Below are 54,486 nucleotides of genomic sequence, written 5' to 3'. Positions count from 1 at the left end.
TATTGAACCTTTCTATGGTTCTTTATAGCAGAAAAAAAAAGTTCTTTAGATTAAGAAAATGGTTCTTTTAAGGAGAGTTTACTTAAAGGTTCTCTGGGGAACCAAACATGGTTCTTTTATGGCATTGTTGCGAAAACTGCCTTTTGGAAGCTATATTTTTATGAGTGCGTTCAGTTTACTATTTTATAAATTCTAAGCAGTATGCTAGTGCTCTGCGATCTCTCCTTTTCATTTCCCACTTCACAAGCGTAACAGCGACAGGAAACTGCCCTGAAATCATCTTCTCATTAGTGTCAGCGATACAGCAATGATTGAAAACAATTCTGGCCAGATGAAACCCTGGTGTCGCACCAGGACTCCAAATAAAACAGCTGTTTTAAAATGGACGCACTCGAACTCTCACTTCCTTCTGTTTCTCGCTGTCTTCACACACACACACACACACTGGCAGTGCGCTGCACTTACTAAACTAACAATAAATGGGCCATTCCTTTGTATAATTAAGTATTTTGCCGTTTAACGTATTTCTTTTAAGAGAATCTCTCTGATTTAAAGCGTTCTATCAGAAAAAAAACGTGTATTATTTACGTCAACTGTTGTTAAACATGCATTGTGAAACTTAACGCTAAATGTAAACAATTTAATAAATAAATACAGCTATGCCCTTAAATAGAATTAATAGAAGTAGTAGGTTTATGGTAACATGGTTGAAAGTAACAGGGTGAACAGTTTTAGTTCATTTAGCCATACGTTGTGCTCAAGGTCATGACACATGGGTTTTATTAGAAATAACACGCTGCTAATTCTACAATATCCACTTTTCAGTAATCAGCTGCTGGCAAAATCATGGTAACAGGGTTGAAAGTCAAAGATCATTCCTTACTGACACATTTACAACATAAGAAGTGATACTTGTCTTTAAGGAGTTTGCATCTTAATGTCATTACAGATTTGTTTTCTTAATTATTATTAACAGAACTAACGTCAGTTATGATGGTAACAGGGTTGACTTCTTTTTTATTTCTATTAAAATGCACATATTTGCTAATATAACAAGGAGAAGTTGGAAATACATAGACAGACATAAAAAAGTTAAAAAGTAAAATATAGTTACTGGATTTTTGTTAAGACAACATGTCTAACATAACACTTTAAAGTTGGTGTCAGTTATTCATTGTTAAGTCATTGTTACACATTTTCAGGAGGGATACAAATGGCACCCGTGGAATGACAAACATAAGCACACAGTATGACAATAAATATACATATCAAATATAAATATTTGTATTTAAAAAAAATAAAATATTAAAAAAATATGAAGACTATAATGGAATTTGGATAATGTGTGATACAGTTTCCTGTGACTGTAGACACAGTCTGTAGGCTGTCTGAGAAGCTATCAGTATTCAAATAGTTTAATATTGTTTGGGACTTTCATTCAAACTTTTTTTTCCCAATTAAAAAAAAAATAATTCAATTCAATTAAATGATGTAAATTATTGGTTTAAAGGACAATCAGATTTTTTTTCAAAGAAATTAAAATGTAAAAAAGAAAAAAGTTTAACACAGTGGTGAAGTTCATTGCCAACACTGGACAACACTGCCAACATGTGGACAATATAGGAAACTACAATTACAAAACCTGAGATTTATTTACTGAAACACTGCAACTCATAATTGATACAATTCATGTCGACATCATTGTGATGATCATCGTTACTCAAACATCAAATGTTCTTGCATACAAGTAGACTTTCTTCCTGAGAGTGTGTCTCAGATTTAAAAAGTAAGATGATTGTGGAGATTTGTGATTGTGCTCATATACTGCACGATTCACCGCCATGTGCAAGTCTACCAAATGAGTCCTCCTGAAAAGAATAAAAATGCAATTGGTAAAAATTACATAAAGCTTAATAGAGATAAATAAAGTTTCAATCAATCCCTGGGTCCAAAATAGCCAATAGAGATTCAGAAATATGTGATATAATTTATGCTGCATACTATATGCTACCAGAAATTTTTTTTTTGAATAATTACGTTTTTTTTATGAACTCTAATGAATTATCATTATGTAATATCATTCATTTAATATTGTGAAATATTATTAAAATTTAAAATAACTGTTTTCTATTTGATTCATTGTTAAGTCATTGTTACACATTTTCAGGAGGGATACAAATGGCACCCGTGGAATGACAAACATAAGCACACAGTATGACAATAAATATACATATCAAATATAAATATTTGTATTTAAAAAAAATAAAATATTAAAAAAATATGAAGACTATAATGGAATTTGGATAATGTGTGATACAGTTTCCTGTGACTGTAGACACAGTCTGTAGGCTGTCTGAGAAGCTATCAGTATTCAAATAGTTTAATATTGTTTGGGACTTTCATTCAAACTTTTTTTTCCCAATTAAAAAAAAAATAATTCAATTCAATTAAATGATGTAAATTATTGGTTTAAAGGACAATCAGATTTTTTTTCAAAGAAATTAAAATGTAAAAAAGAAAAAAGTTTAACACAGTGGTGAAGTTCATTGCCAACACTGGACAACACTGCCAACATGTGGACAATATAGGAAACTACAATTACAAAACCTGAGATTTATTTACTGAAACACTGCAACTCATAATTGATACAATTCATGTCGACATCATTGTGATGATCATCGTTACTCAAACATCAAATGTTCTTGCATACAAGTAGACTTTCTTCCTGAGAGTGTGTCTCAGATTTAAAAAGTAAGATGATTGTGGAGATTTGTGATTGTGCTCATATACTGCACGATTCACCGCCATGTGCAAGTCTACCAAATGAGTCCTCCTGAAAAGAATAAAAATGCAATTGGTAAAAATTACATAAAGCTTAATAGAGATAAATAAAGTTTCAATCAATCCCTGGGTCCAAAATAGCCAATAGAGATTCAGAAATATGTGATATAATTTATGCTGCATACTATATGCTACCAGAAATTTTTTTTTTGAATAATTACGTTTTTTTTATGAACTCTAATGAATTATCATTATGTAATATCATTCATTTAATATTGTGAAATATTATTAAAATTTAAAATAACTGTTTTCTATTTGAATATATTTCAAAACGTAATTTATTCCTGAATTTTCAGCATCATTACTCCAGTCTTCAGTGTCACATGATCCACATGAAATCATTCTAATATGCTGATTTGCTGCTCAAGAAACATTTCTTATTATCAATGTTTTAAACGGTTGTGCTGCCTAATATTTTTGTGGACACATTTTTTTAGGATTTCTTGATGAAATAAAAGTTCAAAAGAATAGCACTTATTTAAATCAAAAATTGTTTGTAACATTTTCAAAAGTCACTTTTGATCACGTAAAAGCATCCTTGTTCTCTTACTTACCCCAAACTAGTGTATGACAGCAAAACTGTTTTTAGCATTGATAAGAAATGTTTCTTGAGCAGCAAATCAGCATATTAGAATGATTTCTGAAGGATCATGTGACACTGAAGACTGGAGTAATGATGCTGAAAATTCAACTTTACATAACAGGAATAAACTGTTTTAAAATAAGTACTTTTGATCAAATAAATGGAGTTTTGGTGAGCATGAGAATTAAGTATTCCAATCTTTTGACTGGGTAGTGTAATTCTAAACAATTCAAAGTGTTAGTCTTACCTTTTCTGTCCCTCCGTTAAGGAGGATCTCAAGGCTTTCAGATACACAGACTGATGGTTTGGCACCTCCAGCTGTTGTCCTTTAGTCCAGCAGTGACTCCAGAAGATGTCCGCGTCCACTGGGACCGTCCTCGCGCGGCATAAGAGCACAGGCCCGTCTGTCTCCAGCTCTCCACCCTCCTCATCTTCACACCCCATACACCCAGCACACCTCTGAGGCTCGGACACATCATAGCTCTGGATAAAGAAGAGTTTAGGCTTGCCTGCCAGGCCCGGGCAGGAGTCTGAGGTGAAGAGGCGCCTGACAGTGTCCAGGCTCAGTCCTGGACCGTGAGAGTCAGTGGCCAGCAGATCTGATGAGCGGCTTCGGCTGATAATGCAGCAGACAAAAGCAGACACTCTATAGTGACCCTGCTGATGAGCCACTTCCCTCAGAGTGGACTGCACGTCTCTCACACTCAGCAGCTTATGCGTGATCACATGAAAGTGTAAGGCCTTAAATATTTGCTCGAGCTCATCTGTAAGGAAAAGAGAAGCCATTACCAGAAGGTAATGTGATTTCTTTCACAACTAAGTGGTACTAATAGTACTAATCACCAAACAGATATTTACATTCGAATGACTTCCAATTTTCAACTCAATTAAAAATAAATGAATAAATAAATTCTGGTTAGATAATAGTCTGCTATTAAATTTACTGGTCATTACAATTGCTACAGTAAATGGAAATGGCTCATGGCTCATCCTGTTGTGTTTTGGGGATTAAACTAAAATTTGTCATTACAAAAAAAAATAAAAAGTTTGTGCTAGGAAAAGAAACAACAATAGAATAGTACCTTTTGGATAAAGTTTTGTGCTTTTGTACTGAAAATTTAATTCACACTGAAAAATAGCACCAGATTAAAAACTCAGTGAAAGAATCATTAAAGGGGTCATATGATGCGATTTCAAGTTTTCCTTTCTCTTTGGAGTGTTACAAGCTGCTTGTGCATAGATAAGATCCCTGAAGTTGCAAAGACTAAAGACTCAAAACCAACATATTCTGTTACACCAAATACACAAAATAATGATCTTTAAAAAAGCATCATATGACCCCTTTAATATTGGTTATTTACAGTACAATTCAGTGGTTTGGGGTCAGTAAGATTTTTTTTAAAGAAATTAATGCTTTTATTCAGCAAGGATGCATTAAAATGATCAAAAGTGAAATCAAATACTTTAACATTGTTACATAAGATTATTATTTCATGTTCTTTGGAACTTCATGTTCATCAAAGAATCCAGAAAAAACGTATCATGGTTTCTACATAAATATTAAGCAACACAACTGTTTTTAACACTGATAATAATAAAAATGTTTCTTGATCAGCAAATGATTAGAGTGATCTCTGAAGGATCATGTGACACTGAAGACTGGAGTAATGATGCTGAAAATTCAGCTTTGATCACAGGAATAAATTACATTTCAAAATATATTCAAATAGAAAACAGTTGTTTTAAATTGTAATAATATTTCACAATATTACTGTTTTTCCTGTATTTTTGATCCAATAAATGCAGCCTTGATTTGCATAAGAATCTTCTTTCAAAGACATTTAAATCTTTCCGACCCTAAACTTTTGAACAGTAGAGTAAACTGCATAAGATCAGTGATTTCTCACCTCCTTCAGTGCCGACACAGTCTATGATTAAACACACTCCTCTGGGATCACTCAGCATGCTGTACACTTCCTCCTGCTGCTGGAGATCAAATCAGCACATGTCAGTTTTGGCCCACTGATCTGTTATAGATTATTGCTTTGACCACGTTCAACACTTGATAATAATCCATCACAGTGGCATTTTCACCCACAATAACAGTTTCACTTATATTTGGAGTCTGCACTCACAGTGTGTAACTAGGAAATAATGTTATTGCTTGCCTTGGATAACAGGAGAACAAAAATATTATCCTAAATGCAAAACTGTAATTTTAGCCATATGGTCGAGGAAAGAAAAGAAAAGAAACCTTTTGTTTTAATAAAAATTCTACTGTTTCATAATGAACCAGCTGAGCATCAGTGCTCCTTGTATTGAATGGATATATAGTATATCTTTAAAGCATATCATACATATTGAACATATTTTTAATTCATAAGAAAATGAATTATATGTTTCATTTAATATATGTGTGTGTGTGTGTGTGTGTGTGTGTGTGTGTGTGTAATAAAATAAAATTAAAAATTACCTGACAATAGGAGCTAGAGCCAAGTAGTTCCTTCTTCAGTGCTGTCGGTTTATCTAAAAAAATAAATAAAAATTATAAACAAATAAATAAACTTATTATGGTTCATAATATGGATTAGTATAAGTATAAAGAATTATGGCAGCTCAAAAGACAACAAATGCACTGAAGTTAAACAATATTTATATAATTACACAGAACATTCTGCACTCTACCAGTCAAATGTTAGGCACACCTGACTAAATATATATTTAGGAAATGTTTTCAGTTTGAGTCACAAATAATAAGAAACTCAAGTTACCTGTAAGTACATAAAAATCCATGTTAGAACAATAGAAATTCCCTACGTTTTTTTTTTTTTACAACTAGTCAAACACAATTGTCTGAACAAAGGATTTCAGAAAAATGCTTGTGGTTTGTTTCATCCCAGAACCTGCAGTTTATCTTCACAAATGTATTGGCCAAATTAGTGCATTTTACATTTAGTGGATGAAAATCCAAACTGACAAAACATAGTAGTGTTGCATCATGTTGGCTTGCATTTGTCAACAATCTTTTTTTTTCTTTTCTACAGTGTAGTGACGATAAACTGTGTGAATCTGTGACAAGTGTGCTGACTTTTAAGATTTCTGGTCACTTCATAATTCCCATACCTACATTTGTGCTATTTCTAGTTTTGATGACTTTAGTAATACTGGAAATTGTGAGGGGAGACAATGAATATAAATATAGAGAGACAATGAGAGGTTTGCCCAAACTTTTGCCTGGTAGAGTATTTCCTCGTACTGTCCGTTTTTGAATGAACTCACCACAGAATTTGGAAATCAGCCTCACATTACAAGAAGCTGTTGAGACACCAAATGAGCTATTTGGCTGCGAATGACACAAACAGTGAGAGTGAAGAAAAGATTATTAAAAAATTAAACATTTTAAGTTCAAGCTAAGACAAAGCAACCAAATTAAATCTCACCAATGGCATTCTGCAGAACTGACGTCTGTCTGGAGGCGAAGATCCTTGTTTGGTCATTAGCACTGCAAAAGCGGTTTTCAGTTATTCAAAAAGGAAACCTATAAAACTTAACTGGCTGATTCAGTTTCCCATAAAAATACCACAAAGTGCATTTCTTATGATGACGCAACAGAAAAAAACTACCAATAAGAAGATGTAGGAAAGAGGAACTGAATCAGAACTGAATCAATACTGTTCAGATGTCACATGTCATATTGCATCATCATAAAATGGAAAAAAAAAAAGATACAAAAACTCACTGGGGCAGTACCTTTTCAAAAGGTACTAATATGTAGCATTTAGGTACTAATAGGTACACTTTACGTACAGATATGTGCCTTTAAGGTACTAAAATGCACCCTTTAGGGATAAATATGGTACAAAGACAGCATTTGTAACTTTTTTTTTCTTCTTAGATTGTATCATGTTAGTGATATACTGTAGCCTAAACTCCTCTGAATGAGACAACAGGCCTAATACTTAGTGTATTGTATGGTTGCATCTACAAAAACATCAATAACAGCATAAAGCTGGCAATTCTTACCTGTCTGCTGGTAGTGACTGATCTTTTTAGCTAGATCAGCCCTATGGATGGACCTCAGGCACTGTTCAATCAAATCCATCTTCTCACTTGAGAGCTGGTCGAGTTTCTCCAACTCTACTGCAATGTCTAAAAAACTCTGCAAATATATGTTTAAAAAAAATCACTTCAGTTCCACACATGAAACATTTCAGTTCCACACATGAAGACAACAGCTTTCAGAATCAGGACGTCATACCTGGGCATTTTCCAGTTTATGTTTTGGTAAAGTTCCTCTCAGTAAGAATTTCAATGACTTCAGGTCTTCTGTGTCCATGTCCTCACTAACGTCAGCCATCAGTACTCTGAAAACACAAAGTCCAGGTTAAAACATTCTCTTGAGCCCCATATGGTGCATAAATGGAGATTCCCAGAGGGAATCAGAGAGCATTACCTGTATTCTGACACAGAATGGCCATTTTTTAGCAGTCCCTCAACCGTGCTCTTGTTGGTGCTCAGCACTTGTCGCAGCAGATCATATCGTTTTATTTTCAGAATGAGCTCCATGAGAAACATGTAATCCATCCTCGTTTGGCACAGTACAGATTGTAACATGCCTCTGGGATCTGTAGAGAACTTGTCCATATCAAGAGCGCCGCACAGGTAAGAGATCCGCTTGCATTCATCTGCGCTGAGCTCATCAGTGATCTGACTGATAGTGTGGTACAGGCCAGACATTCTGCTCCAAAAACTATGAAAGGAAGAATCTTTTTATATCACACTTAATTGGGAGTATTTAGATCATTTACAAATATTTAGGGTTTTAGAGCATCATTCCTTGTATTAAAATGGTGAGCCAAGTCATTTATTCTGTAGACCTATACTTTCACAATTAGATTGCACGGATGTGACTCAGTATGGGATAAATGTTGGGCTATTTCATTTATCTTGAAATGACACCCATCATGACTCGTGAAATGACTCATATCGAGGGTGTTTTAAAACATATTGTTTTTATTGTGTATTATGTTTTAAAAATGTTAAAAATTACACAATGTGCCGATTACTTAAATCAAATTCATCTCAAATAATTACCGTAGATTAATTAGTACAGCATATGCCGATTAATCAAAATCATTATTATAGATAATTTAAAACTCATTATTGTGTTAAATTAAAAAGCACTGAATAGACACTGCAAAAAAAAAACGTAGTTTAAGAAAGAAATATTTTGATTCAACATACAAAAACACAAATTGTATATTATAATATACTACTCTATATAAAACTAAAAGAGTCAGTAGGTGGCGGCAAATCGCTGTTTTAATGAGTGAGCCATTCAGTCATTCATTCAACCGATTCGTTCAAACGGCTGATTAATTCAGAAGCAAAGCTGACTTGTGTTTAAAAATGGCTCACTGAATCATTAGCTCAATCGATTCGTTGGCGAACTTGCACAGAAACAGACAATATTGAGAATATTGTCTAAAATGTAACACAGCCGAGCCATATATTTTTTCTTCCCCCGATATTATTTGCACCTTTACCTTATCTTCATTTGTAAGTAAAAAATTTTTTTTAAGTAACCTATTTTTCTTTCGACCAGCCAATGGTGATTCTGAAAGAAAATAAGCGGTGTTTGTTTTTAGTAATGCATGCAACTAAACGCGCATCTGACGGACAGATCAACCGCGCGCTCTTATTTCAGTGTTGCTGTTAATATTGTGGCTATTTTAACAAATAGTTCATTCAGTACAACAGCATAAAGTTAAAGAGGTTGAACTTCTACTCGACTGAATCTGCACATGAGTTTAAGAAAGTGTTCTTGCTTCGTCCAAGCAATAAATGCACGTCCTTAAATGAGCGAGATGATCCATTTCAGGGACTGCCAGAATTACAGTCTAAAATCAGTCAGAGCTACAGAAATGCATCTTTTAAAAGCAAATCTCCATATTATGCATAGGCTACTTTCTATCAGACCTAGTTTTGACGTCCTTCAGGGGGGTCAAGCTTTCTTTAGGGGGGTCAGACCCCTCCAAACCCCCCGTAATTCGCACCCTGCTCATATCATACTTCGATATTCGTCTACCCTATAAGACCAGTAATAATCATAATAATAATAATAATAATAATAACAACAACATAGCAAGCGCTTCTGTCAAAATAGCACTATCCTATATCGTAGGCTATTAAATAGGCTATATCCTATTAAATAAATATCGCATCTAGTAAAGATTATTTAAGGCTTTCTATCTTTTATATTATTTTTGATGACAGTCGGTTCTACTAGGCTAAATTAACAATACCTTTAGTCGCATTTACAGCGTAAAACTTATAGTTACAAATAATATTACTATATGTGGATGTCATTCTAAAACTACGATTTAAAAAAAACTGTATGTGGCTACGTGTTTTATGTGGAGATTAAGTCAAGAACTTCGAATATTCTCGCATTAAAAGACAAAACTGTAAACCTTACCTCAAGAGAGCCGTTCTTCGGACTGAATGGAGCATCTGCTCGCGAATGAATAGCGGTAATGACACTTTTACAGCTTCGAAATGTAAGTGTGAAACAAAACGTTCCTCTACTACGTAATTCAAATGCGTGCTTATTTGGGCATTTGGCCAAATTCGCGTTTTTTTGTTGTTGTTGTTGGATTATATAAATTGGGGAGAAAGTGAACAAACCACATATTCTCTTCATATTCTTATATTTAACTAGCACATCGTAGCGTACTCCCTCTTATGCTAGATTACTGTAAATATCTGACATTGCATTGCTTATACTGATGTGCCTGCATTTGGTTCCAATATACTTAAAGGTTATGTTTGATGACATTTAAAGATGTACCGACTTCTCTTGGTCAAACTGTTATATAAAAGGATTCTATGAACATTTTCACTGTAGAACAAATACTATAACCAGCCTTTTACAAGCTAAACTTCATATCACATAAAACTGCAACTAAAAACTTACTGGATATGAAAAAGTGTAAAACAATGTCTAGCAAGATAGTGTTAATAAGTAAGCTCCATCTAACTTCTGGTAACCTGTTCCTCTCCTGGTAGCTATTTCAGTTTAGCTGGAAGAGAAGTCCACAGATTAAAAGTTGACCTTAATGATATTTTACACACACAGTTCCCCATTAAATTAAATATTAACCTTCCGATCTAATTGGCAGCATCTGTGCAATGCCAGAGACAATCATTTTGATTCGTACCTCAGTATGCACAACAAAGCAAAAAGACACATACACTTTAAGCACACAACAGTACATTAGAGAGAAAGTTAAGGATGTCATAGTCAGAATATTATCTTAGATTTGCATTCATGTTAATCTCTTCATATTCAGGAAATGCACCCCATTCAGGAAATGTAACATGCAAATCACTGGTATTTATACTTATTTAAAGAATAGCATTTTACAATAGTAATTTCAAGTTAAATTAAGTTCTAAAGGTTGGACTATAATAGCCAATAAACATACCCAGCCCAATTCGATTAATTTATATTTATTTTACAGAATGGTGAAAGGAAACATAACCATGAATGAGCACAGGTATTAGGAAGCCTTTCATGGGCTAACGTCTTCATGGATAGACAACAACAGGCTTAAAACCTGCAGCAAACACAGAGTCCGGCAGCGACTGGCTCTACTGAGCTTTAGCCACGCTATTAGTGCTCTGACTTCTTTGGAGGGAAGAACGCATACTCCACTGCCAGTGCCACTGCAAATGCTGCGAATCCTGTCTTAAATCCACGGAGGAGAACGTCTCGGAAGGTAACTGGGACGCCAAAGCTGCCCGTATATCTCCACGCCTCATTCCTGCGAAAACAAACGTTGTCATCCTTTAGTCCTTCATTTTCTTACTTTCATAATGTCCTGTTCTATAAAAATTAAATAATAAAGCACTGCTAACATTAAATGTACAGAAGAGTTTTAAATATTAAACATTTTAATCATCATTTTATAACATATTTGACGGTTTGAGGATAATATAAGACTGAATGCACTGAAACAATGGCCTATAAGTCACTTTAAGAGAATTCCTGTTCAATTTAAAGGGATAGTTCACCCCAAAAACAAAATTAAAATTTGCTGAAAATGTACCCACCCTCAGGTCATCCAAGATGTAGTAAGTAGACTGTTGTAGAGTTTGTTTCTTCATCAGAACAGATTTAGAGAAATGTGGCATTACATCACTTGCTCACCAATGGATCCTCTGCAGTGAATGGGTGCCGTCAGAATGAGAGTCCAAACAGCTGATAAAAACATCTAGCAATCCACACCACTCCAGTCCATCAACTAACATCTTGTGAAGTGAAACGGTGCATGTTTGAAAGAAAAAATACTTGAGATGTTTTTGTTTTGTTTTTTACTTTAAAACTGTTGCTAGTGATGAGAGAAACGAAGCTTTTCGAAGCATTGAATCAACTGAACCAATTGCTTCAAAAAAATGATTCGATGTTTCGAAGCACTTGAAACCGCACATGCTGGCGACACCTGCTGGTAAAAACGTTGTAAAATCATCAAGAACAAACTTACAAAACAAACGGAAATGTTTTTTTAGAAATACAATATTTTTTAAATACATAAACACTTAAATACTATTAAATATTAGTGCTTGTGTTATGTGTTTTATTGAAGTATAATCAAACCCTTAACACACAATGAACTCAATTATTTAATGAATTAATTGATTTATGTAATTTAATAAATTAAAGGGGTCATATGATGCGATTTCAAGTTTTCCTTTCTCTTTGGAGTGTTACAAGCTGATTGTACATAGATAAGATTTGAAAAATAATGTGTTTTTTGAACATTAAAGCATGTCAACATATTCTGTTACACCAAATACACAAAATAACGATCTTTAAAAAAGCATCATATGACCCCTTTAAGTGTTTTCATTAGAGCTCTCTGTAAAACCAGCAAGCAAAAGTAGTGTTATCAGTCAGAAGAAGGAGGTGGATTTAATTCTATGGTAAGCTCATTTTTTTTATTTTTAAGATATGATGTGATTTGTAGGTTGAAAGTACTGAATGTTTTTACACATTTTTTAAACTATATAGCCATCTTTGTTAAAGGGAGGTTATCTTTTGTTTAACCCACAACATCTGGCCCCCGAATTCATTATTTTAATAGTAAAATTTTGTGGGATTTCATATCACATGATTAACTAGGCAACCAGAAGTGGTTCATGGGTTCACTTTGAGATAAACACCCCCTAGTGGTGAACCATCGGAGTTTCAAAACGTTTCGAAACCGTGCGACGTAACGAAGCTTCGTTTGCTAAAATCACGTGACCTGGCCGGTTTGATATGCGCTCCGAAACACTGATTCGAAACAAAAGATTGGCAAATGTTTCGAAGCTTCGTGAAGCAGTGTTTCGAACGCGCCCATCACTAACTGTTGCTTCTGGCTAAGATACGAGTCCTCTATTCATAATACTGCTTTCTCCAGTGAAAAAGGGTCTTGTCTGAATGAGGAGAGAAATATGCACAGATCAAGCACCGTTTACAAGAGAAAACAGTCTAAAATAGTTCTAATCAAATATGTGGGTGGATTTTGATGTGAGAGGAGAACAGGAGATGGACATTTTCACTGGAGGAAGTGATATTATGGACTCGTATTTCACCCAGAGATGATCCATTTCAGGGACTGCCAGAATTACAGTTTAAAATCAGTCAGAGCTACAGAAATGCATCTTTTAAAAGCAAATCTCCATATTATGCATAGGCTACTTTCTATCAGACCTAGTTTTGACGTCCTTCAGGGGGGTCAAGCTTTCTTTAGGGGGGTCAGACCCCTCCAAACCCCCCGTAATTCGCACCCTGCTCATATCATACTTCGATATTCGTCTACCCTATAAGACCAGTAATAATAATAATAATAATAATAATAATAATAATAACAACAACATAGCAAGCGCTTCTGTCAAAATAGCACAGAAGTGATGCTTTTACATTTAAAACGTCTTGATGGATTTGTTTCTTATAAACACACCTTTTCACATCAGAAGACGTTAATTGATGGACTGGAGTGGTGTGGATTACTTGTGATGTTTTTATCAGCAGTTTGGACTCTCATTCTGACGGTACCCATTCACTGCATTGGTGAGCAAGTGTGATATAATGCTAAATTTCTCCAAATCTGTTCTGATGAAGAAACAAACTCACTTACATCATGGAAGCCCTGAGGCATGAGTAAATTTAAAGCAAATTTTCATTTTTGGGTGAACTATTCCTTTAACTCACTTTTATAATTCTAATCGCAATACACAGGAGTGAGCCAGAATTTAAATGCACACTATATATTCAGATACTAATGTCATGGTGCATGCTATAGAGGACTCCAGGCAAACAATTCAGGAGCAAGTATCTGAAACTCGATGATCTTACCGAGCCCAGGGATCCCAGAGTCCTCTTCGAGCAAGCCTCTGCTGGGTCATTTCCAGTGGCGTTCCTTCCCATTTCCACACTTTGTAGTCTGGCATGGACAATTTGCCATGTCCGTGATCCCCACCCATGACTGCTGTTGAAGACACCTCACCATTATTAATGCAACAGTTGTAGAATTATGAAGCTACGCAGTGTCTCTTTCAGTGTGCCAAGTTCGAGTCATTAGAGTCGACTCACCTGAATCACTCCACTGATGAGCTTATGAACGAAGCGATTCAAATGAGAGTCACCCAAAACGTACGGTTAAAATGTAGGCTAAAGCTTGTGTGTACAGGGGCGGTTAAATGCATATTTTGAGACTGCAACGGATCAGTTAGTTGTACCTAAATGGTTTCGTTTAACTAATTGGCTGTCCAGTGGTGTTAATATACAAACAGAAACAACACAAGCGAACCAGCTTATGACACCTAAGCCGCAGAGACTGACTCTGGTGCTGTTTTCAGTAGAAAAATAAATCCTGCCTCTAGTTTAAACTAAAGTAAACTTACACGAAAAGCGGTGTAAATGTTTTGTAAGTGTGTTAAATAGCAGAATAATTACCTTTTTATTTTACAGCAAAGTGACCTCCAATATGAACGCGCAACCAATCCCGGAAGTTCAGTTTCTACTTCCGGTGACTAGTTAACGTCACTGCGCTTTCGAAATAAATACGAAGTTAAATGAAACAGGTATACATATTGTACACATGTATATAAAAATGTTGAGTTGCTATCATTCAGAAAAGATTTGAACTATTCGACATTTTTGATAACACAATGACAGAACTTTTATTTTGACACTTTTTTTTCAACTTCCTGTTCACACGACTGAACGATTGGCGCATGCGCACTTTCAGTTTCCAAATCAATGGCCAGGGTGAAGTCGGGCCCAGGGTAATTTTGTCGAAATGGTGTTGTTATATGTTCACAGAAGTTTCCTTAATACGTATAGACGTTTTTTTTTTTGTCCGTAGGCAGCAACGTAAATACGTTTATACATTCCTAGTGACCTTGTGAAAGGTGACAAGCGCACAAAAAAAACAAAAAAAAAACAGCAGGTTGTGTGGATTTTAGGTTCTATTTATTGTATTTAATTTTACTTTCACTATGGGTGTAGTTCTGCGGAATCTGCAGAATGTGGTTCCCGTGAGACGCGCCAAACTGCGCAAAGATGTGGAGGTCCTGAGGCACATCTTTGGGGTCCAGAAGTTTGACATGGGCATCATATGCGTGGACAACCGCAGGATTCAACGCTTCAACCACATCTACAGGAAAAAGAACCAGCCCACAGATGTGCTGTCCTTCCCTTACTATGAGGTACAGCTGCTGTCACGCTTGATTTATTATTTGGCTATATACACACTATTTGTACATGGCCTGAAATGTGTTATATATAAACACTGGCCGTTGACAGGTGGCTAGAGCATGTCTGCTTTTGGTGGCAGTTGAAGTAACCCATGTCTTACCAGTTAAAGGAAAAATAATGGCTGAAGTTTGTCATTTTCCAAGGATCTGAGGCCAGGCAAAATCCCATGTGCCCTCCAAAGAGACGAGTATAACTTAGGCGACATCTTCTTAGGTGTAGAGTATGTAATGCAACAGTGTAAAGAGACATCCCAGGATCTTCATGAAGCACTTACAGTAAGAGAGATGTGTAGTTTCATCACATTTATATCTGTAGCCTGGCAGGAATTTCATAAAGGTTTGTTCAAATGGCTTTTTTTGTGGCGTTGCGCAGGTGGTCACAGCTCATGGGATCTGCCACTTACTGGGATACAGACACGAAACTGAAGAGGAGTGGAACGAGGTAGGACACATTTACATTTCATTAGAGGATTGGCTCTAGTCTGTCACACTAATGGCTGAAAAATATATAAATTGCTTGTAGGAACAAAATGAGAACAGAACTAAAGCAGTGATTTTCAACTCTTTCGATATTCAGTAAGATCCACAATATAAAAAAAAAAATGTACATGCTATCAAATGGCATTAAATACTATGGAAATTGGCATTTATGAAAAATAGCCTTCTACCTAAATTATATTTGACAATTGTCCTGTTTTTTCTATTGTGTGCACCTGTTACCCAAGGGCTATTAAAAATATTGCAACTTGCAAAAATATAGTAAGTTAAGGTTTTAAATGAGAATCACTGCTAGAGTGAGAAAAAAAAGCATTGTGTAGTTGGACTATTGAACTGAACCTTTTGTAACAAATAGCCCATCTTCTTATAAGTAGTTTTCTCTCTCAGACTATCAATTGTTTGCCTATTTTCATTTTTTTTTTTTTGACAGATGCAGCAGAAAGAAAGTTACATTCTCAGCGAGTTCAACAGGCTAACAGGCAGCCACCTCGAGCCACTCACAAAGAGAAGCGCGTAGGACACGCGACGATACACACCAGACCGATTCTTGAAAGAAAACTTGGGCCGTAAATGGGTCGGGGAACACATTTGCTGCTAACACGCACTACTGAGAAGTCTGAATTAAAGCCAAATGAAACAAACTCCTTTTTTTTCTAAATAAATTTTATTTAAAATGTTTAAGGAAGTCCGAATACTAAGCAATTAAGTAGAGCTTATACCACTGTTTCAGAGAACACCATACACACAATGTCCAAACAAGTCCCACTCTTCCATGAACCTACTCGGGTGATCAGAACAGAAAACATGAATGCAGTGGTTACCGAAGACATGAAAATGAGCAGGACAGTACAGTACAAATCAGACAAAGAACAAGATCCTAAAATAAATAATATTAGCGGACTTCATGTGAAGCACTCTCATCCGATGCTCCCTATATTCAGTAAAGATGTGTGAGCGTTTTTCATTTGAGGTCTTTCTGAAGACAGATATTCTACACAATGGCTGTGCAACTTCACACTGTAAAGCTCTATAGAGTAGAAAAAACTAAATTATTTCACTAGGTCTGTAGGTGTTGAAGAGGCATAAAGATTCTTAAAGTGAGATCTTTAAAAAAAAGACAAGCTACATCCATACCACGGAGCTTGTTAGATTAACGTTTATAAAATAAGAATAAAACGACAAACAGTCATCAGTAAAGCCTTGAATATAAATCAGTACTATTCCAAGTCTCTCTTCATCACTATAGGTCATATAAAAGCCAACTGGCAAAGCAAATATTGCACCACATTTTCAGCTGCATATCAAACAAGACAGACACCCCATATTCCACCCAAACATATACAAGAATAAATTTTTATATGCAATAGATCAGAAATTTAAAATTTGCAGAGGGGAAAGGGAAAAAAAAAAAAAAATGATAGAGAACAAGCTCTCAATATTTCTTAATGCAAAAGTTTACCAGAGGGTCTTTTCAACAAAATATTTAAACAAAAGAACGAACAAACAAACAAAAGAGCAACTTCCTTGAGGTTGAAGTTACACCTTCTGAGAAACTCAAAATGCTTTCTATATTTATACATTTATTTATTTTCTTTGCTTTTCCCCATAAACATTTAGTATCTATGAGTTTCTAGAACATTTACCCATCGAACTGCAAGTCTGCATTTAATATGGCAACAGTATTTCACAGGGAGCAATGGGAAACGTGAAAGAGAAATAGAAAAGGAAAAGTGCCCAAAGTAGGTGCATGTGTGTGTGGATTGGTCTTCAGTAGTACTGATGAAGGGAGTCGCGTTTACCCCTGGCTCAGTTCAGCTGTTCGTCAGCAGAAGGATCCACCGGATGGGATGTTAGAAGCGTGCCAGAGTGTTTATAGCGGCTGCAGCACTGTGCGACCGGCTTCACTGTTCCCTCCTGCCTTCTCCAGCTCAGACAGCTCCTCAAACACATCTCTGAACACAAACACATCTCATCAGATCACAACACCACCATCCTCACAAACACTGGGTCTCGTTCACTAATATGCACAAGCTTGCGATTTGATTACATTCAGATTCAATTTAGATTATTTTGGATATATATCAGGTAACAGTGCATGAAAAATTTCCTCAAGGAAGAAAAATAAAATCTCAACTAATGCTGTAAAATATACATGAGAGTTAGTTGGTACTACATTCCTGCAATATTAAAGGTTCAAATTAACTGATTTGTATACAAACACTAAAATGTTTTTAAAATATTAAAATGATAATACTAACTTTACAATTACATATATTTCTACATATAAATAGTAATAATTAGATTTATACTCCAATGTTTTTTTTTTAAATATAAATTTATAAAAACTTAGTCATAAACAGTCGAATTAAATATTGAAGAACAGTAAAAATTATAATGAATGTGTTATATGGTGCATATATTTAGCAAAATGCTCCTTTGTAGAGTTGTTATAAGCTGTTATATTGACGTCTTCCCACAATTTAAGTGATTTAAGAATCGATACCGTTTCATAAAAATGAGTATCGATCAATCGATTGAGAAATCAATATTTTTTTTACTCAGCCCTAATATGCATGGATTACGTGTATTTATCCACACAAGAGAACTTCACAAAATAAATAAAACGATAATAGACTCATTCCTGGATTACCATGACACAGCAACACGGCTCAACATGCATCACGAAAGAAAAGACTTACTTGTGCATGTAAAAAAAGATGTATCCACTCCTGTCACGATCTCTCTGAACAGTGCACTCCTGTGTGCGGGAGACGTCCAGATCATTGTATGTGAGCCAGGACTGTTTCTTCATGTCATACACATCACTAATGTAATGCCCTATAGGAGGAAAAAGACGAAGAGCACCTGATGAAACTGTACTTGGCCTGCAGTGCAAAAACAACATGAGCTAAAAGACACCAGTACCTGATGATGAGCTGCTGCCGATGTGACTGACCACACTGATGAGTCTGAAAGAGTTCGGAAGCTCTCCAGTCTAAACAACAAATCATTACACGATCATTAAAACTATGCCCAGAAAACGGTCACTTCTCAAACCGCACCGAGGGTCTCAGACCCACCTCAGCATTCTTCTTGAGCTCTTCAGCTTCAGCCTCACTGTACTCCATATCCAGACCATCTTCATTTCCAGAGTCGTCATCAGAGCACAGCAGCTCCGGCAAAGAGTTATTAAACTCTACAACGCAAACATTCACATTAACCAAGATAATGTGACACAGAACACAATGTTCTGGGTGTGTCATACTGACCTTGCAGACTGAGCTCAGTGGCTCTCTTCAGATCATCATCTTCCCTCATCTCTCTCGCCTCCTGTGCAATTAACACAGATAATATTCATTGTACAACAATCATTATCATCATCAGTTAAGTTGTGCTGACGTCAAGGATGAACAACACTGGAAAAGTACAGCTGCTAAGAAGATTGTGCTAAAAGACCAAGATGGTGATTATAATAATATGGCAATAATATGAAAAAAATACAAAACATCTTGAACAGAATGAAGAATGAAATTTTTTTTTTGGCACAGTAAAACAGATACTCTCCTATAAGTCTCATAACCATAACACATCCAAGAAAGTTTTTTGTTTTTTTTCTTTTTTCCCCCTTCTCGAACAAATAGATTCATCAAGATTTTAAAACTGTCCTTAAAATGTTTCATATTCAAAACACACCACAATTATGTTCTTTTGATTTTGCAGTGATATATGACCTGGACATGTTTTTGACCGGTTCAATGAGATTCACTCAAAAATAAAAACTCAAACAGGATGACCTCTAAGTTTGGCTGTGCTTCATCAGCAAATAAACACAAAGACACAAATGCAATTTGAGGGAGAATTTAGACTGACAAAATTACACGAGGTAAAAAATTCACAAGATCAAGAATTGTAAAATCGAAGTCCACAACACAAGTATTATGATGATTACAATTTTTTTAAATTCATAAAACAGAGAAATAATGGATAGATTTATTTAAAGCGAATGTAGCAGTAGTGTGGATAAGATGTGTATCATGGTCCTTACATGTTCCTGTAGGCTCTGTGCGAGGGCCTGCTGCAGCTCCTGTTCCTCTCGCTCCTGGTCTAAACTGTACTGCTGCACCCAGTCCAGCTCTCCCTGCACACCTTCAGGCGTCTGGTTCTCCTTATTCTCATCCATGGTCAGATCTAGAGACTCCAGAGCATCTAGACACAAACCAAACAATAAACACACACACAACTCTAGACATTGTAGGCTGGGAATATAAGCATGAAACCTAGTTAAAACTAGTGGTCGACCGATAATTTTTCAAATATCGGCATCGGCCGATAAGTTTTTCTGTTTGGCCGATGTGTTCGAGGCAGGACTTTTATTTTGACGGCACCAAGAACAGCTGCAGCAGTGCCTGAGCACACAGTGCTCACATTCTCCCTCTTGTTCGCTGTTGTCATTCAGTTCTGTCTAATACGGATAGAAGTCTATCTAATAATCAGATAGAACTGTTAAACAAAGGAATTAAAATGTATACAAAAAAAGTATTATAACGATTGCTTTAATATTATTAAAGGCAAACATTATAATACTTTCTTGTTTGCAATCAGCATTCCGCAAATACGCATTTATATAATTTAAACAAATCTTTGAATGACTAATGAACATTTAATTTCACAAACCTTGCAGACTTAGTCGAATCTAGTTGAGATCTTGTGAAGTGTGCATGTGACCTGCATGATCGCGTGTTCTGTGACGGTCGGTCCTATGGTCCGTGCGAATTGAATACGGACAGGAGGGAGAGTTCAGCTTCACTGGAGACGAACGATCGACAAACTTTAAACTCGTGACTGATTTCAAATTATGCTGCCCTTTATGCATTTGCCCACTGTCATATTCATGTCATTTTCACTGTGTGCTGTATGTAAAATGAGTGTTACCTTGGCTTTATTTGAAAAAATATGATTCCCAATGCACACAAACTTCCCAGAATACTGAGTGCCCTGTTGGTTACAGTGTTTACTTCCTTTTTAATTATATTTTTATTAAATATTCATTTATTTGTGAAAAATATATAGAGTATAAGTATGTTTATTTTACACGTTTATTTTTTAATCCATTTTCAAATGATTTAAAATTTCTTAAATATGAATTAAAATAAATAAAATTATATCGGCCACCCTGCTTTCCAAGATATCGGCATCGGTTGTAAAAAAAAAAAAAACATATCGGTTAAATCACTAGTTAAAACTCTAGTTTACCTGCAGGCTGTTTCTCTCCATCCAGAAGGTCCAAATGATGAGTCAGGTCCTGCCCGTCAGCATCTCCAAACCCTGTGTCTGGGCTGCTGGTTGGCTCGTCATCAGGGCTAGTGTCGTGGCGACTCATCTCCAGCACAGCTGCTAGCATCTCATCATCATTGATGGTGTTAAACTCGGAGTGCTCGACCTGTGCATTGTGCTGCACCTGAACACAAAAAGCAAGTTAGTCACATGCACGGTCAAATATTTAAATACATACACTCCCCGCTCAAAACTTTGAAGTCAGTAAGTTTTTTGTGTGTGTGTGTGTAAGGAATTAATACTTTTTTTTTAGAAAATATACATTAAAAGCTACAGTAAAGACAATTACAATTTTACAAAAGATTTATATTTTAAGCAATCAATGCTGAAGAAAATTTACCACAAAATATTAAGCTGCACAACAAGCTTCTTGACCACTAAATCAGTATATTAAAAAGACTTCTGAAGGGTCATGTGACACTGAATACTGGTATAATGGCTGCTGATAATTAAGTTTAGGCATCAATGGTTTTATCAAATAAATGCAGCCTTGGTGAGCATAAGAGACTTTTTTCCGAAAGTATTTAGTTTCCAAAAGTAATCTAACCGACCACAGACTTTTGAACAGTATTGCAAATATTTGTTACAATTCTGCCATTTAACACCATTGTTAAGATCTATAATTTGTCAAATGCATAAGTTTTAAGTTCTAGCATGTCTGTTCAACACCTCACACAATCTTCAGTGCTTGTGCCAGTGTTATTTTAGTATTATTTGTAAGCTATTAGTTTTTATTAAGCTTTGGAATTATTTTATTTATTTGAATTTTACATTTTTAGTCAGTTATTTGCTTTTTTGTCCATTTTAAATAACTTTTTATTTCACTTCCAGTGCTTCTATTTTTAGTGCTTCAACTTAAATTAGAAATGTTGCCTAACTGAAATATTTTCATTTAAGATTTACATTTTATTTCAGCTTTATTTCAATTAACAAAAATGTTTTAGTTTGAGTTTACAACAGTAACCCTGCTTGTGACATTACACCTTTGTAGATTATAGCTTGCTGCATCAAGTAACCAAATGTAGTGTTTGATTTGATTCACAAATGCCATGTGGACAGCTTTAAGCAATTAATTAAAAACAAACAGATGTGAAGACAGCTATTCTTCTCACTTCTTCCGTCCTGTCATCTTCTGAATGATGTTTGCGACCAACTTTTCTGACGAGCTCCTCCTCACTATCAGAATCACACAGCATACTGCCTGAGCTCTCTGGCTTTTGAGAACCTTTCCTGTAAACCACCGATTTAAAACACCTGAGTATGAATCAAGAGTAAATACTCTTAGCATGCACATCAGGGGGCTGCTCTCACCGTAGTGTTGAAGAGTTGACTGACTGTGACATCTTCAGCGTCCTGGAGCTGAAATGAAATCAGCCATTAGTGAGTATGAAGGGTGTAACACTTAACGAGAGCGAGTAAAAGAGTGAGTCTTACATGGCCGTCTGTGCGTTCCAGCCGAGGCTGAGAGGGGGGCGTGTGGCGTCAGTGCAGTGTGAGAGCAGCGTGAGATATTTGGGGATCAGGACTTGTTGGCCCAGCTTGCTGTTTAAAGACAGCTGACTATTGTAGCTGTAGCGTTTGAGGTGAAGAATCAGCACCCTGCAGAGAAAGAGAGTCATTCAAATGTTTTCAATTGACCACAAATTAATCTACACAACCTAAAGTATGTGTGTCTGTTCATTCCAACCTGGGAAGCCTGCTAAATTTGTGAGAGACAGTCGCTGCTTTTCCACTGCATTTTTCACAGGAATACTCAATCTCCTCCATCTACAAACACAAAGTCAACAGGTTATGAACACTTGAGTAACATACTGTGAAATTAAACTCATCAAATGAATCGATCTCCTCAATCATTGTAAATGCCGGTCTGAACAGACGCGTTAACAGCTGTTTATCAAATTAAAACGTTTATCATTAAACATTCATCTTGGTGTGAACTAGGGTTGTGACGGTGAGGAAATTTTCCCACCGGTTAATCGACGTGTGACAACACCGATAATACCGGTATCACCGCGGGGGCGTTCCCTCTTTTTCTAGCTTTCCTTCACTTTTAAATAGCTTCTAAAAGTGCGTGCGCATTTTACTTTCACTTTGAAACAGCGGCAATTCGGCATAAAGCATTTGTTCGTTTTTAGTTCGTTTGAATTTTCCCTCTTTTCCGTCGCTTTTAAATAGCTTAAAAGCGCCATGAGCATTTTACTTTCACTTTTGAATTAGCGGAAGTTAGGCGTCAATTGCTTGAATGCAACAACAAAATACAATGAACTAAATTCTTTTTATTTCTATAAAAAATCTAAACGACGGTGGGGGTCGGTGACACGGTGGGCAAGTGACGTAACCGGTGTTGCGGCTTAACACCGGTATCACCGTCAGCACCGTCTATCGCGGCAAGCCTAGTGTGAACAGTACTTTAGTGTTTTGATCATTCACATTTTACAGCTGGTATGATGCAGCGTCTTACCCTGAAAAAGAGGTCTAAAGAATCCTGTATGGATCTCAGAGGGAGAGTTTTTTTCCTGCGCGGCAGGTCGATGGACAGGTCATTGAACTGCTCACGCTTCGTCACCACCTCTCCACAGCTGTTCACCAGAGGAAGAGAGGACTGGGTCAGCATGTCAAGCACATAGTTATTACACATGGCCTCTTTTTTAAACTCTGCCAACTCACCTTTTACATGTTATGGTGTGCTGCACTTCAAACTCCATGTTGACTGTAACCGGGCAGGTGTAAATGCGTGAGGTGTCCACCTCCTCTGTTAACCGTGCGCTCTGAGGCTCCTCCCAGGCCGAGGGCTCGTTCTTCCAGCTTTTGTTGATCTTCTCCACATCCTCCTTCAGCTGGTCTAGACACTGACTCAGGAACTCATGGGCATCCTGGGCACAAACAGCTGATTGGCACTTGCATCATATGAACATAATGTGACAGTAAAGCCTCATTCACACCAAGAACAACTACTGTAAAGACGATGAGAACTAGATTAGCATCTATACCAACGGGCAATAAAATTGTTTATTATGTAGTTCTGTCATCCGTCACTCAAGCTCTTTGAAATCAGATTCTGATTGGCTGTTAATGTTTTTGTCGCTCAGCAGCTGAAACAAACTGTTCTGAATGTGATTCCGACAAAATCACTCCTCTGTGTCGTTCATGTTATAGTAAAGAATAATGATTATTAAAACAGGAGAGTTATCATTGGTGTGAACGGGCCTCAAGTCAGATGCATCTACATTAGCAATAAAGATGTCACATGTCTTACATTCTGCATGTAACCAGAGAAACGCTCAGCTGTTGAGGAAATAGCGTTCTTTACTCGCCGCAAAAGATCTTTCTTCATTTCTGGAGGGGAGATGTCTTTCTTAGCCAGCAGATGAGCAAAACGCCTTCACATGGAAACAAAAACACAACATCAACAGGCTTGTGAGTAGATCATTACATTTCAAATTTTGAATGAATGTTTAAAATAGTCCAAAAAGTATCTAGTTTAGATGGAAAAAAACAGCATGACCATACCTCAGAAGGGCATTGACGGGGACCCTCTTCCATGGTATGCCCTGCTTTAACAGGTCATTTGAAAATGAGGGCAGGCTGAAAAGTGACTGGAGTATGGCGTTCATGTAACAGGTGTTCCCAAGATTAGAGAATCTAATGGACAATTAAGTAACGGGCATGTGATGAGCTAAAGAAAAAATAGCGCAAAACAGTTTTCCCCATTCACTATGGCAAAATAATAGTAATAACTGTAATTGTGCTACAATATATTACACACACATATACATGTATGTATGTAGGTATACATTACATTATATATTCTATCTAATTACATGGTGTGGCAATTAATCTAATTTATATATACTTTATTTTTATTTTTTTAATAATTTCTGTGATGCAAAGCTGAATTTTCAGCATCATTACCCCAGCCTTCTGTCACACGATCCTTCAGAAATCATTCTAATATGCGGATTTGAAAACTTTTATTATTAATGTTGAAAACAATACTGCTTAATATTTTTTGGGAAATATTTAAACAATTTCAGGAGTCTTTTATGAATACAAAGTCCCAAAGAAAAGCATTTATTTAAACAATTTTTTTTTTTTTTACAAATGGATTTACTGTATCTGTTAAATAATTAATGCATCCTTTCTAAACAGAACTTAATTTCTTTCAAAACGGGAAAAAATTCTTAAATGATCCCAAACTTCTGAACATTAGAGTATCAAAATAAATCTGCACTTAGATGAAGTCTCGTTTACCTAGAAGAGTCATTCTCTTTGGGGTAGTCCTCGGTCATATCACCATCAGAGTTCATCAGCCTCTTCCTCTTCTCACTCCTACTGGACAAAATAATTTTTAGTTGTGGTCAGGGCAATCATTATTAAATGAACATCATTAAATTAAGATAACATGTGAGCAAACAACTGATAACAACTGAGCAAAAAGTGCACACACTTTCCAGAGACACTGCACCCAAATCTAAAGTCATTGCCAGGGCAAATTTGCACACCTGTTCTCAGACAGCCCATTGCGGCCAGGTGTGGACGTTATCCGGCTAAACTTCCAAAATCACCTTAGATAAACGGCAAAAGTCAACAGGCTTTTCAAAATCCAAAATACTGCCAAACAGGTGCTTTTGCATTTAGTTTCAAAACTAAATCATCCGCCATCGTCTTGTCTGTCTCACCTCACTCTTCTTGTCAGTCAGCTCGACTCACTCTCCTCACTGGAGAAATGAAATCTGATCTGTGATGCGACTGTCGTTCGGCACGCTGCATTGAGCAGCCGCGTTGAGTTTTTAATTGTAGTGTCTGTTCTTTTACTGAACTAAATTCTTTTTATTTCTATAAAAAATCTAAACGACGGTGGGGGTTGGTGCCGCGGTGGGCAAGTGACGTAACCGGTGTTGCTGCTTAACACCGGTATCACCGTCAGCACTGCGGCAAGCCTAATGCTCATGTCTTAAAATGACACCGCATGTCTCTAAGGAGAACCTTACAGATATTTCTGTATTACATACACATTTCTAAGGATCAAAACTACCAACACGATCAAACTTGCCTATACATAATCTACTACATGTCTTCTGTTTTCTGAATGATAGTTAATACTTCAGCAAGTAAAAAGCCTTTTAGTGTAATTGTAAAACCATCCACCTTCAGCTTGTGTTTCATGTGTCTTTTAGCTGTGAAAACTTTACTAATTTTTATTAACGTTAGAATGTTTTCCATTGTAATATTTCAAGATGAACATTTACTCAGGTTTACTTGATTATCCATGGAATTGTTTTAAAGATAAATTGTATTAAAATGCGAGTATCTAATATGGATTTTGAAGAATGTTAGTTGTTCATCTTTCAATCTTCATTGTATCGTATTGCATTATGTTTCAAACAATTAAAACTACAAAGTTTTGATCGTAAACTTTTTAAAATCAACTTACAGACAATATTGTGTGATATAGAGTGACAAATGATATTCATAAGCATTTTATGCAAGTAATCTGCTATACGGTTATAAAGACCACATTGATTTACATTACAAACTACCAGAATTTCATCTTTTAGGCCATATAAATATCAGCAACTGCACCAACACTGCATACGAAGCTCAACAAACAGCAGCACGTTTTTTTCTGACAATTATATCATATGTCAGGCTTTCGGGTGTAAATTAAAAAATAGTTCTGTACCTGAAACATTCTCGGAGTTCCGCCACTGTTGAACTTAACTAGCAGGTTTATTTTGTTGTCTCTCTCATGGATTTCAAAGACCCCCTCTTTCCATTTGGTGGTCCCCAGCTCCCCACATCTGATGCGGATGCGGACAGCACCACCGCTGGTCAGCTTGGTCACTGCGACGGCCATGAGTGCGAGAGGCGCTCAAAACTCCGGCTCGGGGCACAACTGAAGGCGAACAGATGCGGCCAGTAATCTGCAACAAAAGCCCAGACAAAAGACGAGAGACAGTGTCAGACGAGAGACAGTGTCCGACGTGAAACAGCGTGAGACGCAGAAACATAAACATTACAGCCGTGCGCCCGCAAACATCAGCGATGACATTTATACAGCAAGCGGGAGCGTAACAAGTGCTTCTTTGAACAAAAGCACTCGATTTTGCTCCTTTGTGTTTCATTTTACACATCTGATGTAACCGAGCCAACGCACATCAATGCAGTGTTGGGGAAAGTTACTTTTAAAAGTAATGCACTACAATATTGCATTACTCCATACAAAAGTAACTAATTACGTTACTTAGTTACTTTTTATGGAAAGTAATGTGTTACGTTACTTTTTAAATCTGGACAGGGCTTGCTTGTTTGTTTTTAAAATAAAAAAGTTCTATTTTTGGCAAATATAAAAGCCTTTTCACACCAAAAGTGAAATGAATACGCCTCAGGCTGAAGGGAAAGTAAATTTACATCCGTACAGTATAAATGCAGAAGAACAAATTTCAACACACTTAAGACAATAAACAAAGACCCACAAATGTGTGTTTAGAGTAATTTGTGCTTATTAGTACAGTTGAACTGGATCATCGAAGGTCAGAAGCAAAGACATTGGTTAATAGAATGGGATTAAATACATAAAGGATATTTATGTTGTTTAACATTTAATTATTGCAGGTTTGCGTCATATTCTGAGTTGCATTATTTTTATTCATTTTGAGGAATACTGAATCTGTGGGGTTTTTTTGTGAGTGAGATGAATTAATGCATATTCATATTTATTTACTACAGTAACCTTCTGATTTCTCTCAACATGGGGACAGGACAGCTGTCAATCAATAACTTGGAAAAAAAGTAACTTGCGTTACTTATTTGAAAAAGTATCTCCGGTGAGTGAGATGAATTAATGCATATTCATATTTATTTACTACAGTAACCTTCTGATTTCTCTCAACATGGGGACAGGACAGCTGTCAATCAATAACTTGGAAAAAAAGTAACTTGCGTTACTTATTTGAAAAAGTAACTCCGATATTCTCTTGTAAATTAAAAAGTAATGCGTTACTTTACTAGTTACTTGAAAAAAGTAATCTGATTACGTAACTCGCGTTACTTGTAATGCGTTACCCCCAACACTGCATCAATGTAAATAGACGTTTTAAAAGAAAACTGAAAACTATGAACTGTTAACCAACAGCTTAACGAGAAAGCTCACAACCCACGTGCCGGAAATGAATCGGACTCACAAACAACAAACCACCGTGAATCAATACAATCAGTCTAGTAACGCGTAAATGACATTTAACACCATTTCTGTAATTGAATGATGTCCCGGTCACTTAAAACCATCAACGACAACTATCCATACAGCACAAAAATAGGCGCCAGTGTAAAATCCGCATTAAACTGTTACGTTACATTTCTTACATCCACTTCTTTGCAAATATTCCACATGATATAAAGCTAAATCATTAAGTCAAATCACAAAACTGTTGCTCTAAAAGCCTTAAGCGTAAGTATGACAAACTTCTACCGTTTTAAAGTGAACTGATTAAGTCACGCATCAAAACGATGCCCAAAGCTCTCCTTTATCAGATTTGCTCACAAAGAGTTCCGCGTGTTTAGAGCTGTTCCGGTGAGTGAGGAGAAAAGTAAACAAACACATCAGGTCAAGACATTACGCGCGCTTTAACTGAACCAGCTTGACTAGCTTCCCTAGACACCCAGCACACTTCAAGCACTCACGTCCCCGCCTTATAACAAAGCAACACTCGAGTGATTCGCTGAAGCGGCTCTGTATCGTGCCGTATTCTCACACTCCGCTGTGAAATAATCACACACGCATCGTCCCCACGAAGCTAATTAACTAGCATTAGCAGCCCAGGCCGTGTGACAGGCTTGGCTCCGCTAACTGACCATTCCGAGAAAAAACGAGCGCAAAATCAGCTCACAAACCGCATCTCGTTTACCTGCGGGAGGGTAATTCCTCGAAGAAAGCGCTGGAGGCTGAAAGTATCCGCTCAGGATGACGCACTGCCAGTGTGTGAGTTTTGCCGGCTATGATGTTATCTGCGCTCGCGTACCACGAGCAGCCGATGATGGCGGGAATGTGAAAATTTAGAGCGGAAATGGGAGGCGAGAAGAGGCACGCAAACTCGCGCGAGATTTGGGCGGGATTTCTTCTGTGTAAACTGAAATGTTTATTCTGACAGTGTATGATATTGAATTAAATGTATGTGCAAATGAAATCATAATTTGATCCCAAATCTAAAAAACGTTATGAAGCTTCACTAAATATTTTCTGTATTACGTCACCAGCGCCCGCTCTGATTGGCTGCAGAGGCAGCGCGCGATCAGCGGGGCGGAAGTCCAGCATTATCCGCGGGGAAAACAGGAAGAAAGGTCTTCCTTCGATTAGGACTTTAACATCTCAATTCAGAGGAAGACAGACAGTTCTTTAACGCGTTAGCACGGTGAGTGAGTTGTGACATTGTATTAGTCATCTATTACAATGAAGTTAATAAGTTAAGGCGTTTTGCATATGAACTCTGCTTAAGGTAACGTTATTCCCCCTCCCTGGGTCACAAACTACGAGTCTAGCTGTATTACGGTGTTTCGGAGAATTCATCAGCTTCGACATACTTTGTGTTCACTGTGTCCTTTATTAATGAATCGCAGTCGTTATTCAGGTAAACGCGTTTGAGGTCTGTTTACATTGTAAACGTGGTGAGTGCTGAAAGGCCTCCTGCTGCTGTGGCCTTTGGTCAGCCTCCTTTAACAGCTAGAGATATTTAACTAGTCCTGCCAAGTTACCAGGGATTTTTATGCTGTGTCTAATAAGTGTTTGTGTGTCAGAGGTTTTTTTTAATCTAAAGTGATTTACAATATAGATATTATAGATAATACAAGCCTCGCATTATAATTAAGGGTACCGTTCAACAAAAAAGTAAGAAAACAATATGCTTCCTCAGTAAAATTACTATTGGTTTCAGTTTATACAGTCATGGGCAAAAGTTTTGGCAGTGACATAAATTTTGTGTTTTGCAAAGTTTGCTGCTTCAGTATTTGTAGATTATTGTTCCGCGTGTTTCTATGGTATACTGAAAAACAATGATAAGCATATCATAAGTTTTAAAGGCTTTTATTGGCAAAAAAATATAATGAGTCAATATTTACAGTGTTGACCCTTGTTCTTCATAACCTCTGCAATTCGCTCTGGCATGCTGGATATTAGCTTCTGGGCCAAATCCTGACTGATGGCGATCCATTCTTGCCTTATTAGTTCTCGGAGTTGATCACAATTTGTGGGCTTCTGCTTGTCTGTCCACTCGCCTTTTGAGGACTGACTTTTCTCCATTCTGTCACCGATGGAGGTTTGGTTCCTTGTTGCTGTCGCCTCTGGCTTGCTTAGTTGGGGACACTTAAAATCCAGCGGTATCGTCGACTTGATTGCACAGACACTATTTAAACTGAACTGAGCTGGATGATGACAGCACTGAATTCAATGATGAACTGCCTTTAACTGAAAATTGAGTGTTTACTATTGTCTTTTTGCGTTATTGACACACTATTTTAATATTTTGATACTGTAAAGCTGCTTTGACACAATCTGTATAGTTAAAGCGATATATAAATAAAGGTGACTTGACTGACCACAGGTTCTCTATGGGATTGAGATCTGGGGAGTTTCCTGGCCAAGGATCTAAAATTTCAGTGTAATGATCTTCGAGCCTCTTCTTTATCACTCTTGCTTTGTGACATGGTGCTACATCATGCTGGAAAATGCTCACTCTCATTTATAATCGCGGCATCGTCTGATAAAATCAACATGCATCTACACTAAAGAACGGCTATGCGGTTGTTTTGGCTAAATTACTTTTTTGTCTCATGTAGCGCACTACCTGCGTCTGAGTAACAAACTAAAAAAAACAACAAACAAAAAAGTGCAAATTTCAGTCTGTCCTTGATGTTTTTCTTGGAGAGAAGTGGCTTCTTTGCTGCCCTTCTTGACACCAGGCCGTTGTCCAAAAGTCTTGGCCTCACTGTGCGTGCAGATGCTCTCACACCAACCTGCTGCCATTCCTGAGCAAGCTCTGCACTGGTGGTGACACGATTCTGTAGCCGACTCCTCAGGAGGAGACTTCACACTTTCACATGTGCTGCTGATATGATTCTGTAGCCGACTCCTCAGGAGTCAATTAATGTTAGCTGGTCAATTTGTGTCAGGATCAAAACTTTTTTTGGCCAATTAAGCTTTTAGCAATTATTTAAAATGCCTCTGATCACTCTAACAATAATCTAGAAACAATGTGAATGAACACCACAACAGCTTAAGCAGCAAACTTTGCAAAACACAAAATTTATGTCACTGCCAAAACTTTTGGCCACAACTGTATATTCTGTCAGTGTAACATAACTGCTATTAGTCAAGCTTAATCGTTAAACCCCATTTTGGTAATACAAGGGAATGGATGTTTCCCTAGTCAGTTTGTCAGCTATGTTACGGACAGACTCTATGCCACTACACACTCTGATTAAGTGCTACACTTGTGGCTTTAAGGAACACGTGTATCTATCTAACGCTTCTTTTATCTGTTCTGCCATATGTACACTGATCTTTAAGAATCATATTTATGCAGAGACCCATGTGATATTTTCAATTTTTAGAGATGTTATGCAAAATGGCAAATCTCCAACCTGTGTGAATATAAATTATAGCCTGAAGCTATAATTAAAAAATATATATATACAATATTTATTTTATATAAAATACAAAGTTTTTTAATACAGTACATTTTCTTTACAGTAAACAAACTTCTAGAACTTTTTTTACACTTTCTTTTTTTGAAATGCGTTCACTTCAGCAATAATCTGGTGATTGTCATCTTTTAAAGGAGACCAGCTTTTGTGTGGTAACTATTGCAGACATTGTTAGCTCATGGACACACTCCTCTAACACATAGAAGGTTAAATTATGAGATATATATATATATATATATATATATAAACTACGGCAGACAATTCATTGTCATCAGTGGAGGCAGTCATGATGACTTTGTAATTCAAGAAATGGCTCTAAAGAATAAGAACAAGTTAAATTTATGTAAAATCATAACAATGTTCCCAACATAGTTGATGGCCAATTAATATACTTTGACAATATTGTAGTTATTGTAGATAAAATATTGAAGAAAAAAATGAGGACACTTATGTATTATACAATATGTGTTCAAAATGTCCACTACATAAATATGCTGGTCAAATAGTCTTGTGATAAACCTTTTTTATTTGCAGGGGGTTGTTTGGTCAGTAACATAGTTGACAGAACTTAAGCAAAATAAAATATTTTCTTAAATTAAATTTTAATTTAATAAAAAAAAAAAAAACTAATTTATTTAGAAATAGTTAAGAGTTAGAAATAAATGTAATAATTTTGACTTATTTTTTATTTTATTCATCATTTTGAACTCAAGACCCACTCACTTCAAAAACAGACAAAGAGTGTAATTTAAGAGGCATCAAGGCAGTTTCTAGCAAACGGAAACATAAGGTGCACGCAGTATTTGTATGAAATTGTAATATGCTTTCCCATAATAGATAAAATGAGGAAAAATGAAAAAAGCCATGAAATGTAATCTCAATTATAGAATGAGTAATATGTCAAATGCACAAAACCCCATTCTATTCACAGGTACGCAAATACTGTTTGGTCAATATAATTGTTATTCTGAAATCAGGTATGTCTGGGTTTTGGGATTATATGAGCATCATCATTATTATTACCTTCTCTTTTCCAGGCATGTGATGTCAGCTGACAGCAGCAGATGTAGCTGACATCCTTCTGTCACAGCGGCCAATGGCGGAGGTTTCGGCACTGAGCAGTGGTGCTCTGATGCGCCGCGGGCCCTACATCAGCATGATCACCAATCGGACCATGAACGTGCTGATCCGTGCTGCCGTGCTCTTTATGGTGGGCGTGTTTCTAGCGCTCGTGCTGAACCTGCTACAGGTGCAGCGTAACGTCACTCTCTTCCCTCCTGACGTCATCAGCAGCATTTTCTCATCCGCCTGGTGGGTTCCTCCCTGCTGTGGAACAGCCGCAGGTACACAAACACACACACGACATGTTATTAGTAAGGAAACACAATTATAAGCAGTGTTTGGATGAACTGCTTCCGTCATGCAAAATGATAACAGAGGATTCTCACACAAATGAATGCTGCTGTCATTCCCAATCTATGATGACATTGCATGAGACATTTAATTGAATGTCACTCTTCTTTTTTTCAGCGTTGATAGGTTTGCTGTACCCCTGTATGGATCGTCGTCTGGGGGAGCCGCATAAGCTCAAGAGAGAGTGGTCTAATGTGATGCGCTGTGTGGCCGTCTTTGTGGGTATAAATCATGCCAGTGCTGTATCCTTCTTGTTCTTGACCTTCTCTAAAAAAGTCATTCCGTCAAGCTGCAATAAATTACCGCTATTTATGACTTATTGTTTATATCTTAAAGTCGCCATAAAACATAGGTGAAAAATCACAATTGGGAATTACTGATGTATTTTATGTGCATCTAAAATAGCTTTTGTAAACAACCGACCTTATTACAGGCTTTTAAACAAAAACTCATTCAAAAACCCAATGACATCAGGACAATGGAACCAGAAATGCTACCTTGTTTCTGGGTTTTGGCCTACAAAAATGCATCATCCCTGCTGCACTCGATTGTACAAAAACGAATTGCTCTTGTACGACTTGTTATCTTTAACACTGTTGCCAACAGAAGGTGGACTTTGCCAATAATGTGCAACTGTCATTGACGCTGGCTGCCCTGTCTGTCGGCCTGTGGTGGACGTTCGATCGTTCACGCAGTGGTTTTGGGCTGGGAGTTGTCATTGCAATACTTGCCACACTGGCCACCCAGCTACTGGTTTACAACGGAGTCTTTCAGTGAGTTTCATACCCACCCTGTTATAAGTCTGCACAATGTAGTTACAAGTATCACCAAATGACAGAAGTAGTGTGTTAAAGCCTGTTCACGCCAAGAGCAGTAACTATAAGATGCACTGCTTACACTTGCATCAATGCAAGCTTGTTTTGCTTGGATATTTTGTTTGGTACTTCACTGTCCATGTGTGAATGTGTGCAGATATACCTCCCCTGACTTCCTGTACATTCGGTCCTGGCTGCCATGTATCTTCTTCGCAGGGGTAATAACTGTGGGGAATATTGGACGACAGCTAGCTCTGGTAAGCTCTTGCATACTTTCTCACACATGATCACACTTATAAACTCTGTTCCAAACCCTAGTGAACTTTGAACTGATTTAACACTACTGGGGTCAGTGAGTTCTTTTAGTTGTTTTTGTTTTTTTCAAGGATTCATTAAAAGTGACAGTAAAAACATTTATTTACGTTACAAGATTTATATTTAAAATAAATGCTGTTCTTTTAAGGTTTCTATTCAACAGCGAATCCGGTTGTAAAATATATGACAGTTTCCACAAAAATATTAAGCAGCACAACTGTTTTCAAAATTGATAATAATTGATTAAAACATTTCTGACGGATCATGTGACACTGAAGTCTGGTATAATAATGATGAAAATTCAGCTTTGCAACACATGAATACATTTTAAAATATATTCAAATAGAAAACAGTCATTTTAAATTGTAATAATATTTCACAATACTAATGTTTTTACTACTTTTTTTTTAATCAAATACAACCTAACAGTCTTCTTTCAAAAACACACAAAATAAATAAATCAATCAATCTTGCCAACCCAAAACTTTTTAACAGTAGTGTAGGTTAATTTGCTGGGTTGTGTAAGGTTTATTTATTTTTTTATTTTTTTATTTATAAACTCATTTATTTACAAAGCTATATATAAATAGCACGTTTATTTGCATAACATTAAATGTTTTTTTTTTTTTTTTTCAATTTTGGAAAGTTCTCAAAATTGTGAAACGGAGTTATGTTGCCTTTGAAACACTATGCATTGCATTGATTTGTGTTTCTTTATTTGCTGCAGTACGAGTACAAAGTCAGTCAGGAAAAGACCCACCAGGATTAATGAAGAATCCTCTGCACACACGGGAAAATCCAGGATAAAGGAGTGAGGAGTCAAGCAGGAGCACCATGACTGACAGAGCCAGCCATCATTGAGGAGGAGCTGCTCTCTGTGTCTGAGGATGGACAGTGTTATGATCTGTTTTCTGCCTCCTCAGGCGCTCAGGTTCTCTAAGTGTGTAACAGTAAGATATCATGTCGTCTACACACTCTCATACTGTCTTCGGCAGCACTGAAATACTACCAGCTGCTATAAAGTGCCAAACTGACTGACTGATCAAACCGCATGACTGGAGGCAAAGCCTGGTGTGTACAAGATGGACAAAATATTGACTGAATATTTAGATGCATTACATGCAGACACAAAACTGAATCACAAGGAATTTTCTATATGATCTTCCTACTGTCGTGGCCTCCATCCTCTGTGACGGGTGGAGGAGAGTCATCTGGACAAAGCACCATCATTGGATCTCATTCGTCATACAGAAAAATCACTTCTCATTAGAAGTAAGGAGAGTAATATAGAGTATTATGACAGGGCATCAAATCTGTTGCATGTCACTTTGTTAAAGGGCTGCTCACTTCTGCGTTGTCTCAGATCCACCACTAGTGGGCATTAGAGCATAACTGACCCGTCACCCTGTATTTGTAGATGCAGTGCTAAACACACAAAAGACATCATATTTTATAACAGACTAACCAGTGTGCTGTGTTCATTAGGTGGGAGGGGAAGGTGGGGGGAGGTTCAACAAGGTGTTGATTATTGCTTTGATTACAACTTGAATATTTTATTGTGATGCATTCCTCGTTATAACCAGATCATTCCCTGCTAGACCCGAAGAACTCAGTTTTGACTGAAAGAAGCATCCCTTCGCTCCAGAAATCTCTTCAAGGTCTGATATAAATAGTTGGCTTCAGAATAAAATGAAAGTGATTCTTAATGACATTCCATTGATTATTACCAAAGCCTTAAAATAACAGATATATTGGAGCTCAAAGTAAAGAGGATAGAACAGGCAAACCACCATCTGTGCACTGATTTTGGATAAATTAAGGGAGGTTTTTTTTTTATTATTGGGGGGATATTTTATGAAATGCTGAGTAGAATGCAAAGTAAGTGGGATCAATATGGTTTAAGTGTTACAATGAGATTTGACAACTTAATTGCAGACTTGCAAGAGTAATTGTACAGTTTATATGTGACATCTGAAAGCGAGCATTTTGGGATGTTTTGTCATTCATGGGCGATTACTTGATCCACGGTTTGTATTTAACCACATTTACTGTTTTTTGAAGTTAAAGTTACATGTTTGTTATTACATCTATTAAAAGAGACTTTCTTTGAGTTTATTTTCTTTAGTTTTTATTATAATGTGTTTGCATTGTTTTTCTTTTGCTTTTTGAGGCTTTTGTACAATCACAGAAAGTCATTTCAAATTCATTCAGTTAGTAAACAAACCGATAAAAAATTATACTTCAATGCAATTAATGCATATAAAATGTATAATCAGTGCTTGGTAGATTACTGATTTCAAATTCCATGACAAAAATTGGAGTTATTAACATAATCCATTACATTACACATTTTAGTGTAATCAGACTGGTTTTAGATTACTTTTGACCAAACTCATTTATCACATTGAATTAAACAGTATAATCTTGAACCATATTGGTATAAATGTACAAAGAGAAAGAAAATGTATTCCATTCGTTGTTATTAGAGCCCGGTCTCATGAAAATGCATATAAATAGTACGCCAAATAAAAACGAAAACTCGTGGTATTGATACGCAAAAATGGACTTTGACGTGCATATGATACACGTGTTTGGCGTGCATATAATACCAGTTTTCGCGTGCATATGATACGAAATTTGTTGGCGTGCATATGATACGCAGTTTTCGCGTACATATCATACGCATCTACCCCACAACCCTAAACCTACCCATCGCGTAGCATATACACGCCAAAGTCCATTTTTGCATATCAATACCACGAGTTTTCGTTTTTTTCTTTGGCGTACTATTTATACGCACTTTCATGAGATCGGGTTGGTTATTAACAAGATGAAGAGCATTAAACGGTACATTGTGTCAAGGTTTTCCAAACGTGTTTGTAAAAGAACTGCTGGGGGTTTGCACGTTTAAGGGAAAGCTTAAAAGTAATTAAATCATAAAAATGTAAAACTAAAAAAAAAAGCATTTTAAAATAACAATCAAAATAAAACACTAACATAGATTAAATATTTTATTTGTTTTCCTGCATGTCACGTGACCATTAACCGACGTCAGAGAAACGTGAACATGCAAACGTGTTACTTGGTTATTAATTTATTACCTTACAATCTCTGGAGTACTTCAAGTAAATATATTAGGTAAAAGAGTTACAGCTGTCAAAAAAGTTTGGGAATCCCTGCATTGCATGCAAATAATAAATAACATGAATTTGTGCATTTAACGTGTACTGAAGACATAGTAATGCACGGTTAAATAACCCACTGAGTGATAATTCAAATAAAAATTAATGTGTTCCGCAGTAGTTGATGCAATGTTGAAATGTTGAGAAAAATACTTCTTAAAATGTAAATGATTTTTGTAAATCCAATGGTCAAATGCTGTGTGTCCTCATAGCCAACCTGACTAGTAACTGTCCACAAAACTGGAAGACTTTCTGAATGAATATAAGCAGAAGGCTATTTTAGAAAAAAAAGAATTAGGGAGATTGAATAAATTATGAATAATTAATTGCTATTGTGTCAATAATATGTAATCATGTAACCAATAAAAAAGTAACTGTTAATCTAATTACAGTACTTCATTTTTGGAATCTGATTACATAATTCAGATTGCATGTAATCAGTTACTACCCAGCACTGAATCTATTCGATGAATTTTAGATGTTAGACATGCTAGGCTTTTGTTGTCATAGACCTTAGTCAGGGTAGCGTCATATATAATTTTGAAACCCCGGATTGCACAGATCGCTATTGGGAATGACTGAATTTTACAGAGCAACAGTAAATGTGACCGCACCTAAAGACAGGGAAAACCCTAAAATAACGCCTTAAACCACTGAGTTCATATAACCTGTTCGGCTGTTTAAATACTGTAAGTTATGTGATTTTTAATTAACTTTGGCTGCGCCAAGCCCATGACCTAACAGCACATGACTTGCCAAATACTATTATTATATTAAGAGCACAAAAGAGGCATTTGCACAGCAAAAATAGTTATATTGCCCTCAGAGAGCAGGTTTTTGTGACATAAATGTACAAACTAATAACAGTTTTAATGAACTGTAATTAAAGGAATGGTAATTGTTGGATTTTTTTGTCGGTTCTGCTCAATGCCTGCTGTGACAGACATGTTTGACACTGAAGATAAGTTGTTTTTTTTGTAATATTATTAGGTCCAAATGATTTATGGGAATTCTGAGAAGGTTGTTTAATATGATACACTGTGTTAAATAAAGCTCGGTGTACTACACTTTTATCGATGATTAATGATTCTCTTCCCACATAAGTGAAAGCTGAAATTACCAATATTGTGGTGATCTAAGGAAAATGGCTTAAAAACATTCTACAAATATGCGTTTTAGAAATGTTTACAAAGGGGATAGAAAATATCATTGACTGAAAGCAATGGAAAGTCCTCAACGTGACATAAAAATAAGTGTGTGTGTGTGTGTGTGTGTGTGTACCTGGTATTTATCACGTTATGGGGACCAAATGTCCCCACAAGGATAGTAATACTAGTAAATTTTGACCTTGTGGGGACATTTTTGAGGTCCCCATGAGGAAACAAGCTCATAAATCATACAGAATTAGTTTTTTTGAGAAAGTAAAAATGCACAAAGTTTCCTGTAAGGGGTAGGTTTAGGTGTAGGGTTGGTGTAGGGCAATAGCACATACAGTTTGTACAGTATAAAAACCATTATGCCTATGGAATGTCCCCATAAAACATGGAAACACAACATGTGTGTGTGTGTGTGTGTGTGCGTGCGTGCGTGCGTGTGTGTGTGTGTGTGTGCGTGCGTGCTTGTGGTAGCAGATTTAGAGGGTGATGTTCATGGCTGGCTCCTCCATATCTCAGTCACACACTGACTGCTGTAATCCCACTTACGGGCTGTGTGCGTTTAATCGATTTGACTGTGTCAGTAGGCTATGTGTGTGGTCTCATGTAACTGCTCAAAGCCTGAACAACAGGCTGTTAGTGTCATCACTAACTCTCCAAGGACAGTTCTCTGGCAAAACTATGACTTGTGTCTCACACACACACTCTGCCTTGTTCTGTAAAGGTTAATGCAGAAGATCTGCTTTAATCCATTCTGCTCAGTTCCAGGGAGTGTGAAGGAAGTGTGAACCAGTGCTTTCACCCACTGATCTCACACACCTGTTTGCCATTTATCTCTCCTCTTGACTTCTGAATTCTGACTCCTTCAGCTGAGATTTTCATTTTCTGTTTTTCACCAATTTGAAGAATGTATCAAATTGAATGATGAATGGAAGGACTGTTTTGTGCTACAAGAAGGAACTCACCAGTGTGTTTGGATATCTGTACGTGAATTTTCTATAAAGGCTCTGAGAATATTTAACTACAAGACACCTAAGATAAGACATTTTAGCTAACATGATGAAAGGGGAGACTTATCTCTCTGTGGGATGATTTGTAAATATCAATTTCTGTATAAACACAAACCTTAAAGGGATAGTTCACCCCAAAATTAAAATTCTGTCATCATTCACTCACCCTCATGTCATTCCAAAACCATAAGACTTTCCTTCATCATCACACAAATGAAGACATTTTTGATATTCTCTTATAATTTTCCATCCACTGAATTTTCCAATCATCTAAACATTTGATGCATCAAAAAGTTAATTAAGACCTTATAAAAAAGCAATCCATATGAATCAAGCAGTTTAATCCAAGTTTCATGAAGAGAAATGATCGCTTCATATGATGAAGAGATCAAATGTAGGCTTTTATTTATAAACACTGATCAACACACATACATGGCGCTCATCAGATATTATAAACATGAAAGCTTGACACATGACTCACGAGAACTCAAGCAAGCATGGTTGAGCTTCTGTGTTTACCATATTTGATGAGCTCTATGTATGTGCGCTGATCAGTGTTTATTTCAAGGTAATGTCTTCTTTTTCTGTAAATAAGCCCTATATCTAAAACTTATTTATTTATTTACATACATGTACTTATTTATATGCATGTATTTACATTAATTGACAAACACTGTAATGATTTTTTTTCAAAGTAGTAATTAAAACCAGTTATTGGAGTATGTTTTACAAGAAAAAGCTGTTTTTCTACTTGGAAAATGTCACACTCTAAAAAATGCTGGGTTAAATACAACTCAGTGCTGGGTAAAATAGGGACAAACCCAGCAATTGGGCTGTTTTGACCCAGCGGTTGGGTTAAATGTTTAACACAACCTTCTGGGTAGTAACCCAACCGCTGGGTCAAAACAACCCAATTGCGGGGGTTGTCCCTATTTTACCCAGCACTGGGTTGTATTTAACCCAGCAAAGCCCTAAACATACCTGATCCAAACATACAGGACAATCCATCATTCCTCATTCCTTACAAAGCATCTCTCAAACGAATAATGAATATAGATGTGTGTTATTCACTACCTCTCGGTGCAAACACTGGTCTTGATCTGTGCTCACTCTGATCTCCAGACATCAGATCTGTGCTCCTCTACAGTATCTGAGCACTAAAGGCTGCTTAGACACATCACACATTTGTACAGCGGGATTGTTTTCCTCTCGGGTGCCCGTCTGACGGTTGCTTCTGACTCCTGACCGTGAAAGTGTGCTGTTAAATGAACACTGTAAGAGAGCAGCAGGTGCATGGAGATTGACAGGAGGCCTCGTTCTCCTCGCTACGCGACTGATCACGGAGGGGGTGAATCTGAGGAGTTAGCTGAAAATCTCCTGCACTGGAGACAGTGTGTATTTCTAATGGGCTTACAGGGGCTCTGAAGTGGAAACGAGCAGACATGAACGATGCAGGCTTGCTCATTATGAAGGATCTGAACAGCCATGACACATTCAGAAAATGTGACAGTCAGGAAAGATAATGCATCATGATATATTCGTTGAATCACTCTACCCGTGTGAAAATAAAGTGCACTTTAGCATACTGCACTTAAAAAAAGAGTATTTATTACAGAAATAATATGCTTTAAAAGTATTAAAATGTAATGCTATTTAAATGTATTATAATTTAAATTGATATCAAGTTCAATTAGCTGAACATTAGAGTGCTTTCTTGACACTCTTAAGCAAAACTTAATTACATCTTTTTATGTAATTTTACAATTTCTTCTGTTCTCTTTGAAATATGGTTAAAGTAATGGTGAATGACAAGCATTTACGGTGAACTAAAATATATTTTAATGACATTTCTATTGAAACTTGTATGTCATGTGTTTAAACATATTTGTAATTACACATTTGTAATGATGAAGTTGCAATTTAGTACATTTAAAATAGATTAACTCTCTTGTAGTGTAAGTACACTTAGGTTGCCTTTTATTTCATTGATATTATTGCCTGCAAGTACAGTTTTTTTAAATATATGTATTATATTTGATATTTATATTTGTAGTGCATTACACGTGCATGTTAAGTACAACTAAGCACACTTATTTTTAACATTGGTAATGTGATAGAAGTGACACACAGTTTTAAGGACATTTAGTACACATATTTACAAAATGTACCACCAAAAATGCTACAGCTATTGTTACTACTTTGGGCATGTACCATAGCATAACCGTGCTATTCTTTAAAGTACTGTAAAGTGTGATGTAAAACCATGGTTCATAGTATATAATATGAAAATACCATGGTATTACCATCTAATACCATCACTGGACATGCAGCCACAGTACTTCTGTGTACTAACAGTTACAGTAAAGTACCGAAACACATACCATATCATACTTTTTTGAACATGTTACTACCATCGTATTTTTGAAGTACCTTGGAATATATAAATGCCCTGGTAAATTAGTTATCATTCAGTATCACTGTATATATGGAAGTGCCATATAGTAAATCCCTGAAGCAGGGCAAAACCATAGCATTTTTTTTTTTCACTTTATTTTATACTGAACGAGTACACTTTATTTTAAGAACCAATTCTCACTATTAACTAGTTGCTTGTTTGCATTACTAGCATTTTGGCTATTTATCAGTACTTATAAAGCACATATTAATGCCTTATTCTACATCACCATACTTATGATCCCTTAATCCACCCCATACCTAAACTTAACAACTACCTTACTAACTATTAATAAGCAGCAAATTAGGAGTTTATTGAGGCAAAAGTCGTAGCTAATAGTAAATCATCATCACGATAATGATATAAGGAAGAATACGAACACCGATAGATGACAAGACAACACCACAGACTGAGGCACACTTCATTAACACTAGAGAGCGCAGATCGACAAGACAAGCAAACTTATTTAATTTGAACATGTTGTCTTTTGTAGTGTCTATGTGCTGTACTCACACACACACACACACATGCACACACGCACACACAGCAGCAGGTCAAAGGTAAGTGCTGTTTCTGATTTGCTCCAGATGCAGTCAGAAAGCATTTTACTACTGTTTTAAGAATTCACACACACATGAACACATGATCACACTTCATCTTTGTGTCCTCATTTGAGCCTGCTTTGTTCAAGTTTAAAGCAAAGACTTTAATCCAACCACAAGTTATATGTCATCTTTTGGGCTTTATTGCTAGCAGTAGTCTGTCTGGATGCTCCACCTGTGACATGCACAGACACAACCACATCACACTTAACATTCCCTCTGGGCAGTGCAAATAAATAAATTAAAATGCCCTGACTCCAAGACTAAAATAAATCATTTGAATAAAAAAAAAGGTTGACAGATTTTTTTTTTTTGATAGAAACAATCTTGCTGCTACTATTAGCATCCTCCAAGAGGATTCCATTTTCATTATACAATAAGTGTTATTGTTCTGATAAGCAGAAGGAAACATTGTTATTTTTGTGTTGTACATTTATTACTGGCATAATTAACAAGATACTGAACAGAATATTAGCCAGTTTGGATTTAAAAAATAAATAAAATTATGTATATAAAATGAAAAATCCCTGTTTATTCCTTTGCTCAACCTTATTATGCTCTGATATTTATCACAATATCACATTTTTTTCACAATTATTTTTTTTCTTATGTAGTGATGTATTGGTCAGAAAAAAAAGATAATGGCACAAAAACACAAATATACTAAATATGGTGTAATATTATTTGCTGGTTAAGAGCCTTATTACACTTTTTAACTGATCTTTATCCCAAAACATTCTGAATGTAATACAATACATTTTTGAAAGAGAAATATCAGTTTTTGTAATTATAATGTAAGACTTATTACAAGGCAGATTTAAGTGCACACGCGTGAGGACAGAGGATTCTGGGTGCTGTGTAAATGTCGGACCGGATGAGGGCGGGACTCCAGGTGTGACTGTGCCTGTGGTGAATGTGTCATCACTGCTACACTATTGCTTCTCGCACAAATGTGCGTCTGAGATGGTGTCAGTGTGTGTGTATGTGAGTCTTTTACATTTTTAAAATGTTATTTATTCTTGTGATGAACAAGAGGGTGGCTAACCACACACTGATCCACTCAAGACTGGAAAAGTTTACAAAAACATATTTTTTATTTTATAAATTGCACCGTGCAAAAAGCGCAAAGTGCAAGTGAATTAAAAACAGATGGACACGAGCAAGCAAGCAAACATTTCAGCACATTGCTATCTTCAGTGCTCACTGAATTCTTGTGATCAAAGCTGAATTTTCAGCATCATTACTCCAGTCTTCAGTGTCACATGATCCTTCAGAAATCATTCTAATATGCTGATTTGATGCTCAAGAAACATTTCTGATTATTATCAATGTTGAAAACAGTTGTGCTGCGTAATATTTTTGTGGAAACCATGATATATTTTCCCCCTCAAGATTATTTTTCAAAAGAACAGCATTTATTTGAAATAGAAATAATTTATAACATTGTAAATGTCTTTACTCTCACTTTTGATCAATTCCATGCTTCTTTGCTGAACAAAAGTTTCAGTTTGTGAAGAAAAAGAAGCATCTTATTGACCCACAACTTCTTAATGGTAGTGTATTTGTGTGTGTGTGTGTGTGTGTGTGTGTGTGTGTGTGTCCTAAAACACCCAGTTCATTTAATGGCATTATAAGACAACCTGGCCACCAGTGTCTAATGTGTAGAAATGTGTGGATTTCTCTAATGAGTCTGAGTACAGTAGATAGATGACTCTGTTGTGATAGGAGAACCTTCATCACTGCAGGCCCAGAGCAGGTGCCTGTTGGGTCAAGGTGCAAGGGTCAGGACCTCAGTGTGAGTCCGGTCAAATAACTGGTTTTAAACGGTGCGGCATCCACCTGTCCAAAGGTCAAAGGTCATGGGTAGCTAGGCCACCAGCAGGAGCTGACCAACCACACAGAGATTGTGGGAAAGAGAGCAGACAGACAGACAACCTAAATACAGTCGCACACTGCTGTCACAATGCACTGTACATGACCTAACTTTGACTAACTCGCAGCTAACAGTCAAACTATGGAACAAACACACACACACACTCGGCTTGTGCAGTGGAAACTCACTGACTTTTGATCAATTTTATTTATTTATTTATTTATTTTTTAATTTACTAAAAGTACAGATTTTCAAAACTCTTTTGATCATCATCACAGCAGCTGTTCCTGGAAAAAAAGACATTTGTAATGTAATTTCCTCATACATGATTTCAGACAGAGCAAACCATTATTTTTTAAAAGGGAGAAATGACAGAACATACTGAGAGTAAATGGTACAAACTAAGACAAGTTTAGTATTTTCTCACAAATAATAATAATAATAAATCAGGTTTTCAAAGTCAACTTGAAGAAATATATATATATACACCAACAGGCAAACAAAAAAGTGAAGAACATTGATTCAGTCATCCATTTCCTCAGGAATAGCACTTCTGTTTAATGAGAATATGGAGAATATGGAGAATATGTGGAGAGTGTGGTTTCTCCTGCTGTTCTTGTTGAGCATGCTTTAGCAGAGTTTCACCCACAGTGTATCTGACACAACATGGCAAGACCTCTGCATGTTTAGGAAGTGAGAAATCCCTCTTCTCTTTCTTAAACTCTGCAGGAGGGAGCGAGAGAGCGAGAGAAAGAGAGACCTTATTGAAGAGTACACAGAGCGAGACGTCTAGACTGCCAGTCTGAACACTGGGGCACCTCCCTTTGTCCCCTGAGAATTTCTCTGAGCAATGCTGTAGCTAGCATCTCTGTCTCTATACATGCAAGTGTGTGTATGTGGGTTTCTTTATCCCGGCGATCTTTTGACAGTGCCTTGCCACCCATAGTCGATGGTTTGCTTCAGTTGCACTACCAAGGACTGAAATGCTCCAGGAAAGCTGTTTTCATGCTGAGCTAATCAAAATGACCACAGCTTATCACTGTTGAAAGTCAAATTGTTTTGTGTGCCATTGAGAAGGTGATTAGCTACACCCGATTTAGTTTGTAGTCCTTTTTCCAACTCAGTGATTCTGTTTTTTTATTTTAATTTTTTTCTGGCATGTTGGTGTTCTGTCTTTCACTTGGATGTTATAAGTTGCACTGAGTAAATACAGCTGGATAAAACAAAAACTGTGTCCATTTCATTTCAGGCTGCAAAGCAGCAACATGTGATTATATTAAAGGGGTGATATTACATACAGTTGCTTTTAAGTTATGAATAATAACAGTAACCATTTATTTTAACATTTACTATATGCATCTGTTTATGTATTGTGTGTCTTTAAGCATATATGTTGTCTGTGTCAGGTGTCTAATGCAGAGCAGGTGGGGGGTGGGGTGGGATTGTGAGGTCCCTATTTAAAACAGATACTGAACCATTTCCTAATAAACCTTTCACCTTTAACCCTATTTAGGTCATATTACTCCAAGCAACTGCAGTCACTGCCACCCACAGAAGCTAGTGCTAACACATTAACATGCTAACACAGCTACTGCAGATGCATGTACTTCTACTGAGGTTAGTGGAATCAGATTCCCACAGCAGAGCCCAGCACAGATAAACAAGTCCAGATGGTCCTTAATAAATTTCAGCTGACAATCTTCCTATCAAACCCACAACTGCATGGAAAATTAAACATTCTTTATTTTAACTAATTAATTGACACCACTATAGAATGCATCGATTTAATTAAGGAATTTTAAATAGTATGGTTTAAATGGTTCAACCTGTTGCAACCTGTGATAACCAAGTTAGGTATAATTTCATTATTAATGAAATTATAGGCCATTCGAAGTGTTGCTAAATTTGGGCACATTCTTGTACTGAGTTATTCTGGCAATAGCCACCTTCGTTGAATGTGATTTCTTTATAGATTTGCTCAAGAGCCAAAGAATATGAAACAGTGGTTTGTACATTTTTGGCCATTGCAGAGATTTACCGATTGACTGAGATTATCCTGTCTTTCGAAAATTCTAAAATCACTATAGAGTAGGTCTGAATTGATTGATTGATTGATTGATTGATTGATTGATTGATTGATTGATTCATTCATTCATTCATTATTTTTGAATGGTTGACCAGACATGTTCTTCATGAGTGTGACTGAAGTATCAGGCTTTTGTCATGAGTTCAAGTCCAGTCTAAAGTCTTCCAAAGCCAAGTCTAAATAAAGCCTCAAGTCAAAGTATTTTGTCACATGTCAAAGTCAACACTCAAATGCATTTTGTTAGTTTTATTTATGCTATAGGTTAGCATAGGACAATTCATTTAAAAAATATATATAATAAATAAATAAAATTGTTTTGAGCCATTTCCTTGATCATTACAAATACCATCAAAAAGTGGGTTTTGAATTAAATCATCATTTTATCTGTAATATGAGTAAAGTAAAATAATAATAATAATAATAATTTAAAGGAATATGTAAGACAAAACAAAACACAAACAAACAAACACAAATATTTTATTGTTTTAAGTTTACTCAGTTTTAAGTTTACTCAACTTCAGGCCATCCAAGATGTAGATGAGTTTGCTTCGTCATATGAACTGATTTGGAGAAAGTTAGCATTTCATCACTTGCTCACCAGTAGATCCTCTGCAGTGAATGGGTGCCGTCAGAATGAGAGTCCAAACAGCTGATAAAAACATTTCACAATCCACAACACAACTTCAGTCCATCAGTTAACTCCTTGTGAAGCCAAAAGCTGTGTGTTTGTAAGAAACAAATCTATCATTAAAAAGTGTTTAACTTCAAACTGTTGCTTATGGCTAAAATACGAGTCCAAAGTGAACAATATCCATATTGCTTTCTCCAGTGAAAAAAAGTCGTCTCGTCAGAATCAGAAGAGAAATATGCACAAATATGCAAAGCCAAAACAGTCTTAAACAAATTCTGATGTGAGAGAAAAATGGGGATGGACATTTTCACTGGAGGAAGCATTTTTATGAATCATGGACTCATATTTTGGCGACTGTTTGAAGTTAAAACACCTTAATAATGGCTAACATCTAACATATTGGATGGCCTGAGGGTGAGCAAAATGTCATTTTTTTTTGGTGAACTATTCCTTTAACTGCAACTTCAGTGCATATCTTTGTTAATGTCATTTTTTAGCTTTAATTGGGGTTCACAAAACCTTTGATGAACTGTATGAATTAGATGTAAGGTACTTGTAAGGAGTTTTGAGTGTGTAACTCAATGGTCAGCTACAATCTTGGCAATGGATTACAGTCATCGGGGCCAGTCTTACTGCTGTGGTTGGAGGCATTATAGACAGTTAAGAATCATATGCTTCAGTAGGACTGTGGCAAAATATGTGTCTGTGATTTTTTTAGAAAAAATTGATTTAGTTATATGTCAAAGAGTCAAATTTTTAACAGTCCTCAAAAACTGATGGTGGTTTCCTCTATTGATTACATTTTGGATGTGCGTCTGTGTTTCATTCATTTGGATGAGTATAAATGGCTCATCTCATTAGCATATGAAAGCAGGCATGCTGGTGTAGGAGGTGCTGGTGAACGTGTGTGTATGTGTGTGTGTGTGTGTGTGTGTGTGTGTGTGTGTGTGAGTGTGTGAGTGTGTGTGTGTGTGTGTGTGTGTGTGTGTGTGCAGCAGATGGACTCTGACTGCTGACTTTTGACCCTGTCGTTGTAATGAGGGCTCAGAGACTGGTGTAACATCGTGTTTCCATTATATGGAGTCTCCTCTAAGCACACAGATTTGGAGTGAGAGGTTAATTAATTCATTTCAACTCATAATTATCCCATTAACCTCTGTAACGCTACTGAACATCAATTAATTTCTTTATTACCTAAATCGTTTACTATGACCAAGTAATCATTGCAATTTGAGTATGATTGATTATTATCATTTAAGCAATACACAAAAACCAGATATTCTTATTCACACTAATAAACTAATGACCAACATGCTAACACAGATGGCATATATATATATATATATATATATATATATATATATGTGTGTGTGTGTGTGTGATATGATTTTGTATTTATACAACAGTTAAATAAGAAGTTAATACTGAGTAACTGACTTGTTAGGCACAATATACCTAGTTACTTTGTTTTTGGTCCCCCAGTGAGAATAGCTCCAAGCAAAGCCAAAGCAGAAATAATTGTTCCAATATGTGAGCAAAGTGATGTTTTTTGATTCCAGAATGACTCAGGTTTTTGGATAAATCACTCACTCATGCCGCCATCTAATGGCGCAACAAGGTAACCTCCATAAAGAGTCACTTAAAAATCGCCACCACTTGCAGTGCTGATATACAGTCCGTCCTACAGCACTAGGACTTTTCACAGTTTGTGTCACTCTGCTTGTCTGGGTTTGTGCGGTCTATATAGTCAGAATGTGCAGACATGTGACTGTCTTTATGGGAGAGTAATTTGAATCATTCCACTTCGTTCAAAAATGTTGATTCATTCAGGAACAAAACACAACTACTGTTGCACGGAGATGCAACAGATGATTCTGCCTTGGCTTCATTTTCTTTGATGGAGCAAAAAGTGACAGCTTAACTGGTAATATGACTCTTAAAGGTAAGTTACTTAAGTTGTTCTTGCATAAAAGCAATCACACCCGCAATTGTGCTGTTGGTGTGCATAGGCAGACAGGGCTGCTATCACCTGTGCCTGCATGTGGCCTAATTCTTATGGTTCAAACAAAGCCTAGCTGCTAATATGATATTCGGAGCAGCACTCTTGCTCACGTGATATTGCTTACATTTATTATAATAGAAAAATATGAGTTTATATAACTAGTGGTGAACAGTAACAAATTATTTTCGCTTCATTACTGTACTTACTTAATACAGTATGTTGGCTATATTTAAGTATTTTTATTTTGGGAAACTTCTGTGCATTCTAAAGCAACATATCATTCTTTTTAACGCAAGAAAACTAAAAAAACGACACTGGCTTGCAACGATGCACCAAAACACAGGAAATTCTCAGAACTTGAGAGTGTGAGCGACTGATGCCATGAGAAGTTACTAATGCCAAATTGTAGTATTAATTATTGTAAATGAAAATCATATTTGGGTGATGACTGTCAGTTATTTGTTAAATAAAGGGCAAGCTGTATAGGCCCATTGTATGTAGTGCATGAATGCTGACATGCCCACATTTGTCCATAATTTAGGTTACTACACTCTAAACAATGCTGAGTTAAATACAACCCAGTGCTGGGTAAAATAGGGTACCCAGCACTGGGATGTATTTAACCCAGCATTTTTTAGAGTGTATATATAATGCAAATTAATGCCCCAATTATATAAAACACATATGTTTGCATAACATTCTACTTAAAATTTTAACACATTTGCCTCTTGACGTCTGCACAATACTGCACACACGTTTTGTTTTCACTCATTTTCAAAATTACTATATGACTACTGAAACTACTATAATATATCTTGTTATTTTCACTTGTTTGTGCACTTTAATTTCATCAGTAACTTAATATTTTCGTATATAATGCAAGGCACATTTTGGCATATATAAAATAATTAAATGTTTGTTTACTTGCAAATCAAGGCATATTTAATGTCTACATCCAATAATCTTACTTACTGAGTGCTGGCTAGAATAAATAAACATTGTTCAGTCCTTTTTAAGTATATTAAAAAAAAAGTACTTTTTATTTTATTTTATTTTATTTTTTTTTTTACTTTTGCTCAAGTAAAATTGAAAAGTAGTATACTTTTACTGAAGTAATATTTTTTCAGGGTACTTTTACTCAAGTACTAGATTTGTGTACTTTGCCCTTCATTAGGCCTATGACTTATAAAATGTGCAGGCCTAATGAACCATAGAGCGAAAGATAATCTATGGAGGATCTGCTCGGAGCATATTCATCATTTACTTTAAAATGGAGTTCAGTGACTGTTTCCTTGGCAACAGCCTTGCACGTATAGCTCTCCTCTTTCTGAGAACCAATGAGGCGAGTGATTCCATAATGTTCTATTACCCTCCACTCTCCTGATCCTTTTAGCACCAATCATAAGGTCAGAGAACATGTGCTCCCCTTTTCCTGATCTCTCTTACACATATATCAGCTGATGGCAGGAAAACAATGACAAATGGAGTGTGTGGGTCTCAGTAAAGCCATTTCAGCTGTGCTTGTGGACAAGACTTGTGTTGTCAGGTGATTTTAGAAGCTTGAAATTATAGTTTGCTTCTTATCGATCATGAATTGTATAGATAACACATAATAATGTGAGTTATGTTCAGGTTAAACATGTTTATTGGAATGTCCCCATAAAACATGGAAACACAACATGTGTGTGTGTGCATGTGTGTGTGTGTGTTAGAGTGTGATAGCCTAAGGCAGATTGTATCTCTCGCTCTCTCTATTTTTTTATATTTCCACAGGAATAACCCCTGTCAGTGTGGATGTGTATAATGAGTGTGTATGCTTGTATTATGGATGATCCCTGTCATGTTGCTCGGTTAGTTATTCTGGTTGACCACTGACTGTCTGATAGCATCTGAACTGTCACAGTCAATCCCAGTTCAAGATTTATTACTGCTATCCGGAGCATAGTCTTGTCTGCACTTGGCTGGCTCATCCTTGTCTGACTGTGTTTTGCGTGTCTGTGTGATTTGAGGCCATATGTCCGCTCTCACTCTGTCCGGTCTGAGAAATAATAATAATAGGTAGCTACTGACATCCTGCACACACTGCAATTTAAACCTAGTCTGCTCTGTATCAGTGGTGGATGTCAAAGAAGGAATTTTACTGTATTCTATACAGATGTGATGTGTGTTAAGGTGAGGGGTGGAGACCATTGATTGGCATGCACTAAAAAGTGCTATTTTAGGCTTTTCCGTGCAGAATTTTGTGACAAGAGTTGTAATTCTGGTTCTTTTTTTCTTTTTTGAAGACAATTTAAAGATCCAGATAGATTTGTGTATATGTAGCAAGAATATAATATAGTGAACAGGACTGTATATTAACTTTTTTTGCACTTAGCACTGGTGCCAGAGGTTGAAAGTTTTGTGGCATAGGACAGATAATTGTAGCACAAGTAAACCGATATGTTATATCTCTGAAAACAACCACAAGTAATGCAGACTGCATATCACACAAACAAGTGGCTCTGTCTCACACACATGCTACTGTGGTAAACTTTTTTTTTTTCATAGCACATGTGACGTGTCACACTGTATAGCCCCGGTGCACACTGAGAATAGTTTAAAGGTTTCCTATTTAAGTATCAGAGCAGTGAAAAGTAAAAATATCACCTGTGACTTTTAAGAGTTGTATAATAAATGTTCCACTTGTGGATGTGATTGTCTGGATAAAATGCAAGTCACTCTGTGATATTGGCCAGCTCTAGCCATTTGCCTGGAGGTCAAAGCGTTTATCTGATGGTCAGTGTTATCTTCTGCCAGGATTTTGGCTTTTTGGATGTGTAAATATGTTCAGTGATTGATATGGTATATAATTATCCCCTACAAAGTTGTCCGGTGCTGTTTTATAATACTATCACATCAGACTGTGAGTCCACCAGTAATGAAACCCTTCAGTAATGAGCAAATGATACTCCATTTTCATTAAGTCACTCACTTTTGACAAGTCACCCTGTGATCAGTCTCTAAGTATTTCCTGTATTTTAAACTAATTCCCTCCTGTTATGTTGTAAACTCTCCTCCGGTTCCTCAGTATTTCAACCTTTCATAACCTTTGTATATTGTAAGAATGCACCATTGTAAACAAAAATCCATTGAATAGAAAGTAACTTATTTACAAAGTCCTGTAAAGCTGTTAGAATACATAATTTTAAAACGGATTATTTGTCATCAGTCTTTATTAGTGGGGTTGGCTGTTTCAAACCCTTCTCATCTCATGTTCCTTTAATCTCAAAATACTTCCGCTGTTACTTTAAAATTCTAAATTCAATAAAAGTGATCCATGTCTAATCTAGTTGCCAAGGAGTGGTGAAAATTCCAGATGAGGCAAACAAGCCCTCTGGCACACAGTGTGAATGGAGCAACAACAGTGATACAAGTCTGACAAATATTTCCTTATATGTTAACATCAGAGTTAACAATATTTGTAGGTGTCAGTATGCAACAAAATACACGTATTCGTTTGATTTATCTATATGCTGTGTTAAATAAGTTTTGATTTTCAAAAATCAGAATATACAGTTCTACCAAGAAATGTATTTCATTAGTTTAATTCTAGGTTGTTTATGGTTGCCAAACAACATGAGCAAGGCTACAAACAAGTTGAACAATGTTATATAATGAGACTTCACCACGCTTCTTAGCAGACTTTATCAAGATAGGGAATAGTTTATTGAGTATTATGAATTATAAAAAAGTAATTTTTTGAACATTTGTGTCTTTTGGTGTCCTATCATTTAAATCAATAATTATTGTGATCGTGCAATTGTAAGGTTATACCGTGTAATCTCCTCAAGTTAAGAATTCTAAAATGTTTCACTCGCTTTCCCAGCTAACATTTTTTGGTTATGGTTAGTTTTGAGTAACTTTAATTTTTTATTCCCTGAACTTGAATTATTTTTATTTTTTTTTTTTTTTACATTTACGGAAACGTTCCCCTAACCTATTCATTCATTCATTCATTCATTCATTCTATTTTACAGTAGTGCCACCTGCCAACACCGTATGCTAATGTGCCCCAGCTGTGCCCCAGAGTGTAAGACCTTTTCGCCTGTCTACGCACAAAGTCATGTTTGTTAAAGAAGGGCATAAACCGATTGCCATACATCCATATATCATAATTTATGAATAAAAAGCTTCGTTTTATTAGCATATGAACACATGCTTTGGGCTTTCATTGAGGACCGATGCGCGCGGTGGACCACACACCACGTTGTGACAGCGTTTAAATGCGTTATCCACGGTCCGAGAGGAACTCCATTCCAAAAATACCGTCGGTGGAAACCCAAGCTCCTAGAGACACAGATGGGATATGTGCACGTTCACTGGACGTCACCTGGGGTCCAATACTCTGCACTGGAGTGCCAGTGGAAATCTCTCATACTGAAACATGGCCAGTGCGCAGCAGTTACAGCATGCTAAACAAGTCCGTTCTTTTCGCTGAAGATCCGGATCCCATCCCAGTGCATCTATGTAATAATATCGTGCAGTTACAAAGATATAGGATAACAATCTAATGTTCCAATTTGAGACAGGTTTGATGAAACAAGACAAGCAAACAAAACTGCAGAGAGAGAGAGAGAGAGATAGAGAGAGTGAGAGAGAGAGAGAGATTCAACCAGCTTTTATAACATGTTCCCCGTAACTCCAGACAAAAAAAAATAAAAAAATAAAAACCAAGTAGCCTATGCTGCTTACATATAGGCTATAGGCTACATTTTGAAGATATGCATTTTTTTTCTTCACAGATTATCGCTTTAATTTGTGGCAAAACATATAGCTTAACCAACAGTGAGGCTGTTTCGGTTGTTCGTGTTGGCTGTTCTTGTAGTTCACCGGGGTTGTCTGAGAAAATGTTTAGAGGGTGTGTAGTGTAGGCCTAGGCCTATGTGTCTTTTGGGGGTGAAGGTGGAGGACTGAGTGTTCTTTTGTTCAACTGTATTTATTTGAAAATGATGTAGAGGTGTATGACTCAGACTCAGCGTGCACAGTCCCTCAGTTACACCGCCGAGGAATACATTAAATCTAATTTAAATTCAAAGGAATACATTAAATCAAAATTACATGTTTCCATTGCACACAAAATAATGTATTTTTATGTATTATTCGAATTGTTTAGTTGTTATATATATATATATATATATATATATATATAT

The 54,486-nt window shown here is 36.4% G+C and overlaps 5 protein-coding genes across 11 annotated transcripts; 2 read left to right on the top strand and 3 right to left on the bottom strand.

Annotated features, from left to right (window-relative positions):
- Nucleotides 1-2,174: 2,174 nt before the first annotated feature.
- LOC107689499 (CASP8 and FADD-like apoptosis regulator) lies at nucleotides 2,175-10,136 on the bottom strand. Of its 2 annotated transcripts, none has more exons than XM_016487500.1 (10): nucleotides 9,903-10,136; nucleotides 7,878-8,174; nucleotides 7,683-7,788; nucleotides 7,448-7,583; nucleotides 6,865-6,926; nucleotides 6,704-6,767; nucleotides 5,898-5,950; nucleotides 5,332-5,410; nucleotides 3,672-4,188; nucleotides 2,175-2,833 (listed from the first exon to the last, which is right to left on the bottom strand). In XM_016487500.1, exons 1-10 carry the CDS (start codon nucleotides 9,935-9,937, stop codon nucleotides 2,686-2,688), a joined length of 1,497 nt encoding a protein of 498 aa, XP_016342986.1. In that variant the 5' UTR covers nucleotides 9,938-10,136; the 3' UTR covers nucleotides 2,175-2,685. The 2 variants fall into 2 exon arrangements, with proteins under 2 accessions (XP_016342986.1, XP_016342987.1); XM_016487501.1 differs by having other exon boundaries at nucleotides 7,878-8,162.
- Nucleotides 10,137-10,924: 788 nt separating this feature from the next.
- On the bottom strand, nucleotides 10,925-14,601 carry ndufb3 (NADH:ubiquinone oxidoreductase subunit B3). Of its 4 annotated transcripts, none has more exons than XM_016487507.1 (3): nucleotides 14,427-14,601; nucleotides 13,827-13,956; nucleotides 10,925-11,250 (listed from the first exon to the last, which is right to left on the bottom strand). In XM_016487507.1, exons 2-3 carry the CDS (start codon nucleotides 13,952-13,954, stop codon nucleotides 11,100-11,102), a joined length of 279 nt encoding a protein of 92 aa, XP_016342993.1. In that variant the 5' UTR covers nucleotides 13,955-13,956; nucleotides 14,427-14,601; the 3' UTR covers nucleotides 10,925-11,099. The 4 variants fall into 4 exon arrangements, with proteins under 4 accessions (XP_016342993.1, XP_016342992.1, XP_016342994.1 ...); XM_016487506.1 differs by having other exon boundaries at nucleotides 13,827-13,959; nucleotides 14,427-14,598; XM_016487508.1 differs by lacking the exon at nucleotides 14,427-14,601 and adding an exon at nucleotides 14,064-14,419 and having other exon boundaries at nucleotides 13,827-13,959.
- A 99-nt stretch (nucleotides 14,602-14,700) lies between these two features.
- LOC107689501 (putative ribonuclease) lies at nucleotides 14,701-17,215 on the top strand. Of its 2 annotated transcripts, XM_016487505.1 has the most exons (5): nucleotides 14,703-14,758; nucleotides 14,839-15,181; nucleotides 15,374-15,505; nucleotides 15,603-15,671; nucleotides 16,158-17,215. In XM_016487505.1, the coding sequence occupies exons 2-5, from the start codon at nucleotides 14,972-14,974 to the stop codon at nucleotides 16,242-16,244; spliced, it is 498 nt and encodes a 165-aa protein (XP_016342991.1). In that variant the 5' UTR covers nucleotides 14,703-14,758; nucleotides 14,839-14,971; the 3' UTR covers nucleotides 16,245-17,215. The 2 variants fall into 2 exon arrangements, with proteins under 2 accessions (XP_016342990.1, XP_016342991.1); XM_016487504.1 differs by having other exon boundaries at nucleotides 14,701-15,181.
- Nucleotides 17,216-17,284: 69 nt separating this feature from the next.
- On the bottom strand, nucleotides 17,285-29,112 carry LOC107689519 (ubiquitin carboxyl-terminal hydrolase 37). Its single transcript, XM_016487523.1, has 19 exons — nucleotides 28,969-29,112; nucleotides 26,745-26,985; nucleotides 25,564-25,613; nucleotides 25,313-25,390; nucleotides 24,572-24,715; nucleotides 24,318-24,441; nucleotides 23,729-23,934; nucleotides 23,523-23,640; nucleotides 22,749-22,828; nucleotides 22,496-22,660; nucleotides 22,373-22,420; nucleotides 22,174-22,291; nucleotides 20,981-21,185; nucleotides 19,773-19,933; nucleotides 18,997-19,057; nucleotides 18,808-18,923; nucleotides 18,653-18,722; nucleotides 18,427-18,565; nucleotides 17,285-17,679 (listed from the first exon to the last, which is right to left on the bottom strand). Exons 2-19 carry the CDS (start codon nucleotides 26,916-26,918, stop codon nucleotides 17,598-17,600), a joined length of 2,139 nt encoding a protein of 712 aa, XP_016343009.1. The 5' UTR covers nucleotides 26,919-26,985; nucleotides 28,969-29,112; the 3' UTR covers nucleotides 17,285-17,597.
- Nucleotides 29,113-29,350: 238 nt separating this feature from the next.
- On the top strand, nucleotides 29,351-35,471 carry insig2 (insulin induced gene 2). 2 transcript variants are annotated; one of them, XM_016487502.1, is made up of 6 exons: nucleotides 29,351-29,472; nucleotides 32,797-33,102; nucleotides 33,290-33,414; nucleotides 33,779-33,945; nucleotides 34,145-34,244; nucleotides 35,030-35,471. In XM_016487502.1, the coding sequence occupies exons 2-6, from the start codon at nucleotides 32,856-32,858 to the stop codon at nucleotides 35,069-35,071; spliced, it is 681 nt and encodes a 226-aa protein (XP_016342988.1). In that variant the 5' UTR covers nucleotides 29,351-29,472; nucleotides 32,797-32,855; the 3' UTR covers nucleotides 35,072-35,471. The 2 variants fall into 2 exon arrangements, with proteins under 2 accessions (XP_016342988.1, XP_016342989.1); XM_016487503.1 differs by lacking the exon at nucleotides 29,351-29,472 and adding an exon at nucleotides 29,607-29,688.
- Nucleotides 35,472-54,486: the final 19,015 nt, after the last annotated feature.

The sequence above is a fragment of the Sinocyclocheilus anshuiensis genome, unplaced genomic scaffold (genome assembly GCF_001515605.1).
Source record: "Sinocyclocheilus anshuiensis isolate Anshui unplaced genomic scaffold, SAMN03320099.WGS_v1.1 scaffold1199, whole genome shotgun sequence".
In the NCBI taxonomy this organism is placed as follows: Eukaryota; Metazoa; Chordata; class Actinopteri; order Cypriniformes; family Cyprinidae; genus Sinocyclocheilus; species Sinocyclocheilus anshuiensis.
This window is presented reverse-complemented; position numbering and strand designations above follow the sequence as displayed.

Excerpts from the sequence above, each read along its gene's own strand:
- LOC107689499 (XM_016487500.1), bottom strand. The coding sequence starts at position 9,937 with ATGCTCCATTCAGTCCGAAGAACGGCTCTCTTGAG. Across the intron at positions 8,175-9,902 it reads CGAAGAACGGCTCTCTTGAG|TTTTTGGAGCAGAATGTCTG; the intron begins GTAAGGTTTACA and ends TTCCTTTCATAG. Across the intron at positions 7,584-7,682 it reads ATAAACTGGAAAATGCCCAG|AGTTTTTTAGACATTGCAGT; the intron begins GTATGACGTCCT and ends ATATATTTGCAG.
- ndufb3 (XM_016487507.1), bottom strand. The coding sequence starts at position 13,954 with ATGGGTGGGGATCACGGACATGGCAAATTGTCCATGCCAGACTACAAA. Across the intron at positions 11,251-13,826 it reads CTCTGGGATCCCTGGGCTCG|GAATGAGGCGTGGAGATATA; the intron begins GTAAGATCATCG and ends TTGTTTTCGCAG.
- LOC107689501 (XM_016487504.1), top strand. The coding sequence starts at position 14,972 with ATGGGTGTAGTTCTGCGGAATCTGCAGAATGTGGTTCCCGTGAGACGC. Across the intron at positions 15,182-15,373 it reads TGTCCTTCCCTTACTATGAG|GATCTGAGGCCAGGCAAAAT; the intron begins GTACAGCTGCTG and ends TCATTTTCCAAG. Across the intron at positions 15,506-15,602 it reads ATCTTCATGAAGCACTTACA|GTGGTCACAGCTCATGGGAT; the intron begins GTAAGAGAGATG and ends GGCGTTGCGCAG.
- LOC107689519 (XM_016487523.1), bottom strand. The coding sequence starts at position 26,918 with ATGGCCGTCGCAGTGACCAAGCTGACCAGCGGTGGTGCTGTCCGCATC. Across the intron at positions 22,421-22,495 it reads TGGAACGCACAGACGGCCAT|CTCCAGGACGCTGAAGATGT; the intron begins GTAAGACTCACT and ends ATTTCATTTCAG. Across the intron at positions 17,680-18,426 it reads ATCTTTTTTTACATGCACAA|AGATGTGTTTGAGGAGCTGT; the intron begins GTAAGTCTTTTC and ends GTTTGTGTTCAG.
- insig2 (XM_016487502.1), top strand. The coding sequence starts at position 32,856 with ATGGCGGAGGTTTCGGCACTGAGCAGTGGTGCTCTGATGCGCCGCGGG. Across the intron at positions 33,103-33,289 it reads CTGCTGTGGAACAGCCGCAG|CGTTGATAGGTTTGCTGTAC; the intron begins GTACACAAACAC and ends TCTTTTTTTCAG. Across the intron at positions 34,245-35,029 it reads TTGGACGACAGCTAGCTCTG|TACGAGTACAAAGTCAGTCA; the intron begins GTAAGCTCTTGC and ends TATTTGCTGCAG.